The sequence below is a fragment of the Tamandua tetradactyla genome, chromosome 4 (genome assembly GCF_023851605.1).
Source record: "Tamandua tetradactyla isolate mTamTet1 chromosome 4, mTamTet1.pri, whole genome shotgun sequence".
Classification (NCBI taxonomy): domain Eukaryota; kingdom Metazoa; phylum Chordata; class Mammalia; order Pilosa; family Myrmecophagidae; genus Tamandua; species Tamandua tetradactyla.
In genome coordinates, this window is record NC_135330.1 from 22507744 (window position 1) to 22579832 (window position 72089).

Below are 72089 nucleotides of genomic sequence, written 5' to 3' on the forward strand. Positions count from 1 at the left end.
AATTTTCTCTGGAAGACTATGATAAAAAATTAATAAAGGCAAAAATGAAAAAATATGAATATAATTGTCATTTTGTTATTATTCATATTAGGCATCATGAAACACAGGTTTTGAAATCAGATCTAACTTTAAAATTCATCTCTTCATATTGCGAGTTTAGTGACTTTAGGTAAATTTTTTGAGCTCCCTAATACTGATTCCTCATCTTCCAAAAAGACATGGTATGACATTGTTTTGTATGGTTGATATATAAAATGTGATAATGTATATAAAGCATCTGGCATTTAATGAGTTATCAATAATTGGAGTTCCGTCTCTGGACCTCAATTTTCTCATCTATAAAGTTGGTATAAGAACACATGTATATTATATAAGTGTACTAAAGGTGACAGAATATATATAATCATCACTTTATATATGACTATTAACATTTCTGTGAAGCCATTACCAGCCACTAACACCCAAAGGTGGGTAGTGAAAAGGCTGCTTCTCCAAAGAAATGAAATACTGAGTCAGTATGGTCAATATGGCTCCTCATTGCAGGGAGTAAGCTCTGGGAATCCACTAGTGCTAGCAGCCCACCAGCCAAGACAGGTCTATTTGTTGAAGGACAGTAGGGTGACCAGTGAATGGAACCAAGGCATTACTACCTGGTGAGTGATGGAGAAACACTACTGGTGCATCGAGTGTTAGAAGAGATATACCACCAGGAGGTGGTTTTTTACCTTCTTCAGTATTTGGTCAGGTGCTGGCTCCCTTTAGAACTTGAAAGCAGAAAGTAAAACTCATATTGTAGACCCCTCAGGTCCAATAAATCTGATAGACCTGAGCAGCCACCTGTATTTGGTGAAGGACTTTAATGAAAGATAATCAAAGGGATCAATAACTCCAAGTATACTATGATAAGGGTATTTCTTTCATGTATCTTTGGCTCTTTATTAGCAGTTTTTTAGGGAGAGAGAGAGAGAGATCTGTTCATTTCAACAGTTCATCAGAACCCAAAGTGCTTCCATTTTTTTTTTTTACTTCCGTTAAAAAACTTAAGGTTGATATCTTAAATTTTTGTCTCAATCCAGAGCCAGCATGACCTTTCTCCAAAGAATGTTGGCATTGTGGTTCTACCATATAAATGCAAATTAAACAGACATAGGAGTTCCAGTTTTAGCTTAGCACTTGAGTTGGTGACTTTAGGTAGACAACTTTTCTTATCTCAGTCATGATTTCCTTGCATATGAAACAAGAGTGATTGCAGTAAACCCTTCTTCAGAACTCAGAATCACCATCAGGCCCCACTTTGTGACATTCAATCCATTTGTCTTTCTTTCTCTAAGTATAATGATGTCTGTATGGCTTTCATATTGTATATATATCTTGTGCATCTTTCTGCCTTCTCTAGTGATGTGGTAGAGATCACCAAACTCATTTTCTCTTCATCTTGGGTGAACAAGCTGATGTTCTTGTTTGCCTTTGCAGTGATGGGGCCAAATGATTAAGTTCTGGTTCATATAGAGTGGGACAAATTGACATAACTCACTTCCAGAAGTTGCCACAAAAATAATTCTCCACGCGTCTACTCTCTTTTCTCTTCTGCCAGTGTAGCCAAACCATCCAGGGAAGGACTCTGAACCCAGGATGTGGTAGGGCTGAAAGAAGAAGAAAGCAGAAAGAAGCAGCCTGTCCCACTCTTCCACCTCCAATCCCTGTCACTCTCACTGGACAATGACATAAGTGAGAAATATACTTCCTACATGGGCAGGCAAGGGGAATCAAACCCAGGTCTCCAGCATGGCAGGCAAGAACTCTGCCACTGTGCCACCACTGCCCATGAGAAATACATTTTTAATGTGAATAAGATTTGGAAGTTGTTTAGTATAGCATTTGGCCTACTCTGACTACACCTTCAAAGAATTAAAAGTCTCCTTAGAGACTAACCATATATTGCCTTCCTTTATGAGATAAGGCAGTTAGAGGGCCCAGGTAGATATTTGGGTTTCACAAAATTGTCAAGACATAGCATATAAAGAAACAAAAGCAAAATGGGAGAAATAAAGGAAAGTTTTCTTAAATGATAAGGAATTTTATGCTGCTTTTTTAAAAAAGATACCCAAGTTTTCTCTTCAATTCACAGTGTATACATTCTGGGAACAGGATCTGGGGGTTAGAAGGTCACATTCCGTCTGCCACCACCCACAAACACAAATGAATTCAATGAAGACCATAAGAACATTGAGTATCCTGTGGACCTGAAAGCCAGCATTGGCTTTAGAGACACTGTTCCATCCAAGCCTATCATGACTCAGGGGAAGTTTCAGAGCTGTTAAAGCCACCCAATAAGTGAACAGAACTGAGACTACTTGCTTACCCTCACTCCGATGCTCTTTCCTTTGCATCAAAAATTTCACAGGTGGGAAATTTACTGAGTTTAGAATAAGCAACCCCAAATTATTTTTGGAAATATCAAGAGAATAGACATGGCAAGAATCTTGGTTGGAATAAAGAAAGTTTCACAAGGACTAAAGTAACACCACCTGCCCACTCCTCTGAATTAAACCATAGAGCAACTCCAGAAATATGGGGGATGTTGTTGGATGGATGAAGATAAGCTCAAGGATGCTAAACATGTCTTGAAGACAAGGGGATCATTTGTCATTGGTCTTCTGACTAAAAGAAAAGCCAATCTAAAAAGAGAAATTATATATCTAAAACCACTGATAAAAAGAGAATATAATAAATATAATTTGATCAATATCACTTTGTTCAGAAAGCACAAAGGCAACTTCATTAAATGCTGGCTAAAGCCATCAGGTTGTACTCTCCCTAATCTTAAGTGTCTTCTTATACGAATGTTTTTTTTTTTTATTAATTAATGGAAAAAAAGAAATTAACCCAACATTTAGAAATCATACCATTCTACATATGCAATCAGTAATTCTTAACATCATCACATAGATGCATGATCATCGTTTCTTAGTACATTTGCATCGGTTTAGAAGAACTAGCAACACAACCGAAAAAGATATAGAATGTTAATATAGAGAAAAAATAAAAGTAATAATAGTAAAAAAAACAAAACAAAACAAAAACCTATAGCTCAGATGCAGCTTCATTCAGTGTTTTAACATGACTACTTTACAATTAGGTATTATTGTGCTGACCATTTTTGAGTTTTTGTATCTAGTCCTGTTGCACAGTCTGTATCCCTTCAGCTCCAATTACCCATTATCTTACCCTGTTTCTAACTCCTGCTGGACTCTGTTACCAATGACATATTCCAAGTTTATTCTTGAATGTCGATTCACATCATTGGGACCATACAGTATTTGTCTTTTAGTTTTTGGCTAGACTCACTCAGCATAATGTTCTCTAGGTCCATCCATGTTATTACATGCTTCATAAGTTTATTCTGCCTTAAAGCTGCATAATATTCCATCATATGTATATACCACAGTTTGTTTAGCCACTCGTCTGTTGATGGACATTTTGGCTGTTTCCATCTCTTTGCAATTGTAAATAATGCTGCTATAAACATTGGTGTGCAAATGTCCATTTGAGTTTTTGCCCTTAATTCCTTTGAGTAGATTCCCAGCAATGGTATTGCTGGGTCGTATGGCAATTCTATATTCAGCTTTTTGAGGAAACACCAAACTGCCTTCCACAGTGGTTGCACCATTTGACATTCCCACCAACAGTGGATAAATGTGCCTCTTTCACCACATCCTCTCCAGCACTTGTCATTTTTTGTTTTGTTGATAATGGCCATTCTGGTGGGTGTGAGATGATATCTCATTGTGGTTTTGATTTGCATTTCTCTAATGGCCAGGGACATTGAGAATCTCTTCATGTGCCTTTTGGCCATTTGTATTTCCTCTTCTGAGAGGTGTCTGTTCAAGTCTTTTTCCCATTTTGTAATTAGGTTGGCTGTCTTTTTGTTGTTGAGTTGAACAATCTCTTTATAAATTCTGGATACTAGACCTTTATCTGATATGTCATTTTCAAATATAGTCTCCCATTGTGTAGGCTGTCTTTCTATTTTCTTGATGAAGTTCTTTGATGCACAAAAGTGTTTAATTTTGAGAAGCTCCCATTTATTTATTTCCTTCTTCAGTGCTCTTGCTTTAGGTTTAAGGTCCATAAAACCGCCTTCAATTGTAAGTTTCATAAGATATCTCCCTACATTTTCCTCTAACTGTTTTATGGTCTTAGACCTAATGTTTAGATCTTTGATCCATTTTGAGTTAACTTTTGTATAGGGTGTGAGATATGGGTCTTCTTTCATTCTTTTGCATATGGATATCCAGTTCTCTAGGCACCATTTATTGAAGAGACTGTTCTGTCCCAGGTGAGTTGGCTTGACTGCCTTATCAAAGATCAAATGTCCATAGATGAGAGGGTCTATATCTGAGCACTCTATTTGATTCCATTGGTCGATATATCTATCTTTATGCCAATACCATGCTGTTTTGACCACTGTGGCTTCATAATATGCCTTAAAGTCTGGCAGCGCAAGACCTCCAGCTTCGTTTTTTTTCCTCAAGATGTTTTTAGCAATTCGGGGCACCCTGCCCTTCCAGATAAATTTGCTTATTGGTTTTTCTATTTCTGAAAAATAAGTTGTTGGGATTTTGATTGGTATTGCATTGAATCTGTAAATCAATTTAGGTAGGATTGACATCTTAACTATATTTAGTCTTCCAATCCATGAACACGGTATGCCCTTCCATCTATTTAGGTCTTCTGTGATTTCTTTTAACAGTTTTTTGTAGTTTTCTTTATATATGTTTTTTGTCTCTTTAGTTAAATTTATTCCTAGGTATTTCATTCTTTTAGTTGCAATTGTAAATGGGATTCGTTTCTTGATTTCCCCCTCAGCTTGTTCATTACTCGGGTATAGAAATGCTACAGATTTTTGAATGTTGATCTTGTAACCTGCTACTTTGCTGTACTCATTTACTAGCTCTAGTAGTTCTGTTGTGGATTTTTCCGGGTTTTCGACATATAGTATCATATCGTCTGCAAACAGTGATAGTTTTACTTCTTCCTTTCCAATTTTGATGCCTTGTATTTCTTTTTCTTGTCTAATTGCTCTGGCTAGAACCTCCAACACGATGTTGAATAATAGTGGTGATAGTAGACATCCTTGTCTTATTCCTGATCTTAGGGGGAAAGTTTTCAATTTTTCCCCATTGAGGATGATATTAGCTGTGGGTTTTTCATATATTCCCTCTATCATTTTAAGGAAGTTCCCTTGTATTCCTATCTTTTGAAGTGTTTTCAACAGGAAAAGATGTTGAATCTTGTCAAATGCCTTCTCTGCATCAATTGAGATGATCATGTGATTTTTCTGCTTTGATTTGTTGATATGGTGTATTACATTAATTGATTTTCTTATGTTGAACCATCCTTGCATACCTGGGATGAATCCTACTTGGTCATGATGTATAATTCTTTTATTGTGTTGTTGGATACGATTTGCTAGAATTTTATTGAGGATTTTTGCATCCATATTCATTAGAGAGATTGGTCTGTAGTTTTCTTTTTTTGTAATATCTTTGCCAGGTTTTGGTATGAGGGTGATGTTGGCGTCATAGAATGAATTAGGTAGCTTTCCCTCCACTTCAATTTTTTTGAAGAGTTTGAGGAGAGTTGGTACTAATTCTTTCTGGAATGTTTGATAGAATTCACATGTGAAGCCGTCTGGTCCTGGACTTTTCTTTTTAGGAAGCTTTGGAATGACTAATTCAATTTCTTTACTTGTGATTGGTTTGTTGAGGTCATCTATGTCTTCTTGAGTCAAAGTTGGTTGTTCATGTCTTTCCAGGAACCCGTCCATTTCATCTAAATTGTTGTATTTATTAGCGTAAAGTTGTTCATAGTATCCTGTTATTACCTCCTTTATTTCTGTGAGGTCAGTAGTTATGTCTCCTCTTCCATTTCTGATCTTATTTATTTGCATCCTCTCTCTTCTTCTTTTTGTCAATCTTGCTAAGGGCCCATCAATCTTATTGATTTTCTCATAGAGCCAACTTCTGGTCTTATTGATTTTCTCTATTGTTTTCATGTTTTCAATTTCATTTATTTCTGCTCTAATCTTTGTTATTTCTTTCCTTTTGCTTGCTTTGGGATTAGTTTGCTGTTCTTTCTCCAGTTCTTCCAAGTGGACAGTTAAATCTTGCATTTTTGCCTTTTCTTCTTTTCTGATATATGCATTTAGGGCAATAAATTTCCCTCTTAGCACTGCCTTTGCTGCGTCCCATAAGTTTTGATATGTTGTGTTTTCATTTTCATTCGCCTCGAGGTATTTGCTAATTTCTCTTGCAATTTCTTCTTTGACCCACTCGTTGTTTAAGAGTGTGTTGTTGAGCCTCCATGTATTTGTGAATTTTCTGGCACTCGGCCTATTCTTGATTTCCAACTTCATTCCTTTATGATCCGAGAAAGTGTTGTGTATGATTTCAATCTTTTTAAATTTGTTAAGACTTGCTTTGTGACCCAGCATATGGTCTATCTTTGAGAATGATCCATGAGCACTTGAGAAAAAGGTGTATCCTGCTGATGTGGGATGTAATGTCCTATAAATGTCTGTTAAGTCTAGCTCATTTATAGTAATATTCAGATTTTCTATTTCTTTATTGATCCTCTGTCTAGATGTTCTGTCCATTGATGAGAGTGGTGAATTGAAGTCTCCAACTGTTATGGTATATGTGTCTATTTCCCTTTTCAGTGTTTGCAGTGTATTCCTCACATATTTTGGGGCATTCTGGTTCGGTGCGTAAATATTTATGATTGTTATGTCTTCTTGTTTAATTGTTCCTTTTATTAGTATATAGTGTCCTTCTTTGTCTGTTTTAACTGTTTTACATTTGTAGTCTAATTTGTTGGATATTAGTATAGCCATTCCTGCTCTTTTCTGGTTGTTATTTGCATGAAATATCTTTCCCAACCTTTCACTTTCAACCTATGTTTATCTTTGGGTCTAAGATGTGTTTCCTGTAGACAGCATATAGAAGGATCCTGTTTTTTAATCCATTCTGCCAATCTATGTCTTTTGATTGGGGAATTCAGCCATTAACATTTAGTGTTATTACTGTTTGGGTAATATTTTCCTCTACCATTTTGCCTTTTGTACTATATATATATCTGATTTTCCTTCTTTCTACACTCTTCTCCACACCTCTCTCTTCTGTCTTTTTGTATCTGACTCTAGTGCTCCCTTTAGTATTTCTTGCAGAGCTGGTCTCTGGGTCACAAATTCTCTCAGTGACTTTTTGTCTGAGAACGTTTTAATTTCTCCCTCATTTTTGAAGGACAATTTTGCTGGATATAGGAGTCTTGGTTGGCAGTTTTTCTCTTTTAGTAATTTAAATATATCATCCCACTGTCTTCTAGCTTCCATGGTTTCTGCTGAGAAATCTACACATAGTCTTATTGGGTTTCCCTTGTATGTGATGGATTGTTTTTCTCTTGCTGCTTTCAAGATCCTCTCTTTCTCTTTGACCTCTGACATTCTAACTAGTAAGTGTCTTGGAGAACGCCTATTTGGGTCTAATCTCTTTGGGGTGCGTTGCACTTCTTGGATCTGTAATTTTAGGTCTTTTTCATAAGAGTTGGGAAATTTTCAGTGATGATTTCTTCCATTAGTTTTTCTCCTCCTTTTCCCTTCTCTTCTCCTTCTGGGACACCCACAACACGTATATTTGTGAGGTTCATATTGTCCTTGAGTTCCCTGATACTCTGTTCAAATTTTTCCATTCTTTTCCCGATAGTTTCTGTTTCTTCTTGGAATTCAGATGTTCCATCCTCCAAATCACTAATTCTATCTTCTGTCTCTTTAAATCTATCATTGTAGGTATCCATTGCTTTTTCCATCTTTTCTACTTTATCCTTCACTTCCATAAGTTCTGTGATTTGTTTTTTCAGTTTTTCTATTTCTTCTTTTTGTGCAGCCCATGTCTTCTTCATGTCCTCCCTCAATTTATTGATTTCATTTTTGAAGAGGTTTTCCATTTCTGTTCGTATATTCAACATTAGTTGTCTCAGCTCCTGTATCTCATTTGAACTATTGGTTTGTTCGTTTGACTGGGCCATATTCTCAATCTTCTGAGCGTGGACCATTATCTTCTGCCGGGGTCTGGGCATTTAGTCAGATTTCCCTGGGTTTCGGACCCAACAGGTTGTAAGATTTTTCTGTGAAATCTCTGGGTTCTGTTTTTCTTATCCTGCCCAGTAGGTGGCACTCGTGGCACACGTTTGTCTCACTTGTTTGGAAGGGACCCCCCCAGTCACCGTTCTCCGCGGCCTGGGGATTTCTGATCCAATTCTCTCAGTTGGTCCAGGGGGCCACGCGTGGTGGGGCCGTCAGCCGCCGCAGCTTGAGGGGACCCTGTGGCTCCTATTATTAATGCCCCTATTGGTGTTTGGTTGGACCCAGTCCCTGCCACTGTCGGAAATTCCCTCCTCTCCCTGGAGGGGTGCCGGTCGCCGGCCACCGCGGCCTGGGGAACTCGCCACCGGACCAGGAAGCCGCCCGTGGGGGAGGGGCGTCATTCGCCAGCCGCCGCGGCTTGGGTAGCCCTCTGATCTGAGACTCGTAGCCGGTCCAGGAAGCCGCCCGCAAAAGAGGGGCGCCGGCCGCCGCGGCTTGGGAAACTTGCCTCTCCGAGACTCTCAGCTGGCCCCGGAAAGAGGGAGGGAGGTGCTCCGGCCGCCAGCTGCCGCTGCTCTGGGAATAGCGTGTCACTCAGGGATCTCACCGCAGCAGAGTCTCGCAGTCAGTCTAGCCAGTCGAGACTGGGGTACGCTGTGTGTCCATTCCCTGCCGTGGCCCCGGGAGCTGTTCTGCACTGTTTCTGTTCACCTAGTAGTCACTCTGGAGGAGGAACTAAGATGCGCGTACCTTACTAAGCCGCCATCTTGGCCCCGCCTCTCCCTTTGCTGACTTCTTGATCTTGGAATTCTCTCTAGCCTCAAAATCATGAGCCAATAAACTGTTCAGCCAAAATCAGTGCGTGGCATTTGTGGTAGCAGCTCAGGCAGACTAAGATGCCCTGTCTCTCTCTCACCATTGCATATGGAGTCTTGGATGGGCAGAAAACTTGTCTTTTTAGCCATTGATCTCTGCACTGATTCCCATAAGAAATCTTCCCAGCATGATCATCTCAAAGGATCCAGCTTTGTGGCTGAAGCCAAACAGGACAGCTGCGGCCAGCACAAAGACGCTATTCACCAGGAGAGAGCTCTTCCTTCCTAGCCTGATGGCCAGGGGTCCTGCAAGCAGCGCCCCAAAGAGGCCCCCCAGGGGGTACAGAGAGATGATGAGTGACCACACCAGCAGAATCAGGTGGTCAGACAATGGGCGCCCAGTACGCGCCCACCATGTCTCATTGGTGAATTCCTGGATATGCAAAGTGGGGGCATTGATGATGGAGAGGTTGTAGCCAAACTGAAAAGTCCCGCCAATGCCAGCTGCACAGGTGGTCAGGAGCAGCACCCTGCCCTGAATCTCGGCCGCGGGAACACGCCAGTGAACCCGCACAGCCCTGAGAAATCCTCTTTCCCGCTGTCGCGCCACCCCTAGGAATGTTTTAAGATTCAAGACAGAAGGAGTGGGAGCCAGCTAGTCATAGAGAAAGTAATTACATATTTAGGGTACTGTGAGATCTTTTTTTTTTTTTAACTGTTTTATTGTATAGAATAACATATATTCAAAGCAAAGAAATAAAAAAGCAATAGTTTTCAAAGCACTCTTCAACAAGTAGTTACAGGACAGATCCCAGAGTTTGACATGGGCTACCATACCATCATCTCAGATTTTTTTCCTTCTTGCTGCTCCAGAATATAGGAGGCTAGAAGGCTTAAGTATTTTTTTATCATCACAGTTAACTTTTTTTCCTTCTTTTTTTGGTGAAAAATAACATATACACAAAAAAAAAGCTATAAATTTCAAAGCACAGCACCACAATTAGTTGTAGAACAGATTTAAGAGTTTGACATGGATTACAATTCCACAGTTTTAGGTTTTTACTTATAGCTGATCCAAGAACTGGAGACTAAAAGAGATATCAATGTAATGATTCAGCATTTATATGCATTTGTTAAATCCTATCTTCACTGTATAACTCCACCATTACCTTTGATCTTTCCATCCCTCTCTTCAGGGGTGTTTGAGTTATGGCCATTCTAAATTTTTCATATTGGAAGGGTTTGTCACTAATATGTGATAGGGAGATGGAACTATCTGATGTTCTGGAGGGGCTGGGCTAGGTTTCAGGACTTATCTGGACCAGGGACCCATCTGGAGGTTGTAGGTTTCTGGAAAGTTACTCTAGTGCATGGATCCCTTGTGGAATCTTATATATTGCCCTAGGTGTTCTTTTGATTGGCTGGAATGGCCTTGGTTGGGTTTTGGCAGGTTATGATAGGTAGCAATGTCTACCTGAAGCTTGCATAAGAGCAGCCTCCAGAGTAGCCTCTTGAATCTATTTGAACTCTCTCTGCCACGGATACTTTATTAGCTATACTTCTTTTCCCCCTTTTGGCCAAGATGGAATTGTTGATCCCACGGTACCAGGGCCAGATTCATCCCTAGGAATCATTTCCCATGTCACCAGTGAGACTTTTACCCCTGGATGTCATGTCCCATGTAGGGGGGAAGGCAATATTTCACTTGCAGAGTTGGGTTTAGAGAGACTGAGACCATCTGAACAACAAAAGAAGAAACTCTTAGACATGCCTATAGGTAGTCTAAGTTTCTCTGCTATCTACATAAGCTTCACAAGAGTAAACCTCATGGTCGAGGGCATGGCCTATTGATTTGTATGTCCCTAAAGTTTGGTATAACATCAGTGGATTCCCTAATGGTAAGGTTTATTAGTTCCATATTCTTTCTCCCATCCCTCAAGGAACTTTGCCAGTACTTTTTGATTAGCTGCTTAATATGCTCTAGGATGTATCCAGGCATTGCAATATATTCTCACATATTCATTCACATCGTTGCATGCCTCACAACTGTGTTTCTTTTTGTAGCAGCCCAACTTTCATTCATAAGTATGCACAATCATTTATCAATCTACTTCTCAGTCTGTGCATCCTTCAGTCACCTGCTTTTATTAGGCATCATGTATAGTGCCCAAAGTCCATAGTCCATCAACATTCTCAATTTTAGATAATTTCATTGTTCCCAAGAGAAAGGAAACCAATAAACACACTGTCACCAAGTAGGAAATCTAAACCTCCTCTTAACTCTTGTCCCTCCCCCCATTATTTACCTCTGCTGTTGCTGTGGTAGTGCTGATGTACTGTGAGGTCATAATAAAAATTTTAATGGATATGAATTATCTGTTGCGTTTATCCATTCATTCAACAAACATTAATTACCTATTATATACTAGGCTCTTTTTTAGGCACTAGGAATACAAAGATGAATAAATGTGTTCATTGTCCATTAGTTTCTCAGAGGTTATCACACTAGAGAACCAAGATGAAATGTCACTGGAGCTGATCAGGTACAGATGGGGGGCTTCCGAGGAACCCTTACTAAACAAGTTGAGACCTTCATTGATTTTTAAGGGATAAGTAATATGAATCAAATAAATAGGAGGAAGTCATTTGTGGTAGAAAGAAGACCCCACCACAAATTTCCAAAGCATGATAAAATCAGAGAACTATAAATTTAATTCTTTTTCTAAAGTATATTGTTAGTGAATAGTTGGTGGGGAACTCACAGGTATGGGCAATTCTGTATTTACCTGGTTGTAAGTGACAGAAATCCAACAGAAAGAATATTATTTGGCAATAAAAAGAAATGAAATAGTGATTAGGACACACAGTTGAACCTTGAAATCATGCTAAGTAAAGTACGCTAGTCACAAAAGACCACATATTTATGATTCCATTTACATGGAATATTCAGAATAAGCAATCTATAGAGAAAGAAAGTAAATAAGTTGCTACCAGTGAAGGGGGAAAAGGGTGGGGGTTGGGAAATGACTAAGTTTCTTTTGGGGATGATAAAGATATTCTAAAATTAGATTGTAGTGAGGGTTACACAACTCTGTCAATATATTAAAACCACTGAATTATAAACTTTAAATGGGTAAATTATACTGCATGGGAATCGTACTTCAATAAAACTGTTTCAAAAAACACATCACACTCAAAGCATAATGCAAACCCAATCTTTATACTGTAATCTTTTCACTATTTATTTCAGCACTCAAGGGTCTTCACAACTTATCACAAACCCATATCCATCACCACACCACACCCTATTTCTTCGACTTCCCCAAAGTCCTCTACACTCCAGCCACAAGGAATGCCAGTTCAATATTGCTGAAATCTGTGATTCTTTCATCACATTATCTCAAATGTTTTTTCCTAACAGCTTTGCACATTTGGTTCTGCTTCCCCAGCTAGACTGTGCCCACCTCAAAGGTGGAGACAACATCTAATTCATCTTTGCATCCCCAGAGCCTAACCCCGAGTTTGGTATTTAATGAACATTTAATGAATATTTGTCAAATTGAACTGAATGTGCTTGAAACCCTGGGAAAGATGCTCCAGAATCCTTAAGGGATTGTGACTGTGCAGTGAAGAGGCAAAATGAGGCAATTCCCTAGAATTAGATATTAACCTATTTTGTTAAGGAAACTGTAGAATGGAAATAATGTCTCATTCATTTTTCTTTTGGGAAAGAAAGGAAAAAATGTAGAAATCCAGTGAGTACTCTACGGGTTTCTATTATATTAAATTGGGATGTGAGAAGTAAAAAGAGAAACAGGTAGAATAATAAGAAGTTTTGCAATTAGTCTTGACGGCAATGAAAACAGCTGAATCAAACACATCTGGACCATCTATGGAACTGCATTTCAATAGAGTGAAAGGGGAGACAATAGGCAAAAGGAAGGAATGGATCCAAGTTAGCATTCTCTGAGGTTCTGCCAATCTCTGGTACAGATTTATCCTAGACAGAGATCAGACTCTATAACCATATATAGGGTGGTCAAAATTGGGGCAAGAGATTGAAAAGACCCTCTGGCATAAATCCCCTGGATTAAACCTATTTCTGAAAGGTTACCAAGTGCTTTTGCTAATAGAAGAATCCAACTATGCAACCTTAAGAGCCACACACACAGCATGTTTGGAACTGATGTTCAGAATCAATAACAATAGCAGCAATCATAGTAACAGTTATTATCAAATACCTACTATGTGCCAATTAGTATTCTAGCTGAAAAGAGCATTGAAATAAATGATGTACAATTTATAACTATAGAAGTGTCTATAGAAGTGTCTAACAACTATAGAAGCTTGTTATCAACAAAGTGCTTTTGGACTCTCATGTTGCAGTAGTCTTATCTGTAAAGTAGGGACCAGAATTGTAAGCTATCTTAAGCAGCAGCCCTGAGTCAAATAAAGAATTAAAGGATATGAAGCCTGAGGAGCAGAAGGTTTTTCTCTTCTCCAGGAGACAGCAGGTGTTATTCTGAGCTAGGGAAAGAGAAAATTGATTAAGGGAACTGTTAGAGGGCAGGAATGTGTGTTTTATTTATCTCTTTATCACCCACATCACCTAACTCATGGTGGATGTTCAAATCTAAGTTTATTGAATTTAACTGAAGTAGAATATGTTGTTTTTCAAGGACCCCTGCCAAACATAAAGTCTGCCAGAGGCAGCAGGAATGCAAGCTTTTACTTGCATTCCACCAATAAATGCAATTCTGTACTTGGGGGTAGGGAGTTACCAGAACTGAAAGCGGTGGGCAGAAACTCTCCATTTGCAATTTGTCACCATCATGAAGGGAACCTTTAGAAGGAGTGTTTCCTTTTAGCCTTGACCACCAATTCTTCTGAGATAAGTTCCTCTGGATGAATATGGCTGCACATCCTGATATTTTTCAAGATGGTACAAGTTTCAAATACTGCATATCAGACAGAACTTGCATCAGATATTGTTCCTTAAAGTGGAGTTCAGAAAATAGACCAGAAAATAGTCATGTTCTTGGTGAAAATAGAGATAGGAAGATGGCTAGTTCCCAAAATGTTGGGATCTCAATCAAGTACTTAGCATTAACAGAGCCTCAATAGGAAGATATGCAAAAATTCACTCCAGGAAGATTCCAAGTGTCTACTTCTAGGTGATTTATGTGCCAAAGTCCTTCTATGGAGCCCAGTTGGGACGGGTTAGAATACACCAAGATGAGGGGATGCTTGGGCTCTTTCTGCCCAAAACCACTTTAGAGCATGCCAGGCCCACATTCTAATCCTGGCCCTTCTGGATTTTACTGTGCCTAGGGCATGGCAAGTAGAGGCATGGCAAGTTGAACCCAAGAAAAGGTATTTTAATGAGAATAAAGAACATTTATTTCAGGAAAGGCCAATTTGTAAAATAATTGGAAAGCTCCATTTTCTGGGAATCTGACGTAATGTCTCCTTGACCAAGTCATGTCCTTGATCCTCCCAAAAGGTAGCAATAGGGCATGGACTTTGAGCTTGCCCTCACCTTTAAAGGGAGGCCCGCAGCCATCCCAGCTCTGTGTCTCTCCTTACCAGGAGTGAATCAGACAGGCAGCATAAGAGCCGCAGGAAGAATTCCTTATGCTTTCCCTTTCCTACTAATGTGTAGGTGATATGCTATCATCAAGAATTGCTTACTTTTTGAGTTTAGTATGGTCATGTTTACATACTCTTCTTTAAAAAACAAATGGTCCTGGGAACATAACACCTGTCATTTAGCAATTTGCAAATATGCTTCTTAGATGTTTCCTTCAATGCGAGAGACGACTGGGTCAACAGGCGTTAAGTGGACACCTGAGTAGAGGAGGAATAGCAAGTCTGAAAGGAAGAAGAGGCTATCAAAAAAAGGCACTGAATCTCAACAAAAGCAAAGCCTTTATCAGAGAGAAAATATGAGGACTTTACATTTAAAGTTGAATTGAATCTTACTTCTCCTTCTAATTACCTGTGTGATCTTTGATAAGATAGCGGACCTCTCTTTGGCTCTGTTTCTGCATTTGTAAAATATGAAAAACAATATCTACCTCTCAGAGATCTTTAAAAATATTAGTCAATGTATATTAAGTGCCTTTATCATCATCTGTCAGACATAATAATATGGTACTTGTCCTGATAATCCCTTTTTATCTTGCATTAATGGGATTGGTATGGTAGACTGAATAATGTCCTCATCCTCCGAAGAGCTCCATATCCTAATTACTGAAACCTATTAGCTTACATGGCAAAAGGTACTTTGCAAATGTGATTAAGTTAGGGATTTTGAAATGGGGAGATTATGCTGGATTACCCAGATGGGCTCAATGTAATCACAAAGGTCCTTAAAAGAGTCAGAGCCACATAAAGATAGAAACAGAGAAAGATTGTAGGTTGATAAGCAACTGACACTGGAGCTGGAAGAAGATATAAGAGCAGTCTCAGAAGTGGCAAGGAATATATTCTTCCCTGGAGCTTCCAAAAGGAGCCAGTCCTGCCAACACTTTGATTTTGTGCCCATAAAATACATTTCAGACTTCTGGCCTCCAGAATTGTAAGAGAATAAATTTGTGTTGTTTTTAGTCACTAATTTTTTTGTCTTTTTAAAAAAGGAATTTAATAAATTACAAGTTTACCATTTTAAGCCTATGAAAATTAAGGAAAGATACCTTAATTCAAGGAAGTTTGATGGGTCAGGAGTATTTCTGACAGCTGGGTAGTCACATGGCTGACATCTGCTGGTCCCTTGCTCTGGGGCTTTCTTGCTTTCAGCCACTGTTTCGGGGGTGGAGGGGGCAGGGGAATGTCCCTCACTTTGCTTCTCCGGAGCCACTAATTTGGTGGTAATTTTTAACAGTAGCAATAAGAAACTAATAGAGTTGGATTCACTCTTCTATCTCTAGCCCAGACTTCTGTTCTTAGACCCAGAATCATATATATGAATATTTTTCTGACATCTTGCCTGGAACATATCAAAGCATTTCAAACTCAACATGTTCAAAACCAAATTTATGATCTCTACTCACCTCTTAAAACCACATACATTTGGTCTTTTTACAGTAAATTCAAGTTCAGGACATTATAATACCATTGCACAATCTGAAGACCTGTGCATCTCCCAGACCTTTCTCTTGTCTTTACCCATTTTCCATTACTAAGTCCATTGCCACCGGCTGTTTATTATATCTCTTAAAATTCTTCCAACTGTATCCATTTCTCTCCACCTAGTCTACAAGTGCCCTAGGGCGTGCGGTCTTCTGTCTTAACTGGAACCCCACAATAGTCTCCTAATTGGCCTTTTTGCATCTACTCTTCCCAGCTTAAAATGAAGTCTGCTCTATAGCCCACAGGGATCATTTCAAAATGCCTACCTGATCATTTGTTGTTCCTCTGCTTAAAACCCTTCCATGTGATTGCCTTGCTCACAGGATAAAGAGCAAAATCCTTCCCTTGGCTTGTATGGTATTATATTTCCTGTTTCTCTATATAATTTTGCAAATTGATCTCACACCACAGCATCCCTTTCTCTCTATGCCCTAGTTATGGTGAGCAACTTTGAATTCTTCAAGTGCATCATCCCCCTTCATGCCAAAATGGGACCTTTGCAAATGCTGTTGATTCTTGGAAAACCTTTCCTGTCACTTCTACCAGTCCGTCAATCTTCTCAAGGGCAGAGTGCATATCTGTTTTGATTCACCAGTCATCTCTGCTGCCTACCAGGGCCCTTACCCACTGTAAAACTCCACAGTATTTGTTGAATGAATGAATGGGGGTCCATTCCTCTTCTCATCAGAGATTAAACCTCTGTTACCTTTCTTGTTTTTTATAGCAGTACAAAGAGGGGGAACGCAAAAGTCTGACAAGTTTGTGGTTTGCTTCAGCTGTGTAATCGAATTTGGCTCTAATATGAAGAAATCGATAGAGTAATATATCGTGATAGTTTTTACTCATTTAAAGCAACTTCATTTCTGAATCTGTGGCAGGCAGAATTCTAAGATGATTCCCAGTGTCTCCCATTTTTGAATAATTCCCTCCCCTTGAGTGCGGATGGAGCCTGTGAGCATGAGTTATCATCCCCTGACTATATTACAGTGTATGGCATAAAGGATCTTGCAGATGTAATCAAGGCCCCAGGTGAACTCACCTTATCCAGAGAGAGTCTTACCTAGTCAAGTGAGCCCTTAAAAGTGGAGAATTTTCTCTGGCTGGTTTTGGAGGAAGAAAGCAAGCAACCATATTGAGAACCTGTCATGGAGAAGGCCTCTAAGAATTCAGAGTGTTCCCTGGATGACAGCTAACAAAAAAATGCAGGTCTCAGTAACATAATCACAAGGAACTGAATTTTTCCAGCAACCTGACTGAATTTGGAGGGATAAGAACCACAGACTCAGCTGATGCCTTGGTTATAGCTTGGGAGGTCTGAACAGAGGATCTTTCTAGGTTGAGCCTCAACTCCCGACCCATGGAAATTGTGAGATAATAAATTTGTGCTGTTTAAGCTGCTAAGTTTGTGGTAATTTTTTACTCAGCAATAGAAATATGAAACAAAACCTGTTATTGTCAAACTCTGTATAGTATCTGATTTTTGCTTAGAACTACAAGCATGCTGAGTTAGAATTTTCCATAATTGTCTGCAAATCCAGAGCATCAAAGTACTTAAATATTTTTGGAGGGGGCAGCAACAAAGCATTGACTTCTCACTCTGAAAACTCAAATATAGCTGAACAAATTTTCTTTAGAACTTTCCAAAAATAAAGATTTTCTTCAGAGCTGACATCAACTCTGGGAAATGTTAATCTGGGAGGAAAAAGGAGCTTAAATCATATAAATAGCTCAGAATAGGTTACATGGAACTGACTTATGGAGGACCCTGGCAAAAACAGCTCGTTGTTTGGAGTAGGAAAACTGTTTGATTACTGTAATTGCATGCAAGGCACCAGAAGAAACTGTGCGCTTGTAGCCTCCTAGTCACTCTGAAGAGTGGATACAGGGCCAAAGACTGAGCTACAACTAAGAAGTCATACTTATTTTAGAATAGGATAGAACAGACTCACTCACCCAGGAAGAATTTTGTAGGAGCCCACAGTCCTTCTTTATGGCTTTAAATAGGATTGTAATTAAATCAAAATAAAAAGAATATACTTATTTTTCCAACTTTTCAAAAGGCAAATCAGTTGAGTCTTCTGGCTCCATTGATCCAGAAGATTTAGCTAAAGTGAGGGAGTATAGGAGTGGACACCCTATAATACATAAAATAATTTAAAAAAATCGCAGCTCTGTGAGTTTGTCATAGATTCCTCCATCACTTTACCCACCCATTCCTAGGTTTGTCAATGCTGTAACATGAGGTACATATGAAAAGCATCCAATGCATAATAAGCACTTAAAAAATGTGCAGTTTTTTTAGTTAAATTTGAGTCAATGTTGACTGCTGCAGCTGCCGCCATTGTTGTGAAACCTTTCTTATGGTGTCTGATTTTTCAAAGCTTTTCATTTCCTTTTCAGAGAATTATACTAGACTTTTCTTTAACTGTGGAGCACAAGATGGAAACAATCCTCTAGAAAGGACCAGCTATAACAGAATTACAGATAGAAACTTAATCCTGACCTCTATTTATATATTCCCTTCCTGGGTCCTTCTAAATTCGTGTACTACATTGGATTCCGGTACCCTGCTAGATATTTCTGCCTGCATGTTTTATCTATTTCTCAAATTCAGCCTACACAAAATTGAACATATTTTCTTCCCCAATTAGCTCCATTACTACCTAATTTCCCTGTTTCTATGTTTTCTCATCATCTCACTCTGTCTTAAAATTTTGAATCCTCTTTTATTCTTCTCCCTCACGCATCTCATATATATATAACAAAATCTTCCCCATTTTTTCTTTTATTTTAGATCAACAAAATATAATTCTGTAGCATGTGTTAACTTTTCAGAGTCACTTGGTAAAGTCTTTTACACCTTTTCTTTTCCATTCTCATTGCTTGCACTCTGATTTATGTGTTGCTTACTGAGGCTATTATACAACCTTTCCCCTTTTCCAATTTGTCCTATATACTTCTGCCTCACTAGCCTTCCTGAAACTCTTTGTGAATATTTTCCCATGCACTCAAACCCAAGTGTTGCTTACATAATAAATCCCAGATTCTTTTAGTTTTTTTCAGTTCCTTGACAATCTGATTATGATTTGGAGTTGCCTGAGTCTAAATTTGGGCAAGTCACTTTATGTCTCTGAGCCTCAGTATCTGTTCTGTAAAATTAGAATAATAATCTCTCCAACATAACAAAGACACCATGTGACCAATAATTATTTGCAAAGCACATGGAAACCACTTATAAAACACACTAGAGGTTGTTGATTTCTCCCCAGCCTTTTCCCTCTACTCTATTTCACAAACAGTCAACTCAAACAAAACTATTCTGCTTGATTTCATGATGCATTTTAAGTATTCTTTCCTTTGCACATGTCCTTACTCTAATCCTTGTGAGTGGAATGTGGCTTCTTCCCTTTCAGTTTGACATATCCTTCAAGGTCCATATAAATTTCATCTTCCTTGTGAAATCCTTCCTTATAGCCTTAACATGATCACAGACCATAATTGCTGTGACTCTTTGAATTTCTAAATTCTTGCACCACTCATTTGGTACTTTTCTCTTGACAAATAGTACCACTTGGGTTTTTATGTGTGCCTTGGAATTATAAATTCTTTAAGATTGGGTACCTCTTTGTTAGCCCAGTGCCCTCCACAAGCAGACATTCTATAAACAGTTGTTGCTTTTGATGATAATGAAAGTATCATCTCAATTATGTAGCATAATCACTATTAGATAAATTGAGGACTCTTAATGTTAAGATGTTGACACTCTTGGTTAATTTTTAATTAGCATATGGCAAGTATGTTTCACAGCTGTTTTACAGGGTACTTCACACTGGTTCATCAATTTTCTTTAAGTTATTTTCAGTAGGTAAGTGGTTAAGATCATTTTCTGCCTTCCATTTTTCTGAATTGAGAAAATCAAAGCACAGCAATGTTATGAAATTTATTCTGAATATGCAGGATAAAAAAATAACGAGACCCTCATTCTTGGACCCTGCACCAATGGCAATGGTTTTCAAGCAATATATTCTAAAGGAAAACAGAGTCTTATTTGATTTAGCTGAGCCGCTAAAAGGGAAGGAATTCATTGCAAGAGCCCATATCCTTATATTTGAACTGAGGTTTTTCATTTTAATACCTGAAGAAAAGAAATAATTTTAGTGTGCCTTGGCTAAGTCATATTTGTTTTTGCTTGTTTCCATTTTTCTAAATAAAATAATTAAAATTAAAGCCCAAGTAAGTGGAAGAACATAATAAAGAACAGAAAACAATAAAATAGAAAACAAAACTAGATATAATCAATAAAATGGATAAACATCAAGCCAAATGGATGAGGAAACAAAGAAAGAAGATCTAGTTTACTACTGTCAAGAATGAGGAAAGAGACATCACTATAGATCCTACAGACCTTAAAAAGATAACAAAGAAACATTATGAAAAACTTTAGGTAATAAATTCAATATCTTAAACATAGTAGAAAAAAGTCTTGAAAAATATAAAGTACCCAATCTCAAGAGCAAAGAGATCATCTGAATAGTTTTTATAATTAAAAATCCTCTCCCAAATAAAATCTAGACCCAGATGATTTTATGACTTAATTCCACAAAACATTTAAGGAAAAATAAGACAATTCTACACAAAATGTTTCAGAAATAATAGAAGAAGGAACACTTCCCAATTCATTTTATGAGGCCAGTATTAACCTGAAACCAAAACCAAAACAATATATTACAGGAAAAGAAAACTACAGAACTATAGCCTTCATACATTTAGATAGAAAAATCCTTTGCAAATCAAAATCAGAAACACATAAAGGAAGATTATACATCTTGGCAAATGTAGTTGGTTCAGGTAGTCAATGTCGGCTTAACATTCAAAAATAAATAGATATAATAATCATGCTAGAAGACTGAAAAAGAAAAGCCTGATTCTTATCTAACAGATGCAGATAAAGCATTTTATAAAATTCAACACTGATACATGATAAAAAAAAAAACTCTCAGCAAACTAGGATACTTGAAAAAAGACAGCTAGAAAACCCCTTATCTTACTCTAATACTAAAATTAAGTCAAAATGGTCATATGCTTAAATGTAAGATCTAAAACTACAACATTTTTAAGAGAAGATTCTGATGGCCAGTTTTTCCTTGATAATCTGGGTAGGTCTGATCAGTTGGCAGGTGTTAAATGAAGAAGTGAGGTTTCCCAGAGGAAGAAGAAATTCTACCTGCAGACTACACTGTCAATCCTGACAGTTTGCAGCTTGCCCTTTCTGATGGTCTGCCCTGTGGATTTCAGACTTGTCTAATCAGCCCCCACTATTGCATAAGCTAATTGAGCCCGTTATACAAGAAAATCAGAAAAACCCTAACACCAGACCTCACTATAAGTGGATGTCCTTTATCTGCAGTTGTGATTCATTCATATTGGGCTATGGTGTTAGGGGTTTGCTGTTTTTCTTGTGTATCAGACTCAAAGATTGAGGAGAAAATCTTAGTAATTTGGGGTAGGAAGAGCTCTGAAGTAGGACACAGAAATAAAAAAAAAATTACTGGACTTCATCAAAATTTAAAATTTTTTTTCTTCAAATGACACTACTATGAAAATAAAAAGAAAAGTCACAGGCTGGGAGAAAATATTTGCAAGACATATATCCAATAAATGACTTCACTCAGAATATATAAAAACACTTACAACCTGATCATAAATAGACAATCCAATAAAAGAGCAACAAATGTTAGCCTACTTTTCACCAAAGAAGATATACAGATTGCAAATAAATGCATAATAGATGTTCAATGTCATCATTCATTACAAAACTACAAATTAAAACCACAATGAGTTATCAATTTGAACTCACTATAATGGCTAAAATTAAAACTGGCAAAACCAAATGTTGGTAGAACAGCTGGAGCTCTAATACACTACTTATGGGTATACAAATATACAGCCACTTTGGAAAAGATTTTGGCAGTTTTTTACAAAGTTAATACTTATCAAATGATCTAGTGATTCTACTCCTATGTATTTATCAAAAGAAATGGAAAATATGTCCACACAAAGACTTGTTTGCTAATGTTCATAGAACCTTTATTCATTACAGTCAGAAATTTGAAATAACCCAAAAGTTCAACAACTGGTGAAAAGAAAAACAACGCAGAAGAATCCAAAAGCATTATGTAAGTGATAATCTTGGATAAAGAAGGCAGCATAGTTTAATATTCTGTTTATGTGAAATTCTAGAGAAGGCCAAACTATTAAGATAGAAAGCAGAAAATATTTGTCAGGAATCAGGGAGCAGGGAAGGAAGGAAATAACTGCCAAGGGAGAAAAGGAAGTTGTTTTGCAGTAATGGAAATGTTTCATATGTTCATTTTGGTGGTGGCTATATAAGTGCAAACATTTTTCAAAACTTGTCAAATTTTACACTTAAGTGATGCTTATTGTATGTAAATTATACTTCAGTAAAGCTTCTAAAAATACATACAGGTTTTCAGACAATTTTTCTGTATTTCTTTTAGATGCACTTTTTCACATCTATATGTATACTTTGTTTTCTACTTTTTAGCTTAATATCAAGTAATAAACACTTCCCATGTTTTTAAAAACTTTGTAAATATTTAATTTACAAATTTTTAAAATAATATTCCATTTATAAATAAGGCACATTTAAATAGTCATTTCTTTATTGATTGAAATTTGGATTTTTTTTCAAATTATTTCTATCCTTACAAGTACTTTGATTTACTTTGGGCATCTATTCTTGTATATTTTCCTTATATTTTGTATAATATATTTTTTCTTATTATATGTTTTTCAAAAATACTCTTAAGTCAAAGAGTAGGAACATTTTAAGGATCTTAAAATATACTGAAGATTGCACTGATTCATCTCTCACTAGAAGTATATGAAAGAACGAGTTTTGCAGCACTCCTGCCAGAACTAAATGTTATTATTATTTATTTTATTTTAAATATTTGCCTAAACCTTTGTGTGGGTTTGAAAGGATGTATGTACCCTAGAAAAACCATGTTTTAATCTTAATCCCATTTTGTAAAGGCAGCCATTTCTCCTAATCCTTATTCCGTACTGTATGTTTGAAACTGTAATTAGATCATCTCCCTGGAGATATGACTCAATCAAGAGTGGTTTTGAAACTAGATGAGGTGGAGATGTGTCTCCACCCATTCAGGTGGGTCTTGATTAGTTTATGGAATCCTGTAAAAGAGGAAACATTTTGGAGAAGGAAGCAAATTCTGAGAGCAGAACGATGTAACCTTGAGAAGCAGAGAGTCCACCAGCCAGCCTTTGGAGATGAAGAAGGAAAATGCCTCCTGGGGAGCTTCATGAAACAGGAAGCCAGGAAAGAAAGCTAGCAGATGATCCCATGTTAACCATGTGCCTTTCCAGATGAGAGAGAAACCCTGAACTTCATCGGCCTTCTTGAACCAAGGTATCCTTCCTTGGATGCCTTAGATTAGACATTTCTATAGACTTATTTTAATTGGGATATTTTCTTGGCCTTAGAGCTGTAAAGTAGCAATTTATTAAATTCCCCTTTTAGAAAGCCATTCCATTTCTGGTATAATGTATTCCAGCAGCTAGCAAACTAGAACAACCTTATTCTAGAACTTTACAGTTCAACTCAGCTCCAGATTGTAATTCTTCTCTGTATTTCTGTGCATAAAGATACAATCCACATTACTCAGCCTCCTGTGGGCAGGGTACATTCCATCCATTCCCCAGAATCTGGGACACTTGCATAGCCTCTGGGTTGTCTCTGATGTTACCTTCCTGATACTCTGCAGGCTGAATCTGATTGTCAAAGTCTATTGTTTCTGTCTGTTTAGTTATTACTTCACAACATGGTTTTGAATCTCCAAAAGTCATATCTTGTCTAGTGCTTAAAACTTTAATATAGCACAACATAGTATCTCTGTTACCTATATCCCCTATTTTCCTATAATGATACTCAGCAGCATAGCATAATTTATCTTCTGTATAGTACAGCTGGAATTTGTTCACTTTTCTTTGGCTTCTGTGCTGGTTTGAATCTGTTCTGTACCCTAGAAAAGGCAAGTTCTTTAATTTTCATTCAGTATATGCTGGGTAGGATATTTTTATATTGTTTTCACGGAGATGTGACCCACCTAATTGTGAGTGGTAACTTTTGATTAGATGGTTTCCATGGAGATGTTCTATATGTTCATTGTGGTGATGAACACCATTCAAGGTGGGATTGCTTCCTGGAGCCCTTTAAGAGGGAACCATTTTGGAAAAAGCTTTAGAACCAACAAAGCCACCAGAACCAATGGAGCCAACAGAATGGATAGAGCCCCAGAGAAGCTGTTGAAGACTCCTGGAGAGAAAGCTAACAGATGTCACCATGTGCCTTTCCAGGTGAGAGAGAAACCCTGAACATCATTGGCCTTCTTGAACCTGGATGCCTTAATTTGGACATTTTCATAGTCTTGCCTTAATTTGGACATTTTCACAGCCTTATAACTGTGAACTTGCATGCTAGCTTGAAAGGATTATGTAACCTATAAAAGCCATGTTTTAATCCTGATACATCTTATGGAGGCAGCCATTTCTCCTAATCCCTGTTCAGCACTGTAGTTTGGAATCTTGATTAGCTTATCTGAATGGACATGTGATGCCCAATTATGGGTATTAATTTTGATTATAGAGAGATGTGACTCCACCCATTCCAAGTGGGTCTTGATTAGTTTACTGGAATCCTTTAAAAAAGGAGACATTTTGGAAAGAGCCACAGAGCCATGAGAGTCACTAGAGCCCATTCAGTCAGAGACTTTAGGAGATCAAGAAGGAAAATGCCCCAAGGAAGATTCATGAAACAAGAGCCTGGAGAGAAATCTGGCAGACATCACCATGTTTGCCATTGTGCCTTTACAGCTGAGAAAGAAACCCTGAATGTTATCAGCCTTCTTGAACAAAGGTATCTTTCCACGGATGCCTTAGATTGGACATTTCTATAGGCTTATTTTAATTTGGACATTTTCACAGCCTTGGAACTGTAAACTTGCAGCTTATTAAATTTCTCTTTTTAAAAGCTGTTTTGCTTCTGGTATATTACATTCCATCAGCTTGCAAACTAGAACAAATTTTGGTACCAAAGAAGAGGGATGCTGCTGCAGTTTGCAAATGCCAAACATGTTGGAATTGCTTTTTAAATGGATAGGGGGAAGATTTTGGAGAAGTTGGGAGGAGTTTGATAGAGAATGCCTAGAATGCTTTGAAGATACTGTTGGTAGAAATGTAGACTCTAAAGATACCTATGATGAGGTCTTAGACAGAAATGAGGCATGTATTTTGCAAAATGGAAGGAAGGTGATCCTTATTTTAAAATGGCAGATAATCTGGCAAAATTGACTAGTGACTTTGGCTGGAAGGCAGATTTTAAAGGCCATGAACTTGGATATTTAGCAGAAGAGATTTCCAAATTAAATGTGGAATATACAGTCTGGTTTCTCAGTGCAGCTTATAGTGAAGTGTGACAGGAAAGAGATAAGCTGAGAACTGAACTTTTTGGGTACAAAGAAAACAGAAATTGATGTTCTGGAAAATTGTGGGCTTCCGGGAAGGGAGATCCCAGAAAATAGAGCCCCATGTGTGGATTTAACCAAATGAGGAACCAGTCAGCAATTGCAGAAAAAGCCAGCATTGGAGATAAAGTTATCCAGGAAGGATTTGTGGAAACTCTTTCTGTCTGATGGGCATGATCTTTGCTAACTATATAGAAAGTCAACCAGACTTTCACAACCAGGTTGTGGAGCCTGTATAAACAGAACTGCTGCCAGTCTGAAGTAAAAGTCTCAGGAAAGGCACAAAGTGAAGGTAAAATAATTTCAGAGGCAGAATTATGGGGTCTAAGGTCTGAAGTCAAGAAACTATGGGCCAGGAGAGTAGAACCACCTAAGCACTTGGAGAGGGTGAGTTTGACCCAAAGGCAGAGGGAGGGCCTTCCACCTCCAGGCAGTGGAAATTTGTGCCGCCTCAGGCCCTGGAGAGGGTGGAGCACATTCTTTAGGGATTAGGGAGATCCTGACTTCCACCACATGGAGGATTTGAGCATGTGTCCTGAAGATGGCAGAGAGCCTGGGTGTGGCCCCAATGCTTAGAGATGGTGGAGCCAAGAAAAAGATGGTCTCCCCAGTATTCCCCAAGGTTGCATTTGGAGAGAGGTGGGCTACTGCATAGGCCCTTGGAAAGGGTGGGACTGCCACTTTCTAAAGCCCTGAAGATAAATGACTCTCAGACTTAGAAATCTAATGGAGTTTGCCCTGCAGATTTGTGAAACTGCTTGGGTCCAGTGACCACTGTGTACCTTCCAATTTCTCCCTATAGAAATGGGAATATATATGCTATGACTGTCCCTCCTTTGTATGTTGGCAGCAAATAATTTGCTCTGAATTTTACAGGTCCCCAGAGGAGAATTTTGTCTTAATACAGATCATACCTATAACTAACTCTGATGAAATTTTGTACTGTTTCTGACTTAGTATTGTATTTGTATTGTTACTGAAATGGTTTAAGGCTTTCTGAATTGTGATGGAATGAATGTATTTTGTGTATGGAAAAAAAGTGTCATTTTTAGGGTCCAGAGGGTGGAATGTACTGGTTTGAAAGGATTATATACCCTAGAAAAGCCATGTTTTAATCCTGATACATCTTGTGGAGGCACCCATTTCTCTTAATTCTTATTAGGTTGGACTCTTGATTTGATTATCTGTATGGAGATGTGATACCCAATTATGGGTATTAATCTTTAATTAGAGGAAGATATGGCTTCACCCTTTCCAGGTGAGTCTTGATTAGTTTACTGGAATCTTTTAAATGATGAAACATTTTGGAAAAAGCCACAGAGCCACAAGAGCTGCAAGAGCCTACTCAGCCAGAAGCCTTTGCAGATGAAGAAGGAAAACACCCCTGTTGGAGCTTTATGAAACAAATAGCCTGGGCAGAAAACTAGCAGACTCCACCATGTGTGCCATGTGCCTTTCCAATTGAGAGAGAAATCCTGAATGTCATTGGCCTTCTTGAACCAGGGTATCTGTCCCTGGATGCCTTAGATTGGATATTTCTATAGCCTTTTTAATTTGGACATTTCCACAGCCTTGGAACTGTAAACTTGCAGCTCATTAAATTCCCCTTTTTAAAAGTCATTCCATTTCAGGTATATTGCATTCCAGCAGTTTGTAAACTAAAACAGCTTCCCATCCTGACCTTTACATAGCTCTCCATCTCAATCGGCACCTTTTTCCCAGCTACAAGCAATGACCATATAAAGAGAAAGATGAGGATAATGCAAAAGAGATATAAACCTTTTCTTCCCTGTGGCCAGGCTGGGTCTGTTTTTCCTCATTGTTTTTGTTTGTTAATGTTGCTGGAAATGCAGCATACCAGAAATGGGTTGGTTTTTATAAAGGGAATTTATTGTCACAAATTTACAGTTCTCTAAGGCCATAAAAATGTCCAAACTAAGGCATCTAGAGAAGGATACCTTGACTTGAGAAAGGCCAATCTTTTAAAGCATGTGGTTGGCATTTGCTGGTCCTTTGGCTGTTCATTTCAAAAAGATTCCCTGGGAAGTATTTTTCTTCTGCATCTCCAAAAATCTAGGTCTTGAAGCTTTTTCCAAAATGGTTCCCTCTTAAAGAACTCCAGTAAGCAACCTCACCTTAAATGGGTGGAGATACACCTCCATGGAAATGACCTAATCCAAAGGTCTGCCCACTTTTGAGTGGTTCACATCTCCAAGGAAACAACTTAATCAAAAAGATCCCACCCAGCAATATAGAATCAAGATTAAAGAGCATGGCTTTTCTGGGGTACATGACAGTTTCAAACTGGCACACTCATGTTCTCCAGTCCCTTCTCTACTGGACTCAATGTTACTTTCCTTCTGCCAGCTTAATCTATTCAGGTTCTGGGTCAGTTCTGACCATAGCTGCATCAGCTCCACAGAGGCTGGATCTAGAGTTGGTTTGGGGGAGGATAAAGTTTTCTTTTTGTAAACTCAAACTATGAGATATCATGGGCATCATATCCTCTAGATTAAAGGTCCCAAGGTAGCTTGTTGCTCTTCTTACATGCTCCAGTGGCACCTTACCCTTACCCTTATTATTATAAATATCCCACTTGTTTGCACTAGCTTAATCACAAGACAGTTAACCTGCTAGAATGTGAGTTCCATGAGGTCAGGGGATGTCTTTTTCATTTATAAATACCTGGTGATTTGTATTGTCCCTGGAATTCTACAACAGCCTCCTAGCAAATTTCCCTGATCCTACTCCTGTCTTCCCATAATTTACTCCATACAGCAGCCATTGTGATCTTTTAAAAACATAAATTCCCAATGTTTGGAGATGTACCCAGCAGACATCATCGTGAGATGTTAAGCAAGCCAGAACCTGGAGAGAGCCAATGGAAACCAAGAGAAGTAAAGTGAGGAACAGAAACTGGAAGCAGCAGAGCCCAGGAGCAAGAGAACAGCAGATGCCAGCCATGTAACTGTCCAAGTGTTCCTGACCCATCAGCCTTTTTTGAGTGAAGGCAACCTCTTGATGGTGCCTTAATTTGGACAGTTTCACTTCCTTAGAACTGAAAACTTGTAGCTTATTAAATTCCCATTTTAAAAAGCTATTTCAATTCTGGCATATTGCATTCCAGCAGTTAGCAAACTAATCTAACACAGATTTTGGTACCAGAGAAGTGGGGTACTACTGCCGTTTGCAAATACCAAACATGTTAGGACAGCTTTTTAAATGGATAAGTGGAAGAGTTTGGAAGAGTTGTGAGGAGATTTTTAGAGAAGGCCTAAAATGCCCTGAAGAGAATATTGGTAGAAATGTGGACTCTGAAAATACCTCTGATGAGGCTTTAGACAGTAATGATGAACGTGTCCCAAACTGAAAGGAAGGCATTCTTTGTAGGTATAAGGCAGAATTTGAGAGTGATGAACTTGGATATTCAGCAGAAGAAATTTCCAGACTAAATGTGGAAAATGCAGTCTGGCTGCTCCTTGAAGCTTATAGCAAAATGTGAGAGGAAAGAGATAAGTTGAGAATTGAACTCTTGAGTGCAAAGAAAATTGAGATTGGTGTTCTAGAAAATTCTGGGCTTCCAGAAAGTGAGACCCCCCAATGAATAGGACTCCACATGAGGATTTATTCAAGTATGGAAGTAGTCAGCCATTACAGGACAAGTGAAGATTGGAGATGGAATTTTCCAGAAAGGATTTATGGAAAGCCCTTTTGTCTGATGGGCATGATCCCAGTGTATTGCATAGAAAACCAACAAGAGTGTTGTGAGATCTGTATAAATGAAACCACTTTCAGTCTAAACTAAAAAGGACAAAGTGAAGGAAAAACATCTTCAGAGGCAGAACCATGGAAGCTAAGTTCTGGAACCAGGAAACCTTGGGCCAGGAGAGCAACAGACCCATACATGTGGAAAGGGTGAGTTCATCCCAAAAGGAGAGGGTGGGCCTTCTGACTTGTTGCTCAGGAAGTTGTGCCACCTCAGACCTCAGAGAGGGTGGAGTGCATAAGCAAGGGATTGGGGGGAACCTAATTGATACCCTACTATCCTGGAGGGGGTGAGCATGTGTCCCAGAGGTGACAGAGAGCCTGGGTGCAACTCTGATGTGTGGAGAGGGTGGAGCCAAGATAAAGGTGGTCCCCCCAGTGAATTCCAATATGCAACACACCCCAGCATTTGGAGAGAGAGCAAGGTCACTTGGAAAAGGATGTGACTGCTGCTTTCTAAAGCCCCAAGAATAAATGACTCTCAGATTTTGAAATCTAATAGAGTTTGCCCTGCAGTTTTCTGAGCTGTTTGAGTCCAGTGACCCTTGTGTTCCTTCTAATTTCTCCCTATGGAAATGGGAACAGGTATCCTATGTCCATCCCTCCTTTGTATATTAACAGCAGATAACTAGTCCTGAGTTTCATAGGTCCAGAATCAGAAGAAAATTTTTGCCTTAGACAAGACCATGCCTGGAGCTGACTTGGATGAGATTTTGTACTGTTTTAACTGAATTGTATTTGTACTGTCACTGAAATGTTTTAAGGCTTTGTGACAATGTGATGGAGTGAATACACATTGTATATGGAAAAGCATGTCTTTTTTGGAGGCCCAGAGGGTGGAATGTACTGGCTTGAATCTATTATGTACCCCAGAAAAGCCATGTTTAAATAAGATCCAACCTTGTGGGAGCAGCCCTTTCTTTTAATCCTGATTCAATACCGTAGTTTGAATTCTTGCACACCCAGCTGTAAGTATAAATCTTTGATTAAAGATTGTGAGTATAAATCTTTGATGGAAATGTGACTCCATCCTTTCCAGGTAGGTCTTGGCTGTGGAGAGCCATGGAAGAAGCTGTGGCACCCTTCCTGATTCCCTCCCCAGAGCACTGGGAAGCTGGTCAGCACCTCCTTCATGGGCACCTGGTCCTGTTTCAGCTGGGAAAGATTAACCAGGCAAAGTCCTTTCTGACATGCCAGAATTTGCCTTCCAGGCAAAAGCAGCTTGAGACAATGAAGAGAATGTAAGAAAATAGAGATAGATAGTACAAGGCAAAGACTTATCTTTAAACACCTTGGAAAGGAGGTCGGTCTGCTGGGAACCAGAGGTGACATTAAAACTCCTATAAATAGCTGTACTACAAAAAGCAAAAGCCCAGGACAAGAAACAGGCCTAGAAAGAAATAGAGGACACCTGCACACTGTATTGCTGTAGGAGGGCTGAAGTTCAAGAAAATTCGGTCTTATTGCAAGCCGGTTACAAAATTAAGAAATACACATTTCAGGGTATAAATACCAGAGTTAAAATTTTAGAATATTAAAATGTACAATGTGCAACAAAAGAGTACAGGAAAGTAGAATGTTTACCTGCCATGAAGGAGACCCAGGTTGGATTCCTGGCCCACCCCCACAAAAAGCACAGGAAAAAGAAACAGGAAATAATGACCCATGCAAAGGAAGAGGATAAAAATCCAGGAACTATCAGCAAAGAAGACTGGAATGTGGAATGCTGAACAAAGATTTTTATAAAATCCTTAAAAATGCTCAAGGAGATGAAGGAAAATACAGAGACAGAACTAAAGGATATCAGGAAAACAATAAATGAGCAATATGAGAATCTGAATAAAGAGAAAGTTTGAAAAAGAATTGAGCCGAACTACTGGAGTTGAAGACCACAAAAACTGAAATGGAAAACTCCCAGGAGGGTTTGAAGAGCAAATTAGAATAGGCAGAAGAAAGAATCAGTGAACTCATAGACAAGATACTTAGAATGAATCCGGCCAAGGATCAGAAAGAAGAAAGAAATATTAAAAATGAAAATTGCCTAAGATGCTTCTTGGAAGCCATCAAGCATACCAATATATACATTATGGGAGTCCTAGAAAGATGAGAAAGAGAGAAAGGGGCAGAAGTAGTACTGACAGAAATAATGACAGAGAACTTCCCAAACTTAGCAAAAGATGTGACTATGTACATCCAAGAATCCCAGAGAACACCAAATGGGATAAACATATATTGATCACACTATCAAAAGCAAGGACAAGCAGAGAGTTCTGAAAGCTGCAAAAGAAAAGCAGCATGTTATATATAAGAGAGTCCCAATTAGATTTAGTGCCAAGTTCTCATCAGAAACCATGGAGGCAAGCAGGCAATGCTAAAAGTAAACAACTGGCAACCAAGAATTTTGTACCGGGTGAGGCTTTTTTCAAAAATGAAGGTGAAAAAAAAATGAAGGAGAGATTAAGACATTTCCAGATAAATTCATCACACTGGATCTGTTCTAAAAGCAATGCTAAAGGGAGATCTTCAGACTGAAAGGAAAGGACACTGGTGGCATAAAGAAAGTAAGATTTTCAGTAAAGGTAACACTTTGGGTAACTATAAATGCCAGTGTCATTGCATAGTATTGTTTGGTAAGTAAATCTACTTCCTACTTTCTATGGTGCTAAAATGCAAATGCATAAATGTAATGATAAATCTATGATTTTAGACATAACAATATACAAAGATATAAATGGTAACAAGTACAAAAAAATGTGGGGAGACTGAGGAGTATAGGAAGATTATATGTATAGCCTTTTGCAGTTTAGTTAGTATCAAACCTAATATGTTTGTTATATACTTAGAATGTAAATTTTAACCCCATGGTAAGCAAAAGGAAAACAGATGAAAAGCATATCCAGATAGAAAAGAGAAGTATTCTAGAAAAGAGAAGTATTCAATATGATACAACATAAAAAATGAAATAAATATAAAAGTAAGCATTAATGGAAGAATTGAGAGACAAAAGGGACTTACAAAGGCTAAATAGCAAAATGGTAGAAGAAAGTCCTACATTTTCTGTACTGTCTTTAAATATGTTTATTAAACTCAAAGGCAGAGATTGGCAAAATGGATTTAAAAAAGCATGACCCAACTATATGCTGTCTGTAAGAGACTCATCTTAAATTCAAAGATACAAGTAGATTGAGGGTGAAAGGGTGGGAAAAAAATACCATGTGAGTAATAACCATAAGAGAAATAAGTATAGCTATATTAATATCAAATAAAATAGACTTTAAGTAAAAAACTATTATTATAAGGTGTCATATTCCAGCAGCCTTCATTCTTGAAGATGATTGTATAACCACATAACTTTTACAACGTGATCATGTGATTGTGAAAACTTTGCATCTGATGCTCTCTTTACCCACAGTTTGGATAGATGAGCAAAAAAATAAGGACAAAAATAAATAAATAACGGGGGATAAAGGGTAAAAAAAAAACAATTGAGTAGATTGCAATACTCATGGTCAATGAGAGGGAAGGGTAAGGGGTATGGGATGTATTGGGTTTTTTTCTTTGTCTTTTTATTTCTTTTTCTGGAGTGATGCAAATGCTTTAAAAATGATCTGGTGATGAATACACAACCATGTGATGATATTGTGAGCCACTGAGCATATACTTTGGATAGACTGTATGGTGTGTGAAGATATCTCTATAAAAATATATTTTTAAAAAGAAACATAACAGAAATTCTGGGAATGAAAGTCACAATAAAATTAATTAAAAATACGCTAGAGGTATACATAGCAGATTTGAACAGGCAGAAGAAATAATCAGTGAATTGGAAAACAGGAAAATCTAAATCTTACATACAGAATAACAGAAAAAAATGGAAATTTTTGAACAGTGTCTCAGGGATTTGAATGATAGCAAGAAATGCACCAACTTCACATCATAGATGTCCCAGAAGAAGAAAAGGGAAAAGAAAAAATATTTGAGTAAACAATGGCTGAAAATTTCCAAAGTTTTATGAAAGACAAATACACATGTCGAAGAAGTGCAACAACATACTCCAAACAGAAAAATCCTGACAGACATACCCTGAGACACATACTACTCAGAATGTCAAATACCAAAGATAAGCAACAAGAAAAAGGCAATTTGTCATATACAAGAGAACTGCAAAAAAAAAAAAAAAAAACAAACAGTTATAAGGGACAAAGACAGTCATTATATACTGATAAAGGGCTCAATTCAATAAGAAACTGTAATGATTATAAATATATTAGCACCTAACAGCAGAGCCCTAAAATAAATGAAGCAAATATTGACAGATTTGAAAGGAGAAATTGACAGTTCTACATTAATAGTAGGTGATTTTTACTACACACTTTTAATAATGGATAGAACATCTAGTCAGAAGATCAATAAGGAAATACAAGACTTGAGCAATATTCTAAACCAACTATTCCTAACAGACATACATGGGACACTTGACCCAACAACAACAGAATACACTTTCTTCTCGAGGTCACATGGATACTTCTTGAGAATAAACCATATATTAGGTCACAAAAGAAGTCTCAATAAATTAAAAAATATTGAAATCATGCAAGGGATCTTCTCTGATCACAACAGAATGAAGCTAGGAAACAATAACAGAGGCTGAAATGGGAAATTCACAAATATGTGGAAATAGTAAAAAAAATTTTTAAAAGAAAAAATAAAAAGCAAGTATGTGGAAATTAAACAACATACTCTTCAAAAACCAATGGGTTAAAGAAGAAATCACAATGGAGACTAGGAAATATCCTGAGGTGAATGAAAATGAAAATAAATATATTGAAACTTATGGAATGCAGTAAAGGCAGTGCTGAAAGGGAAATTTTTATCTTTAAATGCTTACACTGAAAAAAAAGAAAGACTTCAAATAAAAAACTAACTCAAGACTGGAAGAACTAGAGAAACAAACTAAACCCAAAGTGAGCAGAAGGAAAGTGTGGTAGTTAGATTAAGTTGTCAACTTGGCCAGGTGAAGGCACATAGTTCTGTTGCTGTGGACTTGAGCCAATGGTACGTGAACCTCATCTGTTGCTAACTACATCTTCAGTTGGCTAGAAGGTGTGCCTGCTGCAATGAATAATGTTTGACTTAATTGGCTGGTGCTTAAATGAGAGAGCACAATGTAGCACACCCTAAGCAGCTCAGCATTCCTCATCTCAGCACTTGCAGCTCAGCCCAGGCCTTTGGAGATGCAGAAAGGAATCACCCCGGAGAAAGTTGTTGGAACCCAGAGGCCTGGAGAGAAGGCCAGCAGAGGCCATCCTGTGCCTTCCCACATAAGAAAGAACCTCGGTGGAAAGTTAACTGCCTTTCCTCTGAAGAACTAACAAAATAAATCCCCTTTTACTAAAAGTCAGTCCATCTCTGGTGTGTTGCATTCCAGCAGCTAGCAAACTAGAACAGAAAGAAATAATAAAGGTTAGAGGGGAGATAAATGAAAGAAAGCACAAAAGAAAAATTAGAGAAAGTTAACAAAACCAAAAATTGTTTCTTTGAAAATATTGACAAGCCTTTAGCTAGACTGATAAAGAAAGAGGGAAGATAGAAATAATGAATATCAAAAATGAAAATGGGAACCTTACTACTGACCCCAGTGAAGTAAAAAAGACTATAAGAGAATACTATAAGCAACTGTACACTAATAAATTAGATAACCTAGACAAAATGGACAAATTCTTTGAAACACACAAACTTCCTACACAGACTCAAGAAGAAATAGATTATCTCAAATCCAATTATAATAAAGACATTGAAACTGTAATCAAAAATCTCCCAACAACAACAGAAAAGCCCAAGAAGAAATGGCTTCACAGGGAAATTTTACCAAATAGTCCAAGAAGACAACTCCAATACAGTGCAAATGCTTCCAAAAACTTGAAGAAGGGGGAACACTCGCTCATTCATTCTATGCGGTGAAAATCCCCCTCACACCAAAGCCATAGAAAGACGCAAGAAAAGAAAACTACAGATAAATATCTTTTATGAATGTAGATGTAAAAGTCCTCAATAAAATACTAGCAAACTGAATCCAACTTCATATTAAAAGATTTATACACCATGATCAACAGGGATTTATCCCTGGTATACAAGGGATAAATAAGAAAATCAATTAATGAAGGGGAAAAACGCATGTTCATTTCAATTGATACAGAAAAGGCATTTGACAAAATCCAGCACTGCTTCCTGATAAAAACCCTTAGAACACCAGCAATAGAAGGAAACATCCATAACTTTATAAAAGACATGTATGAAAAGCCAACAGCTAACATTCTACTTAAGGATGAAAGACTGAAAGCTTCCTTTCTAAGATCTAGAACAAGACAAGGATGCCCACTGTCACCACTGTTATTCAACAATGTACTGGAAGTTCTTTTCAGAGCAATTAGGCAAGAAAAAGAAAAGACATTCAAATTAGAAAGAAAAAAGGAAACGTTTTGCTATTTGCAGATGGCATGGTCCTATATACAGAAAATCCTGAAAAATCCACAACAAAGCTCCTAGAGCTAATAAAGAAATTCAGCAAAGTGGCAGGGTACAAAATTGACACCCCAAATCAGTAGTGTTTATGTGTACAGGTAATGAACAATCAGAAGAAGAAATCAAGAAAAAATTCCATTTACAATACCAACTAAAAGAATCAAATACCTAGGAATAAATGTAACCAAGGATGTGCTGGACATATATACAGAAAACTATAAAACATTGCTGAGAGAAATAAAAAGAAAACTGTATTAAATGGAAGGGTATTCTGTGTTCATGGACTGGAAAACAAAATGTGGTAAGGATGTCAATCCTACCAAAGGCGATTTAAAGATTAAATGTAATCCCAATCAAATTTCTAACAGCCATCTTTGCAGATCTGGAAAAGCCAATTACCAAACTTATAGGAAGGGTTTAGGGGCCCCAAATAGCTAAAGCCATCTAGAAAAAGAATGAAGTTGGAGGACTCACACTACTAATCTTAAAAGTGATTACAAAGCCAGGGTATCTGTTCATACCCTGGATAAAAAGGGCATCAGAGACAAGGTTTTCACATTTTACAGAACATTGTAAAAGCTATATATTTATACAGTTCTCTTCAAGAATCAGGGCTACTGGAACACAGTTCAACAGTTTCAGGTACTTCCCTCTAGCCACTCCAATATACCATACCTAAAAAGGGTTATCTATATAATGCGTAAGGATAACCTCCAGGACAACTTCTCAATTCTGTTTGAAATCTCTCAGCCACTGAAACTTTATTTTGTCTCATTTCTCTCTTCCCTGTTTTGGTCAAGAAGTTTTTCTCAATCCCATGATGCCAGGTCCCAGCTTATCCCTTGGAGTTCTGACCTACATTGCCAGAGAGATTTACATCTCTGGGAATCATGCCCACATAGTGGGGAGGGCAGTGAGTTCACCTCCCAAGTCCAGCCAAGGGAATTTGTCCCTTGATGTTTGACAGGGGACAAACTCCACTCACCTGGGAATGAGTAGCCTCTTTAATAAATCTCCAAATGTTGTAGGGAAAATTGGATTTTCATTTATGATAAATAAATAAATGAATAAACAAAAAATTTAAGGGACCCCTACTTCACATGATCTTACACAAAAGATCAACCCAAAATGGATCATATACCTAAATATAAGAGACAGAGCTATCAAATTTCTAGGAGAAAACATAGGAAATCATCTTTAAGACCTCTTGTTAGGCAACGGTTTCTTAGACTTGACACCCAAAACACAAGCAACAAAAGAAAAACATAGATAAATGGTACCTCATCAAAATAAAAAAAACTTTTGTCCCTTAAATGACTTTACCATAGGTACTTTGGTAAATGATATTTACCAAAATGTCGTTCTATACAATGGAGGAAAATATTTGGAAAATGCACTTCTGATAAAGGTCTAATATTCAGAACATATAAATACATCCCATAACTCAACAACAAAAAGACAAACAACCCAATCAAAAATCGGCAAAAGACTTAAATAGACATCTCTCCAAAGAAGAGGTGCAAATGATCGGAAAGCACATGAAAAGATGCTGAATATCATTAATCATAAGGAAAATGCAAATCAAAACTATAATGAGATACCATTTTATGCCCACTAGAATTACAAGTGTTGGAGAGGATGTGGAGAAATAGGAGCACTCATTCATTTGTGGTGAGAATGTAAAATGATACAGCTGCTGTTGAAGACAGTTTGGCAGTTCCTCAGAAAGTTAAGAATAGAATTACCATATGAGTCAGCAATCCTCCTTGGTATATACTCAAAAGAACTGAAAGATTTGAATAAGCATTTGCATAGCAGCATTATTTGCAATTACCAAGAGGTGAAAGGAACCCAACTATCCATCAAATGATGAAAGAATAAACAAAATGTGGTATGGAATATTATTCAGTTGTCAAAAGGAGTGAAGCTCTGACACATGTGACAACATCGCTGAACCTTGAAGACATCATGTTGAATGAAATAAGCCAGACACCATAGGACAAATATTGTATGATCTCACTGATAAAAAGTAATTAGAATTAACAAACTCATAAAGTCAGAATCCAGAATATAGGTTACAAGGTGATGGGATGAGGGTAAGGAATAAAGAGTTAAGACTTAAAATGTACAGAGTTTCCATTTGGGATGATGGGAAAATTTTGGTAATGAAGATGATAGCAGCACAACACTGTGAAAACAATTAGCAGCATTGAGTTATATGTTTGAATGTGGTTAAGATACAAATGTTAGGTTGTATATATGCTACCAGAATATTGATAAAAATAAATCAACATAGTGAACCCTAAGTTAGACCATGGATTATAGCTAATAGTGCAATTAAAAGAGAAGCAAGGAAAATCGTCCACAATTGCATCCCTCAATAATAACCACAATTGCCATTTAGTTCTATTCTCTTTGTGACTCCCTTCACATTCATAATAAAAAATGTAATTTTATACTACCAGCCAGTATCAAATGCATCCACATGGAGCATCTTTGTCTTAATTGACATTGTTTCTATTACTAGTGAAGCAGGACATCCACCATAGGTTCATCGGCCATTTATATTTAATCTTTCGTGAACTGCTTATTTTGGGGGCCTGGTCATCCATATTGCAAATTTACTTTTTTAAAAGTTGTTAATAGTTGCATATAAACCCTGTGGTGTAACCATTAAGAGGAATAGGGAAAGGAGTTGGCAGCTCCCAGGATTTCAGAATTTCTCAATTCCCAGGCTCCCTGATTTTCAGGGCAACTGTGTTGTACAACTCTGGGGAGTTCCTATTCATATGAACACAACATGCAGCTCTATTCAGGATACACAAATAGGGAAATAGATGAAGAATTCATTTTTCTTGGTTGCAGATGTTACAGGAAAAAACTTAAAGTATGGGTTATACTTTCATGGAAAAAAAATATAAAAAATATATTACAAACCATCAGAGGGATGTATTTACTTACTAAAAGATTTTTCTCCTAGTCAAAGTACATTTAGTTTCAAAAAAGTTGTAAAAGCATAAAGAAACTGTAGTCAGATATCATTCAACATTAGCAAAGCATAGGTAGGCCCTTTGCTTTTAGTTTTATTGTTAAGGTGTCCTCTCTATGTTCTTTCATTTGTTCTTTTTGTTTCCCATTCATATGATCAGTTTCTGTACTTGTCTCCAGGGTTCCATTCTTAAAGTCAACCAGATTTAAAAAGTTACTTTCCTCCCGCTCTTTCTTTTTTCTTAGCTCTTTCTGACCTAGACTGTTGAAAGTCAAGCTTCAAAGAAATAAAAGTGCTTTCAGGGAACTGTGATGTATTTATGAGAGGTTGTGAGAGGTAGGAGAGGGAGTACTGGGGAGTCAAGACATAAACAGAAGTAAAAGATTAACAGCCAAGTGCTTGAAAGGAAAACAGAACTAGGAGAAGCAAGGGCAATTCAGAGAGAGCTAAGAAGAGGAATTTGGTGCATATATTCTGGGTCATACCACTTATTGAAATAATATCACATCAACATTTAACTCTGGGACATAGGCGTGTTATCCATTTCCCACAAAACAGGAAAGATCACTGTTATGAAAGATTGAGTAAACTGTTAAATGTCCCACAGCTAGTATATTTTGTTATCAAGATTCAAAACCAAATCTGCCTGAATTTGAAAGTCTTCATCTTTCTCAAGTCATACTACTTTCCCCAAAATAAAAGGAAATAATGGGTCACAGAGAAACAATGGACTCTAAGATATTGAATTTTGTTAAGACATGAAAGAGGTGCTTCTTCAAAGATACATAAGAACCATATAAAATTATATATTTAACTCTGACCATTTCCCCCTGGAAATAATAGGTGATCCACACTGTACGACTGGTAAACCCAAGCAAGATTTAAATTGAACTTGCTTAGGTATACAGGAAAAAAATGGGGTCATTTTTTAATTCCATGAGAAGTCTTCATTTCCAGAATGGTCATGGTGTGGGAAAAGAAAAAGAACTAGGAAGTAGTATGTGTACTATGAGCTATACCTCTTGAGGATATTGTGCTCAGAAAGAGCTTAAATGCCTTCAAACATTTGCAGACACCATTGATTTTGTCTGAGATGCCCTCCTTCACCTTTCTTGTATGCCTAGAGAACTCCTATTTTTGCTTAAAAGCCCAGCTCAGATACCACCTGCTCCATGCCTTAGAATGAATCATCCCCTTTTTTGAACAGTTTTTGTATCTCTTCCTTATTATGAGGTACAGGCAGGCTCATAATAGAACAATACTACCTTCCACCTACTAGTACAAGAATGTCATCACATTTATTGATATCTTACCATCTCTTTCTGAAAGCTCATACATCACCCTGTTTCTCTTTCAGGACACTAAGGGAAGCCCATCCTATCATCAATCTGTGTAACTCCTACATTACCACATCCTCTGAGCCTTCCAGCTCTCATTTTAATATTCATTTTTCCACTTCAATGAGTCCTCGTGCTTGGAATCTGTGGTCTATCATTCTGACCACTCTTTAGTTAATATTCTCAAATCCTGTGCCAAATTGTGGTTCCATTGCATCTGCCCAGAGCATTAATAACAATAGATGAATCCAATTACTCACTTTCTCTCTCCCATATCTGAGTTGTTTGTTATGAAGAAAAGGTCATACACTTCTGAAAATTAGTAAGACTATAAATGCATTCTTTTAAATCTTAGCTCAGGCCTGAGAGCCACCGAACAGTACTTCTCTGGATTTTGAGTCCACCCTATCCTTTTATTCTACAACAGCTATTTGAGACATTCACCCTTCTTTTACAGGACACCTCTCCACCATATCCTCCATCATTCTTGCATGACCACATCTCTTGCTTACCTCAAAGAGAAAATGGAGGCCTCCTGCCTATTTTCTTACCCTTCCCTCATGCCTTTACAACCTTGTGCATCTTCAACTTCTTTTCATACTGATATGTATGAAAAAATGCCCTCCTCTTGTTCAGTGCTTATTCCTCCACCTGTGCTCCAAGTTTCTCTTCCATCCTCCTTTCATCTGTGCATTCAATCTCTTCTTCTATAATTAATTTATTCTTCTGAATATGCATCCACTCAAACCTCTATCCTCTTAAAAACCTGAAAAGAAGATACTTCTTCAGCTTTCATAAAGGATTAGTCTATATTAATTAACTACTGCCTCACCTCTCATCTTGTCCTAAATCCACCAGATCCTCTCTTTGCCCTCCTGATTTATACTAAAATTGTTCTGACCAAGATCATCACTGTCTTCCTCATTGTATGTATCCTTTTTGTAGCATTTTATGCCATCATCCCTTCTTTCCTTCTTATAACTCTTTTATCCTTGGTTTTTCACCTGGTTTCCTCCTATTTCTACTATTCTTTTTTAATCACTGTTACAGACTTCTTCTGACTGTACCTAAATCTTAACATTTCCCCAAGTTCCATAGTTGGTCCCTCTGTAGTCAATATTGCATTATTCCCTCCAGTTCTATTCATGCCCATAGCTTCAGGCACTTTCTGTACTAATGAACTCCAAATCTAGACCTTCAACTCAGATTCCTCTCCTAACTTCTAGAACTATAAATTCAACTTTCTATATGCATTTTCACATCTATGTCCAGCCTATGCTTCAAATTCAATATTTCAAAATTGTCATCATCGTCCTCCCACCCCACTTCAACAAATGACATCATCATCTATTTATTTGCCCAAACTAAAAACCTTGATCCCATCCTGAATTCTTTCTCCCTTGTATTACCACACTCAGCCCCCAAGTTCTACCTGCTTAAATTATCTTGAATTATCTCCAATCTCCTCCTGCTAACATGCCTAAATTGCCGTAATAAACTCCTAAATGATTTTTCCACACGTTTCCTTTTCCTTTCTATATTTTATACTGTCATCTTGATTTACAAATCCAACAATGTGACTCTTTGTCTATCCTTTAAATCATTCAATGCAATTACTAGGGAAGTATAGCTATTATTTCATTATCGAAGGATAATAAGATAAAATTTTAAAATAATTTAATTATGGAATTTAACATTGACATATAAAATCCAAATTCTTTCAACAATATTCAAGGACCTTTTTTTTTTTTTTTATAATACAAGCATATTTTAATTTTTATTGTAGTGTGTTCTTTCTAACTTTTTTTTTTATTAATTAAAAAAAGAATTAACAAAACAATTAGAAATCATTCCAATCTACATGTACAATCAGTAATTCTTAATAACATCACATAGTTGCATATTCATCATTTCTTAGTACATTTGCATCTATTTAGAAAAAGAAATAAAAAGACAACAGAATAAGAATTAAAACAATAATAGAAAGAAAAAAAAACAAAAAAAACAAAAACAAAAAACCTATACCTCACATGCAGCTTCATTCTGTGTTTTAACATAATTGCATTACAATTGGGTAGTATTGTGCTGTCCATTTCTGAGTTTTTATATCCAGTCCCGTTGTACAGTCTGTATCCCTTCATCTCCAATTATCCCTTCTCTTTTTTTTTTTTTTTAATTAACGGAAAAAAAGAAATTAACCCAACATTTAGAGATCATACCATTCTACACATGCAATCATTAATTCTTAACATCATCACATAGATGCATGATCATCATTTCTTAGTACATTTGCATTGGTTTAGAAGAACTAGCAACATAACCGAAAAAGATATAGAATGTTAATATAGAGAAAAAAATAAAAGTAATAATAGTAAAATCAAAACAAAACAACACAAAACAAAACAAAAACCTATAGCTCAGATGCAGCTTCATTCAGTGTTTTAACATGATTACTTTACAATTAGGTATTATTGTGCTGTCCATCTTTGAGTTTTTGTATCTAGTCCTGTTGCACAGTCTGTATCCCTTCAGCTTCAATTACCCATTGTCTTACCCTGTTTCTAACTCCTGCTGAACTCTGTTACCAATGACATATTTCAAGTTTATTCTCGAATGTCCGTTCACATCAGTGGGACCATACAGTATTTGTCCTTTAGTTTTTGGCTGGATTCACTCAGCATAATATTCTCTAGGTCCATCCATGTTATTACATGGTTCATAAGTTTATCTTGTCTTAAAGCTGCATAATATTCCATCGTATGTATATACCACAGTTTGTTTAGCCACTCTTCTGTTGATGGAGATTTTGGCTGTTTCCATCTCTTTGCAATTGTAAATAATGCTGCTATAAACATTGGTGTGCAAATGTCCATTTGTGTCTTTGCCCTTAAGTCCTTTGAGTAGATATCTAGCAATGGTATTGCTGGGTCGTATGGCAATTCTATATTCAGCTTTTTGAGGAACCGCCAAACTGCCTTCCACAGTGGTTGCACCCTTTGACATTCCCACCAACAGTGGATAAGTGTGCCTCTTTCTCCGCATCCTCTCCAGCACTTGTCATTTTCTGTTTTGTTGATAATGGCCATTCTGGTGGGTGTGAGATGATATCTCATTGTGGTTTTGATTTGCATTTCTCTAATGGCCAGGGACATTGAGCATCTCTTCATGTGCCTCTTGGCCATCCGTATTTCCTCTTCTGAGAGGTGTCTGTTCAAGTCTTTTTCCCATTTTGTAATTGGGTTGGCTGTCTTTTTGTTGTTGAGATGAACAATCTCTTTATAAATTCTGGATACTAGACCTTTATCTGATATATCATTTCCAAATATTGTCTCCCATTGTGAAGGCTGTCTTTCTACTTTCTTGATGAAGTTCTTTGATGCACAAAAGTGTTTAATTTTGAGGAGTTCCCATTTATTTATTTCCTTCTTCAGTGCTCTTGCTTTAGGTTTAAGGTCCATAAAACCGCCTCCAATTGTAAGTTTCATAAGTTATCTCCCTGCATTTTCCTCTAACTGTTTTATGGTCTTAGACCTAATGTTTAGATCTTTGATCCATTTTGAGTTAACTTTTGTATAGGGTGTGAGAGATGGGTCTTCTTTCATTCTTTTGCATATGGATATCCAGTTCTCTAGGCACCATTTATTGAAGAGACTGCTCTGTCCCAGGTGAGTTGGCTTGACTGCCTTATCAAAGATCAAATGTCCATAGATGAGAGGGTCTATATCTGAGCACTCTATTCGATTCCATTGGTCGATATATCTATCTTTATGCCAATACCATGCTGTTTTGACCACTGTGGCTTCATAATATGCCTTAAAGTCAGGCAGCGCGAGACCTCCAGCTTCGTTTTTTTTCCTCAAGATGTTTTTAGCAATTCGGGGCACCCTGCCCTTCCAGATAAATTTGCTTATTGGTTTTTCTATTTCTGAAAAATAAGTTGTTGGGATTTTGATTGGTATTGCATTGAATCTGTAAATCAATTTAGGTAGGATTGACATCTTAACTATATTTAGTCTTCCAATCCATGAACACGGTGTGCCCTTCCATCTATTTAGGTCTTCTGTGATTTCTTTTAGCAGTTTTTTGTAGTTTTCTTTATACAGGTTTTTTGTCTCTTTAGTTAAATTTATTCCTAGGTATTTTATTCTTTTAGTTGCAATTGTAAATGGGATTCGTTTCTTGATTTCCCCCTCAGCTTGTTCATTACTAGTGTATAGAAATGCTACAGATTTTTGAATGTTGATCTTGTAACCTGCTACTTTGCTGTACTCATTTATTAGCTCTAGTAGTTTTGTTGTGGATTTTTCTGGGTTTTCGACGTATAGTATCATATCGTCTGCAAACAGTGATAGTTTTACTTCTTCCTTTCCAATTTTGATGCCTTGTATTTCTTTTTCTTGTCTAATTGCTCTGGCTAGAACCTCCAACACAATGTTGAATAATAGTGGTGATAGTGGACATCCTTGTCTTGTTCCTGATCTTAGGGGGAAAGTTTTCAATTTTTCCCCATTGAGGATGATATTAGCTGTGGGTTTTTCATATATTCCCTCTATCATTTTAAGGAAGTTCCCTTGTATTCCTATCTTTTGAAGTGTTTTCAACAGGAAAGGATGTTGAATCTTGTCGAATGCCTTCTCTGCATCAATTGAGATGATCATGTGATTTTTCTGCTTTGATTTGTTGATATGGTGTATTACATTAATTGATTTTCTTATGTTGAACCATCCTTGCATACCTGGGATGAATCCTACTTGGTCATGATGTATAATTCTTTTAATGTGTTGTTGGATACGATTTGCTAGAATTTTATTGAGGATTTTTGCATCTGTATTCATTAGAGAGATTGGTCTGTAGTTTTCTTTTTTTGTAATATCTTTGCCTGGTTTTGGTATGAGGGTGATGTTGGCTTCATAGAATGAATTAGGTAGTTTTCCCTCCACTTCGATTTTTTTGAAGAGTTTGAAGAGAATTGGTACTAATTCTTTCTGGAACGTTTGGTAGAATTCACATGTGAAGCCATCTGGTCCTGGACTTTTCTTTTTAGGAAGCTTTTGAATGACTAATTCAATTTCTTTACTTGTGATTGGTTTGTTGAGGTCATCTATGTCTTCTTGAGTCAAAGTTGGTTGTTCATGTCTTTCCAGGAACCCGTCCATTTCCTCTAAATTGTTGTATTTATTAGCGTAAAGTTGTTCATAGTATCCTGTTATGACCTCCTTTATTTCTGTGAGGTCAGTAGTTATGTCTCCTCTTCCATTTCTGATCTTATTTATTTGCATCCTCTCTCTTCTTCTTTTTGTCAATCTTGCTAAGGGCCCATCAATCTTATTGATTTTCTCATAGAACCAACTTCTGGCCTTATTGATTTTCTCTATTGTTTTCATGTTTTCAATTTCATTTATTTGTGCTCTAATCTTTGTTATTTCTTTCCTTTTGCTTGCTTTGGGGTTAGCTTGCTGTTCTTTCTCCAGTTCTTCCAAATGGATAGTTAATTCCTGAATTTTTGCCTTTTCTTCTTTTCTGATATAGGCATTTAGAGCAATAAATTTCCCTCTTAGCACTGCCTTTGCTGCGTCCCATAAGTTTTGATATGTTGTGTTTTCATTTTCATTCGCCTCGAGGTATTTGCTAATTTCTCTTGCAATTTCTTCTTTGACCCACTCGTTGTTTAAGAGTGTGTTGTTGAGCCTCCATGTATTTGTGAATTTTCTGGCACTCGGCCTGTTATTGATTTCCAACTTCATTCCTTTATGATCCGAGAAAGTGTTGTGTATGATTTCAATCTTTTTAAATTTGTTAAGACTTGCTTTGTGACCCAGCATATGGTCTATCTTTGAGAATGATCCATGAGCACTTGAGAAAAAGGTGTATCCTGCTGTTGTGGGATGTAATGTCCTATAAATGTCTATTAAGTCTAGTTCATTTATAGTAATATTCAGATTCTCTATTTCTTTGTTGATCCTCTGTCTAGATGTTCTGTCCCTTGATGAGAGTGGTGAGTTGAAGTCTCCAACTATTATGGTATATGAGTCTATTTCCCTTTTCAGTGTTTGCAGTATATTCCTCACGTATTTTGGGGCATTCTGATTCGGTGCGTAAATATTTATGATTGTTATGTCTTCTTGTTTAATTATTCCTTTTATTAGTATATAGTGTTCTTCTTTGTCTCTTTTAACTGTTTTACATTTGAAGTCTAATTTGTTGGATATTAGTATAGCTACTCCTGCTCTTTTCTGGTTGTTATTTGCATGAAATATCTTTTCCCAACCTTTCACTTTCAACCTATGTTTATCTTTGGGTCTAAGATGTGTTTCCTGTAGACAGCATATAGAAGGATCCTGTTTTTTAATCCATTCTGCCAATCTATGTCTTTTGATTGGGGAATTCAGTCCATTGACATTTAGTGTTATTACTGTTTGGATAATATTTTCCTCTAACATTTTCCCTTTTGTATTATATATATCATATCTGATTTTCCTTCTTTCTACACTCTTTTCCATATCTCTCTCTTCTGTCTTTTTGTATCTGACTCTAGTGCTCCCTTTAGTATTTCTTGCAGAGCTGGTCTCTTGGTCACAAATTCTTTCAGTGACTTTTTGTCTGAGAATGTTTTAATTTCTCCCTCATTTTTGAAGGATAATTTTGCTGGATATAGGAGTCTTGGTTGGAAGTTTTTCTCTTTTAGTATTTTAAATATATCATCCCACTGTCTTCTAGCTTCCATGGTTTCTGCTGAGAAATCTACACAAAGTCTTATTGGGTTTCCCTTGTATGTAATGGATTGTTTTTCTCTTGCTGCTTTCAAGATCCTCTCTTTCTCTTTGACCTCTGACATTCTAACTAGTAAGTGTCTTGGAGAACGCCTATTTGGGTCTAATCTCTTTGGGGTGCGCTGCACTTCTTGGATCTGTAATTTTAGGTCTTTCATAAGAGTTGGGAAATTTTCAGTGATAATTTCTTCCATTAGTTTTTCTCCTCCTTTTCCCTTCTCTTCTCCTTCTGGGACACCCACAACACGTATATTTGTGCGGTTCATATTGTCCTTGAGTTCCCTGATACCCTGTTCAAATTTTTCCATTCTTTTCCCGATAGTTTCTGTTTCTTTTTGGAATTCAGATGTTCCATCCTCCAAATCACTAATTCTATCTTCTGTCTCTTTAAATCTATCATTGTAGCTATCCATTATTTTTTCTATGTTTGCTACTTTATCCTTCACTTCCATAAGTTCTGCGATTTGTTTTTTCAGTTTTTCTATTTCTTCTTTATGTTCAGCCCATGTCCTCTTCATGTCCTCCCTCAATTTATCGATTTCATTTTTGAAGAGGTTTTCCATTTCTGTTCGTATATTCAGCATTAGTTGTCTCAGCTCTTGTGTCTCATTTGAGCTATTGGTTTGTTCCTTTGACTGAGCCATATTCTCAATCTTTTGAGCGTGGACAGTTATCTTCTGCTGCTGGCATCTGGGCATTTATTCAGATTTCTCTTGGTGTTGGACCCAGCAAGGTTGTAATATTTTTCTGTGAAATCTCTGGGTTCTGTTTTTCTTATCCTGCCCAGTAGGTGGCGCTCGTGGCACACGTTTGTCTGCGGGTCCCACCAGTAAAAGGTGCTGTGGGACCTTAAACTTTGGAAAACTCTCGGGGTTCGCTAGCCGAAGCGGCTTGAGCCGGCCCGGGGTCCGAACGCAGGGAGGGTGTCCGAACGCAGGGAGGGTTGCTGGTCGCCGCAGCCAGGGAAAGAGCCCGTCCGAATTTCCTAGTCGGCCCTGGGCAACAAGCGTGGCGGGAGGGTGCCAGCGGCAGCGGCCCGCCCGAGAGAGTGCACGTTCCCCGGGAGTCACGGGGTCACCGTTCTCCGCGGCCTGGGGGTTTCCGATCCAATTCTCTCAGTTGGTCCGGGGGCTGCGCGTGGTGTGGGCGCCAGTCGCCTTGGTTTCAGGGGACCACCTCTCCAATTCTCCCAGCCGGCCCGGGAGGGGGGAAGGGAGTAACTCCGGCCGCTTGCCACTCCGCCCGGTAAGGCCCGCGCGCCTCGGCGATCTCACCCGAGCTGCTTCTCTCAGCCAGCCAGCCATTCCAGGATGGGGTACGCTGTCTTTTTTTATCTCTGTTGTGGCTTTGGGCGCTTTCTGTATCGTTTCTACTCCCCTAGTAGGTGTCCTGGAGAAGAAACTAAGATCCGCGCGTCTTACTAAGCCGCCATCTTCCAGGAAGTCCTCAAGGACCTTTTTTGACTCCCCTTGCTAACCTCTCCAGTCATTTAGTCACTTCTTCCTCAGACTTATCTATGCCATAGCATACTGAACTATTTCCGATTCCCAGAAGGTTTCCCAAGCCATCTTCTCTCCACGCTACTGCTCAGGTAACTCCTTCTATGGAAATGTCTTGTGATCCCTTGTTCAATCTTCAAGTTTCACTTTGTTCATCATCTCCCAAAAACACCTAAGCTGTGTTATCCCAGAGGCTCAGTGCGCACTGTTGTTGGTTGTTGTTGCTTTTTTAACAACACAAATTTATTATTTTACCATTCTGTAGGTTAGAAGTCTCATAGATCTCACTGGGCTAAAAGTTAAGGTGTCAGTAGGGCTGTGTTCCTTCCGGAGGCTCCAGGGGAAAATCTGTTTCCTTGCCTTTTCTGCCTTCTAGAGGCTGCCCACATTTCTTAACTTGTGGCTCCTTTCTCCATGATCTTTTCCATCATCAAAGTCAGCAAGATTTTATCTCTTTATGCTTTTCTTCCATAGTCATGTCTCCTTCTGACTTTTCTCTTCTGCCTCTCTTCCTCCTCTAAGAAATCATTTTGATTACACTGGGGGCTCTATGCACACTTTTTTTTTTAAACAGGAGCAGGCACTGGGAATCTAACCCATGTCTCCAGCATGGCAGGCGAGAACTCTGCCTGCTGAGCCACCATGGCCCACCCTCAATGCACACTTTTATCATAGCACTCATCACACCATATAATATTCTTCTGTTTATTTTTCTGTCTCCTCCACTAGAAATTAAATTCCTTCAGCAAAAATATTAGGCTATACATTTTATACTCATTCATCTTTGTAGCCTCAACCCATAACATAGTACCAATTTCAGAAAGTACTACTCGAACAGTTGAAAAGAAAAAGAGAAAAACAAATGAATTAGTCAAAATATTTTTATTTTTATTCCTGTTATTTATTACTATGCAACAAACCATCTGTGCTTGTTTGAAATGATGTATATACCCTAGAAAAGCCATGTTTTAATCCTAATCCCATTTTGTAAAGGCAGCCATTTCTTTTAATCCTTATTCAGCATTGTGTTTTTGAAATTGTAATTAGGTCATCTCCCTGGAGATGTGATATAATCAAAAGTGGTTGTTAAACTGGATTAGGTGATGACATGTCTCCACCCATCCAGGTGGGTCTTGATTAGTTTCTGAAGTCCTATAAAAGAGGAAACATTTTGGAGAACAAGAGATTCAGACAGAGCAGAGTGACATAGTCAAGTGAAGCAGAGTCCACCAGCCAGAGACCTTTGGAGATGAAGAAAGAAAATGCCTCCCAGGGAGATTCATGAAACAGGAAGCCAGGAAAAGAAGCTAGCAGATGATGCAGTGTTCAACATGTGCCCTTCCAGATGAGAGATGAACCCTGACCGTGTTCACCATGTGCCTTTCCAGATGAGAGAAACTGAACTTCATTGGCCTTCTTGAATCAAGGTATCTTTCCCTGGATGCCTTAGATTGGACATTTCTATAGACTTGTTTCAGTTGGGACATCTTCTTGGGCTTAGAACTGTAAACTAGCAGCTTATTAAATTCCCCTTTTAAAAGCCATTCCATTTCTGGCATATTGCATTCCAGCAGCTAGCAAACTAGAACCCCATCCCAAAATGCAATCACTTAAAACAACAATTTATTATTATTGCTCATTGTTCTATAGTTTGAGTAAGCTCAGTTGGGTGCTTCTTGCTCTGAGTTTCTCATATAGGTGAAATCTTATGGTGGCTGGGGCTGGAGTCATCAGAAGGCCCAAATGGGAGGGATGACCAGAACAGACAAATCATGTGGTTAGCCGTTTGCTAGGAGTTCAGCTGAGGCCATCTCTTGACGCTTCTCTACATGATCTTTGGTGTGATTTGGACTTTTAACAGCATGATGGATGAATGCCAAGAACATCTGAAGAGGAATGGTCCATGAAGCCCAGGTATAGGCTGCATGGGTTCTTATGTCTTGAAGTGCCATAATATTATTTCTACCTCATTCTACAGATCAAGCAAGAGCTTGTGGCCAGCCAAGTTTCAAGAGTAGAGGAATTAGACTTCACCTCTTGAAATGAAAATGGACATAGCTGCAGAGAAAGAAGGAAATGAAGGTGGCCATTTTTAGAGAAAAATATCCACAATTTGGATTTACATACAACTTCAAATAATACATTAAAGTATGTGCCAATCTAAGACCTTTATTTGTCTTCAATTTGATAATTTCACTCTTAAGAACTATTTCTATTTATGGAATAAATAGTATTATGTGAAAAGATAACTATCAATGAAGTACCTAGCACTTCATCAATTCTATAAAAAGTTTGAAACTGTAGGCTAAAAAAACTTAGAAAATGATTTGAGTGTTTCCATTATCTTTTTATTCCTAGACATTCCTTACAATAGGAATACTTCAGAATTGATGATTAGTCAAACTAGCTAAACCTCATGTTTCCTTTTTTCTTCTCTGGAGTTTGCAATTCTATTTAGTTTGATCTATGTGAAGAGCAACTTCAGAAAGCAAGGTCTTTTTAGAGTGTTAATTCCTGTGGAACAAGGACTCTTTTCTTTTTTTTTTTTTTTTGTTTTTCACTTGAAATTACCTCCACTATTGCTAAGAAAAAGTGAATGAATACCTATTGATTATGACTTAACAAAATAATACTGTGCTTTTGAACATGGCTATTACTTAACTTTTAGAGGTATGGCTTAGGGTGGAGAGTAAAGAATCCATTATTCATTGGATGAGAGCAAGTTAGCAACAGGATGTAGGGTAGCACTAGGTTGGACTGTTTTGCAATTGTAAAGAGATAAGATATAAAAATCACACTTACCTTCTACAAGCAGCGGCATAATCCCATCATTGACTCTTTATAGGGCTCCCTTTCATTTACAGAGATTGTAGTGGTAAGAAGAAGATAAAGAAAACATTTCAGAGTCTCTGCAGTTCTTTGGAACTAGTGAAGTGTGAGGTGAGAGTAGGTGGTTCAGGTTGAGCAGAGCACACTGTGGAGTCAAGAATATGGATTAGGGTTACCTGATTGCAACAGGAGAAGACTCCCCCACAGCTGTGAAGTGCTCTACAATCTGGCCATCATGCTGCATTTCATGCCTCACTTTCTACAATCCTGTTATCTTCTCTCTTCTGTGATAGTGGGATGAGGTCATGAGAAAATGGAGAGATAGGGTATATATAAAAGGAAGTGGCAAGTAATGGGCTGTGTGAAGTCCCTCTGTATTAGCTCTCCAGGACTACCATAACAGATGACCACAAACTAGGTAGCTTAGCACAACAAATATTTATCCTCTCACAGTTCTTGTGGCCAGATGTCCTACATCAAAGTGTTGGCAGGGCTGTGCTCCTTCCAGAAACTCTAGGGGGAGAATCTGTCCCATGACTCTTCCAACTTCCAGCAGTGGTCAGCATTCCTTGGCTGGTGGCTGCATAACTCCAATGTCTGCCTCCATCTTCACTCTGACTTGCGTCTTCCCCTCTTTTGCCTCTTATAATTGGATTTAGATTCCATTTAGATAATCCAGGAGAATTTCATCTGGATGTCTTTATCTTAATTACATCTACAAAGTTTCTTGTTCCAGATAAGGTCGCCATTCCAGGTTCTAAGTGTTAGGACCTGACATATCTTTTTAGAGGCTACCATTCAATCCATACACAGTCATCATCTCAAACTTTCAGTGAAGTCCACTACACCAATACATGTTTGGTGTGCATGATATTTTTAAGAGGAAATGTGGTAAAGGGACAGTGTTCAGCATTTTGGGCCACTTGGTGCAGGACAGGAGTGGCATAGGCAGAACAGCAAGATGCAGCAAGAGGTGATGAGAAGGAATATAAGTAGCATCAAGATCACCATCCAACTACCTCCTCCTTCTTCCCCACAAGTTAAAAAAAAGATTAAGAATTGGGAAGATTAGGGAGGATGTAAGGCCACCACTGCCTATCAGTTAAGATTGAAACCAATCTAATTTGAATCTCAGTGGACAGAGTTACTTAGCTGACATGGCCTACAAAATTATTTACTTAGTTCTAACTCTGTTAGACTATGCATTTCTTAAAGGGAGAGATTTTGAGATAATTTGTCTCTGATTCCCCATGCCTTATTTACTTAAATATTTATACATGACAAATGTTGTTGCTGCTGCTGAGGCAGGCAGGAAGGAAAGGAGAGAGGGATGAAAAGACAGAGGGAAGAAACACTTTGTGATTTATTGAATAACTAAAGAGTTTTGACTCCAAAGAGCAATTCTCCAACTCTAAGATACCACGTTAGTATTTTATATGATGGAAATAAGTGGAGTAAGAAAATGGTGCTCCATAAGTTACTAATGGCAAATCTTGAATTTTTAAATATGCCAGGGGAGGTAAAAATATCAGAATTTCCATTTACCTACATAAATTAGCAAAGAAATAGGTTGTAGATGAATATTGTTCTGGAATTATAAGAAAGTAAGTTATGATTAAAATAAGTATGTTAACATTAACAAAGATTTCACATTAAAGACTGAGTGCTAATTAATAGTTAAAGTATTTACAGATTTTTTGTATGTATCTCACTCTTCTGATACTGGAATAGCTTTTAAAATAATATTTTACATGAAAATTATTTTTGGTTTGCATGTATAAAGACGTTGAAAGGATGGGAAGTTTGATGTAGTACTTGGGTTTATTTGCAGAGCAGCTATTAGAGCTATATTTGCCTTCCATTAACATCTAAAAACATCATCTTTAGTTGGCAAATGATATGGACCCAGTGGGATGCCATATTTTTATGGCCATCATAAAATGCTATATTTGAAAATGACCCCACACAAATCACTAAATAGGATGGACTGTACTGTCGCTTATAGATTTCAAGAAGGTGGGCATGGCTTCCTTGTGGTAAATCATTAGAGGCAGCCAATGCTCAAAGAAATACAAGACCCAAATTCTACATGAAACTTCAATAGAATTCTTTTCTGTAGAGGCCAGAATGTTAGCGAACTCGTTAACGGCAAACAAGTTCCTATGAAAATATCAAAGTTACCCTCTCTAGAGTTGTCTTCGTGATATCACTGTTTGAAAAAAAGTACATTTATAACAATTTGGTTATACCCTCATTGCCAGGGTTTTTCAAATAAAGACAAACTGGATGAAATTAAAATTTTTGACCTGTTTGTCTAACTAAGACTCAGCTATATAACTATGCATTTCTTTAGAGCCTAGAAATACTGTGCTCTGAATTCTCATGTCCGATTAAAAAGACATGTATCTAAGATGCCCTTGCTAAACTGACTCTGTAATTATCTGGGACCTGTTCAACCTTCATAGAAGGTCCTATCTTCCAGTCACCTCCTTATAACCTTTTCCACCATTGTCACTCTTGAGTGATTATTCCCTCCTTGGTATACTAGTAACCATGACTATCTGTGTCATACATTATTTACTTGGCAAGAGGAACCTTGTATAGGAAGGATCTCAGCTTAAACCTATGTGATAACTACTGCTTTAAGATCACCTGTTCTGCTCCAGGGTATGCACACTGGGACCCAAGAATCTGATTATGGAATGGAATCAAGCTGTTTCATCAGCCTGGAAAGACTTTGTCTGGCAAACTTGACTGGGAAGAAACTAAATGAGGGTTTCAGCTTCTAATCTTTCATTATTTTTACTTTTTTCCAGCCCATTATTGTGCATAACCAAAATTACGCCTATAAAAACCTAGAGTATTTAACATACTGTTCTGAAGCCTGAACTGTTTTACCATAACTAAAACCATATAAGAAGATTCACTTTAGACAATAAGATCCTAGAGCTGGATGGTAATTAAATCTTTCGTTTAATGTAAGGGAAAACCGAGTCACAGCAGGAGTTTAGAATTTACCCAAGGTGCCGTCAGGATACAATGATGGAACCAAAACTCAGAGCCTGGGTTCCTGATTCCAAGTCAACCATAGCCCCCATGCCTCAATTAGAGAATACCTTTGGAAAATGTACTCCCATTCTTCTCCTCTAAGAGAATGTTGTCTCCTTTGACAAGACTATGAGCTTCCTGAAAGACCATCCTGTTTCCTTCAGTTCACCAGGCATCCTGACAAAGAGTACAAAGGAACCTGGGGAGGTAGGAAGATGCAGGGGAGAGCACAGGCTCTGGGGTCACACAGCATGGGGCAGCTCTGTACACTCCTCTGCAGGGTCTCTGAGAGGATTTACTGTGATGCTGCAAAGAGCCTTACACACATAGTAGGTCAATAAATGATGGTTTGCTCCCTTCCCCAATACCCAGATTTGCAATAATCCACAAGCTACCCAACTTCTGGACCTGAAAAATAGCAATGGCAGTAAAAAATTTCAGTTTTTAAATTAATGAACAGCAGTAAATAATATGAAAAATTTTAAAGCCAGCTTTAAGTCTTGTTTATTTTGTTATGGCAGCAGCCTTTTGCTTATTACACTGTAAATTGAGAATGGGCAAATGTTTCAGCATGGACACAGTTGTATACACTGAATAAAAATTTTCCAATGCTGAGTTTCCATTAGAGTTTCCATTTCTGAACTTAATGCCTGAGGGATCGCCTGACTGCCACATTATATCATTTGTAAAATTCACTTTTTAAAGATGCGTTAAAAGACAGAAAATGAGATTAAGAGGCTAAGAGAATACAGAGGCTTAAATAGCAAGAAAACCTTAACTCAGTGACCCCAGATTATTCTGATGTATTAAACTGACAGTTTTTCAATTTTCTAATTCATCCTCTCCTATGATTTTCATTAACAAGAAAATTCTTTTCACAGGGAACCTTTAAAGTATTGGTTCTTCATCTGCATAATTATTAAACCTATGACTAGACTGCATACTACTTGGAAAAATAGTAGATTTTCAAACAAGCAACAGAAATTATAAGGACTTCGAGCACTATACTGTGCCAGGTACTCTACTAAGTTCTTTCAATAATCTTACAAGGTAAGTATTACTAAACCATTTCATAGATGAGATTCATAGCGCTCCATTAACTCACCCCAAATTACAGAGATGGGGAAAGACAGAACCAAGAATCAAACCTACCACTATAGGTCTCTGTCAACTTCACTATGCTCCTTAAGAGAGATAATGGAAATACATTTAGATTTAGAGTCAGAACTGAGTTTAGGATTCAGGTCTTGTAAGTGTTTAGAGTTTAGACAAGACATATAACTTTCTAGACCGCAATATTTTCATTTATAAAATGAGAATGCAGGCTAGGTGCTGTGAAGATTAAATGAACATGTGATTTTTGGAAGTGATCTTTAAGCTGCCAAAAGTAATCAGAGAGTGGGCAATGGAGGCACAGTGGCAGAGTTCTCGCCTGCCATGCAGGAGACCTGGGTTTGATTCCCGGTGCCTACCCATGCAGAAAAAAAAAAAAGAGCAATCAGAAATTTGAATGGTGGTGACTCTCTCCCTTGCTGCACTGAGTCACAGGTTCCCATCTACCTTTCAGGTTGGCTCTGAGGAGTCAGGGGGCACTGGATGTTAAGGTCGATGCAAGTTCCATGCAGCAGCATTTAATTGTTAGTCACTTACATTTTTTGGAGGTCAGCAAAACTCAAGCACTATGTAAAATAGTTCTTATCAATTTAGTTTTTCTGAGGCAATTGGTGTAGCCTTTCAGAATTTCAGGATCCTAGAGAATATCCCAGACCTCAATTTGTAAAACAAAGATACTTGAAGACCTAATAAAGCAGAGTCTTTAATAGAATATATTCCATTTGATTTGTTTGGAACTATAGAGCCTATGTGGCATAAAACTATAGTTTTGCAGATGAGGAAAGAGAGATCTAGATACACAGCTAAGCAGTGGCATGGGTGGGATTAGAACCCAGGTCTCCTGACTCTGAGATTGTGTTCCTTCTTCACTGAATTAATTGCTCTACTAAATTCATTCAGACTCATAGGAGTGGCATTGACAACATTACTGACAAAGTATGGGTTTGAATTTACTGTGACCTTGGGCACAATTGTCCTTCTTTGTAAAATGAGGATTATAATAATACCAATTCCATAAAGTATCATGAGGATTAAATGAACTAATATGTGAAAAATTCTTAGAACAGTGCCAGTAAGAGCTCAACACTTGTCACTTCTTATCATCAATTCTCCACATGCCAAAAACCCCAGCATTACCAGTACCTGTTCTGTCCCTCGTTAGAATAACTCCCCAAGAAAGCCAACCTTGTGACAGCCAGGTTGTGACTTGAGCAGACTCTGTTAGGGTTAAGTCTGCTTATTTCCACTGCATCCAGAGTTTGAGGCAATCATAACATGGCAGGATGAACCTAGAGAGAAGAGGAGATGAAGTACTCTTTCTAAAAATTTAAGCTGAGCCCATTTCTTCATCTACCTATGGGGACATAAATACCCATTCTTTTTAACATCATGATGATCAAAACTGTCAAGTTCAATCAAATATGTATGTTGGGGATTAAATCATGTTCCCCACAAAAGGAATGTTCAGGTCCCAACCTCTGACTCTGTGGGGCATAGACGATTGTAAATAGGATCTCTTGAAGATGTTATTTCCGTTAAGGTGCAGCCTACCAGAATCAGGTAGGTTGGGCTATATCCTAGATTATTGAGGTCCTTTATAATTAAAATGAAATTCAGACAGAGAGAAAGAGAAACAACTGGAGCAGCAGAAGCTGAAATCAATAGAACCTGGAAGAGAAATTAGAAGATGCTGCCAAGTGTATGGCCAAGTGATGGAAAAACTAAGGAACCCAAAAGATTGCTGGCCAGCCAGAGGATACTGACCCCAGGAGGAAGCAAGATATCCAACCTCTGAAATGGTGAACCAGTGAATTCCTTTTTTAAGCCAACCCATTGTATGGTGTTTGTTTTAGCAGCTAGGAAACGAAAACAGTGTATTATAAACTGTCCATTGCTATATAAATTTATGTGAAGAGTGGAAAAAATATGGTTTTCACCTTGCATCAGTAAGTCACAGTCTCACTTCAGTGGCTTTTTACTTCCTTTCTCACACTCAGGATTTGAAAGACTGAGTGCCCAGGAATGATAAGTTAATATTCTATTAGTTATATCTGATCTCATGGCCCTGCACTTTCAAGTGTTTGCTTACCTTCTATCAGGGAAATCATGGTCCTTTCCTTAGAACATGAGATCCTTTTGAAATAAATTATGAAAGTCTTTTCAATAGCCTGCTTGTTCTTTTACATGGGAGTTTAGGATTTGAGATTATCTTTAAACTGTGCCAGCTACCTGGCTTTTATATTCCCCTAATAATTTACCCTTTGATTTCATGTTTCTTTCAAAATGTCAAAGCACTAGGCAAATATTACTCACCAAACTCAGGTTTAATGATGCCCTTATAAATTTAGCTTTTTCTTTTCTTTTGTGATACAGTCACATTTATTATCAGGGCTGTAACCACATTAAAGCTTTCAGTGGGCAATTCATTGGCTCAAAGTTCTTTTCTGGCTGCCACACACTAACAAAGAAGAGCCATGTGCCATTTAGTATTTTCTCTGCTATTGCCTCCTTCTGTTGCTATGGTTCCTCAGACTTGTCCATAGAGTAGATGTACATCTATATGTTTGTTGGTGGGTTTAATGTTTAAAAGACCCTATTGCAGGGACCATGTGTCTACATGGGGTAGGTGTGTTGGTGTCTAACCAAGCACAGTTTCTTTAACTTCAGTCTAAGGAATCTTGAGATCAGTTCTCCTGAATATCCTCCACCATATCCTCACCTCCCACTCAGCCATATTACTTGACTCTGTAGCCTGGGTGATGGTGAAGCATAAGTTAAGAGTAGCGTCTCTATAAGGTACTTTCACTGTCCCATTTCAAACTTCCCTGCCACCTTTTATCCCCACTCTCCTCCCATACGTTGCATTTTGCCCACTCACATAAACCCAAATCCCAAAACTTCCTCCCAGTAATTCCTTTGGGATCAAGGCTGAGGAAGAAATGAAGCAGCAGAGAGGTGCCGGCATCAGCTCCTTTCAATGGTTTTCACCCCAAAGAGGTTCCAGAAAGCCCCAGCTGGAGACTGACCAGCTATTAACCTACTCCACATGCATGGTCAGTGTTCTCTGCTGACAATTCTTTCTTCCTTTTGACTAAATGAGAATTGGAGGTTCTAGGAGGTAGAGTGACTGAATCTAGTACACCAATAATATGCCACTTTCAGAAGAAACAGATGTAGACATAATTCAGATGACTAATCCATGTATTAATATTTGGTGTACTATAAGCTTTTGTCATCTCAGGTGTAATACATGTCAACCTAATCCTTATTACTCCTTCCTGTTTCTCAATATTTCATTAATGCAAACTCCTCCTAATTCAAAAGGTGTTCTTGCCTATGAATTTGTTTTCACTAAGAAAAGCACATTATGATAAAAGCTCCCTGAAATGAACATAAACACAGCAGCCTGGCATCACCTTATGGTACCATGAGATTATAGCTGATAAGGAAAAAATGAACCTGACAGTTTTATGCCTTTTCTTTCTTGTTTCTTTATTCTTTTTCAATTCATTGGCTTCCTGAAATAATCATAGACATTAAACAAAATTTCTAAGCATTCTAGATTATTAGGAAGTTATGTGCTAAAGGTGATACCTGAGAAGAGAAAAGCTTTGTCTAACAATATGACCAGATAACAAGCTGCTTTATTACTAGCCTAACAAAATCCATGCCTCTGACCAGACTCCCAACTCTTCCCCTACTTTTTTTTTTAACTTTTTAAATTATATGATATAACATATACACAAAGCAAAGAAAGAAAATAGCAACAGTTTTCAAAGTCTCTTCAACAAGTAATTATAGGACAGATCCCAGGGTTTGTCCTGGGCTACCATTCCATCTTCCCCTACTTTTTAAAACAGAAATAGTAATAGCAAAGAAGCAATAGAAAGCCTGGAGGTTTTGGTGGCAGGTCCTGAGGTTCAAATCCTGGGTCTGTTGCTTACTATCTGTGTTACTTGGGACAGCTTGTTTAACATCTCTGCATTATTTATCTGCAAAACAAGAATATCAGTAGTACTATAGAACTGCTTTGAAGATATGAGAATATCTACAGTAATCTATAGATAATTTATAAATATATACAATATACCCATACATATATAAAACAATGCTGAATAAGTAAATTAATGTTTAATAATATTAATATTAACATTTACAGTGCTAAGCATTTTGCATACCTCTAAATACTCTAAATTGTTAGGCTCCTTTTAAAGATAAAGATACTAGGGGTCAAGTTGGCTAGATGACTTGCTTTGGTCACAGTATTAGTCAGGGTTCTCTAGAGAAAAAGAACCAAAAGAGAAATCTGTAAATAAGAGATTTATAAAGGTGTCTCAGGCAATCATGGGAATGGAAGAGTCCAAAATCCAAAAGGCTGGCTGTGAAGCTGGTGTCTCCATTGGAGGGTCTGAATGAACTTCACAGGAAAGACTCACTGGATGAAGAAGCATGAAAGAGTCTTTGTCCCTCCTTAAAAGCCTTCAACTAATTGGATTATCTCATTGTGGGAGCCACACACCTTAGTTGATCACAGATGTGATCAGCTACAGATACAATCAACTGACTGATGATTTAATACACCAGCCTTCTGGTTTATCAACCAGGCACGAACTATCTTAGTAGCAAGGGTCAGGTCAGTGTTTGCCTGATCAGACAACTGGGCATCATCATTTGCCCAAGTTGACACCAGAACTTAACCATCACTGTCACACAGTGACTGGTGCCCATGCCTGTGACCTTACTGAATGTATCTCCCTTTGGATGCCAGGGGAAAGCTTCACTGCCCTGACTGCCAGTTATGAGCAGCTAGTCATTCTTTCTGCATTGCTGGGTCATCAAAATATACATACACACCAAACATCTCGATTGTTTAGTTGTGTCTACTTTCCTTGCCTTTAGTCATTTATTTAAAAATATTCACTGAGAGACTGCTCTGTACCAGGCTTTATATAAGTCCTATGGAATTCACAGATGACCAGAAGTAATCTATATCCTGTGGAATACTCCCATCGGAGGGAGAGGAATAGAGATTTTTTTTTTAATTGCACATGGCTGCCTGCTCCCCTGGGAAAACTGAACTCTAAAGAAGTCCTTCTAGGTGAACTGAACCAATACCTATTCCTAGCACCAAACCCTTCAAAGTAAAATGTTTCCTACTTCAATTGACTTTCTTCAACTAAAATTACTCCCCAGGACTGATTCTCACCAATTAGTTGTCCCAAATCTAGAAATTCAAGTCCATTTATTTAGCTGGAGCTACCCCAAAAGACAAGTCTTGATGTGTGAATAATCGTTTCCTTTCAAGAATCCAACATTTTCCACAATTTCTTCCATCTTTCATTTTATGTGTATCTTCGAGGTGTTACACTGCCAATCAAGAAAGGCAGTTTTTCTTATGATGGGTCTTTGCTCAGGTTTAAACAGCAAATGCTAAATGTTTTATCCTGTCAATGATCACAGGTTTAGGGAGCATAGACCCTTACATACCTTGCAGACTATACAAAATGTCCTTAGGAGGCTAAAATACTAAAAATGAAAATAATGGCATAACTTCATTTACTAATTCATTCTGCAAATACTTATTAGACACCTAAAGTGACCCAGGCATCTGGCAAAATAAACAAGGAGAATACAAAAGTGAAATGCTTACAATCTGATCAAGGAGACAGAAAGAGGAATAGATTACAAGTGCTATCAACATCAGTCAGTATAGAGTAGGCTTTATGTCATATGAAATGGTAGAAGAGAGAGAAACACTGTTCCAGGCATAGGAAAAGCACATGCAAAGGCCCAGAAATATGAGCAAGCAAAGGGCACTATGAGGACTAAAAGGAGAGTAATATTCCATGGCTAAAACATTAAAAAAAAAAAAGTTAGGATGTGATGAGAGGTGAAATTGGATAGGTAAATGGAAGGTTTAACATACTCCAGGCCTTAGTTTTCTCATTTTTAAAACATGAAAAGTCTGAGCATAGAAATAAAATATAAGCTTAAGTTCAGTGATACTTCACCTACAATCATAAATAAGTACCTTGAACTGCCTATTGGAGGGACTTGAACAGGTGGCCATTCTTCATTATTGAATCTGAAGGAATAATATCATCTGATTGCATTTTCTTTCTAAGACTTCCTTTGCATTAGACTTATTTCCAATAAGGTGCATGACTTCCATATCGAGAAATGAATTCAAATTCCTTAAGGTGAAAGACCCCTTTCCTGGAGAAAGACCAAGATGCTCAGAGAAGAATTAGCCCTTTCTTAGCCCATAAGTAGTTCTGTGATATGAGGCCAGCAAGGATAGAGAGCAAAGAAATAGAAATAACATCAATAAGATTTCAGATCAGGCACACTTAACCGAATGCCACTGTCCAACAGATGATCAATGAAGATGAATTAGAAAGAGGAGAAATGGTTCTATACTTTTCTGCAGCATTAACTCATTGGTTTATTTTAAGGAATTGAGTGTCTTCTTTGTTAACTCTTCAACTATATAAGAATAATTATGCAATAATAATAATAATGTTTAACTATTTAAGGCAGTTTGTGAATTAAGAAGTGTTTTCATATGAGCTCAGTCCTCAAGAGAACCTGGTGAGCTAAGATTTGTTATCCCTTTTTTATAATGGGAAAACTTCGCCGTTTGCAACTCACTGTGAGTATCTAATTCATCAATGATCTATTATGAATCCAAGAATCTTCATATTTGTACTTTTGCCAAAGAAAACATTGAAGACTGGTTGGTGCAGTGGTTCTTGCCAAAAAGGTTAACTTCAAAATGAAAATTTAACAATGTTTGCTCTTCTTTTCCATTTGTTCCTTTAACAGTAAATATTGCAATTGCCTTTCAACAGCAGAAGGTTGACCTTCATACAGAATCTATTTTAATATATCAACTCAGATCTAGCTCCAAAAGATTTTATAAATTATTTCATCTACTGCATCCTTATTTTCCCTTGCATAAGACAAAACTTAAAATATTAGTTATAATTATTCATGTGAGTGTCCATCCTTTACAAGGCATTCTGCTGAATGCTTTTACATGTATTATCTTGATTCATCCTTAAAACAACCTCTTAAGGCAGGTACTGACTACTTATTATCCCCATTTTCTGAATAAAATATACGAGGTCTTAAAAAACGAAGAGATACTTATGAGGAGGTGGGGTCAGAATTCAAGGCAAGGCACATCATTTGACAAACAGCCCATGTTCTTAAAGCACCTCCCAAACACACCACTCCCATGTGGCAGGATCCCAGGAGAAATAAAGGTGGCTTAAGCAATCAATGCAATCTCAAATTTATGCCTGCAATTACTGACTGGAGGGTGTGAGCATTGAACATCATGCAGCTTATCTTTCAGCAAGGGTGGTGATTTCAGTATATTTCACAAAGATACAGGGTAGCATTAAAGTTGTTTCTGATTATATGTACCCTTCATAATCAAAGAGAGGCCCAGCATTGGATCGACAGTTATATTTATTATTTTACTAAAGAGAGTAATGGATTGGCAAGCATCCTCCAGGAGTTTCTCAACTGGCCAGACTGGTGATCAAGGCCATGTATTTATGAGATATGGGGGTGCAATTTTTCGGCGCATAGAAAAAGCAAAGCTCAGTGGCCTGTATAGGAATGAAAGGCCTAAGTTTGGGTTCATTAATACACAACATTAATAAGTCAAGCAAACCCACCAAAACAGCACTAAAATCCAGATAATGTGCAAAAGAGCAGTTACCGAGCAACTCTTTCAATGGAGAAGAAAGTGCTGTTGTTCGTTTGCACATTTTATTGTATTGTTTGCCAGATAACATATCAAATCACTCTGGTTCTCTGTGGGCATTCAATAAAGGTCCCCACTATAATTCTGGACTCAGGAGGGAGCCCTGGCAGGAAACTACCTTTATACTCCTGACCTTGGCCCTGACCTTGGCTCACTCTGGGGCCAATATGAGCAGTGTAAAGGCAGTTGGGGCAGTTGCCAAGAGCTCTTTGAATGCTGTGGGACTCTGAAAAACAGAGAGCAAAGGGAGGAGTTTTGACATGATTTTAAAGAAACTATTATTTCTTTGGATAGGTTTTCAGTTCAGTTAAATGTGGGCCCCAATTTTAGACATGCTTTTTTAAATGTGCTCTTTTCAAAATCTGAAATTTAAAAATAAACCTTATAACACGTCCCAACATCATTTACACAGATAGCCTATTTCAATATGGTTATTATTTTCCCCCATCAAAGGGCGCAAAGCAATTACTCAGAGGGATAATTATGGAGATCGGAGGGACTGTGGACCTGAGCCATTGCAAAGCCTTCCACCTCCAAATTTGTCATCCTCCAGAAAGCAAGTGATCTGCTTCTAATTGCCAAACTCAAGTAATGGGCATGACAAGCCCAATGTTACATTCGTGGTAAATACTGAAAATGTCCACAACATAATTAGGTAAAACCTGATTTGTATCATATAATTGCTTTTTAATAATACCATAAGCCATTCATTGACTTGTTTTGAGAGAAAGAAGAAGAAATGCATTCATTGGAAAACAGGAAATGGAACTCTGATATAATAAAAAGCACCATTCTTGGTGCTTTGTTTTTAAAAACAAACACCATTCTTGGTGCAAGGTTTGTAACCTGACCCAGAATGCCAAGTGTTGATATGACCTTGGGTAGGTCACTACACCCATCTGAGCCTCAGAGTCTCCTTCTGTCGAATTCCAACCATATGATGGGGTTATGATGCCTATTAAATAAGGTTTACACATGCGAAAGTGCTCAGCACATAGCAGGACTCCATAAGCTTTTGTTGAGTCTGAATCTGAATTATTTAGGTGGCCCAGTTACAGAGATGAAATCCAGACATGTAGTCACAATGTCACACAGAAAATGGCAAATTCTTAATTCGGTGAAACTTGGGGCTCACTATTATAAGCATCACAAACCATTTATTCCTTTAAAAAAAAGAATGAAGAAACAGTATAATTTTTTATAAGACTCAGGTAAATGTTTTGGCAGCTCCAAATTATAGAACATACAAAGAAAACCTGGAAGAATGCTGGAAGGATTTAATTGAATTATCACAGAAAACCAAAACACCTAATATACGCATAGCAACAACTTCAAAATGGTTTCCAAATTCTAAAACCAAGAAACTATGCCTTAAGTCAATATTAAAACCCAGTCATTCTTGCTTTATGTGCTTGGAAAAAAATGTGCAAAGTGTTCAACAATTGATATTTTGAATGTTCCTGGGAGCTTTCTCTTTAAAGTAACATTATGTTAAAAGTTTTTGTGAAAATGGTCATTCCTTATTTTTATCTTTTGTATAAATATGGATCTTCTAGTATCTCCTCTGCTCCCACCCCATAGTTATAGAGGAATCCTGAGAGTGGGAAGGGACTGCAAGGTGAGCCAGGGCCCAGGAGAGTATCCCTGTGCAGAGTTGTACTTTCAGACTCAGACAGACGTTGGTTGGAGCCCATGCTCTGCCACATACAAGCTATATAACCCTAGTCAAACCACTTAAGTAATGTAAGCCTCAACCTCTTCATCTGTCAAATGGGGATGATAATAGTTCAGACTTAATAGTTCGTGACATATTAGGTGAGATAATATCTGTAAAGCACTGAGCACAATAAGCAGAAGTAAATGTTAGCTATTGCTATCATCCTCATCCTAGCTAACGTGGAGTCCAAGAGGCAGCAGCTAACATCAGAACTGAGTCCATTAAGTCCTTGTATTTTGCTTTTCATATAGCATTCAGTGTTTGTAGTCCATATCAAACTCACTGGGGACAGCAGCTTCCAGAACCAGCATCTCTGTAATACTATTTATTTAGAGAGAAATGGGGGGGGGGGAGACTATGTGCCTATCTCTTCCCCCTCCCATGCCATCTGAAAGGGTAATATGAGTCAAGATAATCAGAGGGGGAAAATGCTTGTTGATTGCTAAGTTCTTTCCTCTGTATCCTTGAATCTCGCTGTTTCTTTTTTCTATAAATTCTGAAAATAAGAAGCTAAATTTCACAAGTCTGCTGTAGAATAATCATCTGATGGCCATGTCAGGAAAAAAAAACAGTGAACAAATTAGCTTCAGTTAGGCATCATTCAAATATTACTATTATCTTCTTACCTAATAGGCTGGGATACAGCCACAAGCTATTACTAATCCTTAATATCTATAATGGTATATGAATTTCACAAATCTGACCTCTTATGTAAAGAAATCATGCTTAGTCAAAATTGGTAGATAGTAATGCAGGTAGTAGAAGAGGAAATGACAAAAATGGTAACAGAAACCATTCACAAAATAAGAAACTGATGCAGAAAATATTTAAAGAAGATAAATGATACCCAACCCTGGGCTAAGCTGGCACAAGGGATCCTCTCTCCTCTACTAGGCTTTTGCTCAAATCTTTATACCCTACCAGACTCCACGCAAGGTGGGAATAGGAAAAGAACATTTGAATGACTCTAAAATCTTTTAGTTGGTTAACTTTTTTGACGGTGGAAAGTGGGTTACCTTGACCATTCATTGCTCTGTTTGGACTTGGAAATCTGCTTTGATGTTTGATTTAATTGGCTGGTGCTTAAATGAGAGAGCTCAATGTAGTACAGCCCAAGCAGCTCAGCATACCTCATCTCAGCACTCACAGCTCAGCCCAGGCCTTTGGAGATGCAGAAAGAAATCACCCCAGGGAAAGTTGTTGGAACCCAGAGGCCTAAAGAGAAGGCCATCAGAGATCACCCTGTGCCTTCCCACATAAGAAAGAACCTCAGTTGAAAGTTAGCTGCCTTTCCTCTGAAGAACTAACAAATAAATCCCCCTTTTTAAAAGCCATTCTGTTTCTGGTATATTGCATTCTGGCAGCTAGCAAACTAGAACAAACAGCTTTCAGAGTTTGGGTATGGGTTACAATTCCACAATTTTAGGTTTTTATTTCCAGCTGCTCTAAGGTACTGGAGGCTAAAAGAAGTATCAGTATAATGATTCAGCACTCATACTCATTTGTTAAACATGACCTTCTCCGTATAATTCCACCATTACCTTTGATCTTTCTCCCACTCTTTAGGGGTATCTGGGATATGCCCATTCTAACTTTTTCATGATGGAAGGGGTTGTCAATGATATGGAGCTGGAACTAGTTGATTTTCTGGAAGGGTTGGCCCATCTGCATTTCAGGACTTATCTGTCCAGGGACCCATCTGGAGGCTGTAGGTTTTGGAGAGTTACCCTAGTGCATGGAACATTTATAGAATCTTATATAATGCCCTAAATATTCTTTAGGATTGGTAGGAATGGTTTTGGTTGAGGTCTGGCAAGTTATGATAGGTAGCAATGTCTAACTGAAGCTTGCATAAGGGTGATCTCCAGGATAGCCTCTTGACTCTATTTGAACTCTTTCACCACTGATACCTTGTTTGTTACATTTCTTTTCTTCCCTTTTGTCAGGATGGCATTTTGATCCCATGATGCCAGGGACAATCTCACCCCTGGGAATCATCTCACATGCCTCCAGGGAGACTTTCATCCCTAGATGTCATGTCCCATGTAGAGTGGAGGGCAATGGTTTCACTTGCAGAGCTGGGCTTAGAGAGAGAAAGGACATATCTGAGCACCTAAAGAGGTTCTCTGGAGGTGACTCTTAGGCATACCTATAGGTAGGTTTAGCTTCTCTGCTACATACATAAACTTCACAAGAGCAAGCCTCAAGATTAAAGGATTGACCTATTGATTTGGTGTCCCTAATGTTTGGCACAGTATCTGGGTTCTCTGTGGTGGTAAAGTAGTTTAATAGTTCCATAATTTTTCTCCCATCCCTCCAGAGACTTTGCCAATACTTTTTGATTATCTGTTTAATGGGAAGGCAACTCTTGTTTTAAAATGACAGAAGATTTTGCAAAATTATGAACATGTGTTGGTTGGAAGGCAGAATTTGAAAACATCGAGCTAAGATTTCTAGCTGAGGAAATTTCCAAACTGCATGTGGAAAATGCACTCTGGCTTCTTGCAGTTTACAGTAAAATGTGAGAGAAAAGGGATAAGCTGAGAACTGAACTCTTGGGTACCAAGTAATCAGAAATTGATAGTTTGGAAAATTCTGAACTTTCGGAAAAATGAGCCCCAGAGAAAAGCACCCCACATGAAGATTTAACTAAACATGGAACCAGTCAGCCATCTCAGGAAAAACCAGGAATGGAAATGCAATTATACAGGAAGGATTTTGGAAAGTCCTATTGTTTGATGACTGTAACCACAAGTTTATTGCTGTATCTTTATGACCAGAACCACTGCCAATCTGGATGAAAAGGGAAAAATTGAAAGAAAAATTACTTTAAAGATTTATCCATAGAAACCAAGGTCTGGAGCTAAGGCACTTTGGGCCAGGACAGTGGACCACTCACCCATGCACAGGGAAAAGGTGAGTTTACCCTGGAGTTCACAGAGGGGAGTCTGGATACCCCCACTGTTCAGGAAGCATTTTGCTGCCCCAGGCCTCAGAAAGGGTGGCGCATGTTTCCTGGAGATGGGGAAATGCCTGGCCACCACCTCATTGTTCTGAAGGGGTTGAGCACGTGCCACAGAGATGGCAGAGAGTCCAGGTGCTGCCCCGATGTTTGGAGAGGGTGAAACTGAGAGCAAGGTGGTCTCCCCAATGCTTGGAAATGCTAAAATCCTCACCTCAAGGTTTGGAGAGAGCAGGGCTACTGCATAAGCCCTTGCAGAGGTGGGACTGCCACTCTCTCAAGCCCTGACAATAAAATGTTATTCTATAAATGACTCTCAGACCTTGAAATCTAATGAAATATGCCCTGCAGGTTTTTGGAATTGTTTGGGAGCTTTGACCCCTGTTTTCTTTCCAATTTTTTTCTCCCTATGAAAATGAGACCATCTATTCTATGACTGTCTTTCCTTTGTATATTGGAAGCAGATAATTTGTTCTAAATTTCACGGGTTTACAGCCAGAGCAGAATTTTGCCTTAGGACGGACCATACCTGTAGCTGATTTTGATGAGACTTTTTACTGTTTTTGACTTTGTATTATATTTATTGATACTGAAATGGTTTAATGTTTTTGTGATATTGTGATGGAATGAATGTATTTTGTATATGAAAAGAACCCATCTTTTGGGGGTACAGAGGGTGGACTGTGCTGGTTTGAAAGTATCATGTACCCCAGAAAAGTCTGTTTTTCTAATGCATTCTTGTGGGTGCAGACCTATTATAAGTGGAACCTTTTGGTTAGGTTATTTCCATAGAGATGGGACCCACCCCATTCAAGGTGATCTTAATCCTCTATGCAGAGAACAAAAGACAGAAAACATACAGACGGTTCAGAGTTGATATCTAGAGAGCAGAGAAATTAAACCAAGTGGAAAACACAGAGGGAGAGAAACGCCCTGGAGATGATGAGAGGAGACCCACAGGACACAGAGAACTCAGAGAGGTATCCCAGAGAAGCCAGGAAGGACACACAATGCTCAGAGAGAAAGCACTGGAAACAGGCTGAGAGCAATGGAGCTCCAGAGCAAGAGACCCACAGATGTTGTTATGTGCTGTCCCGTGTAACAGAGGATCCTCAATGTCAGCAGTCTTTCTTCGAGTTAAGTTATCTTCCTTTGGATGCCTTAATTTAGATACTTTCATGGACTTAGAATTGTACATTTGTAACCTAATAAATCCCCTCTGTAAAAGCCAATCCATTTTGGTATATTGCATTCTGGCAGCTTTAGCAAAATGAAACACAGATAAATACACAAACACACATGCACACAAACACACATACAAATACCACCTTTACATAATGTGATTCAATGTGACAAGTGATAAGCTTGAGATGTGAACAATGTTTAAGGAGATTGCAGAAGTTGGAGGTTGGAATGCTTAAAAGGTGGCACTGGGGGTTGTCAGGAAGGGTGACTCAAAGAAGACCATGTTTTGGTTGAGTGCCTTAAGGAGGGAGCAAGAATTTGCAAAAAAGATGAGTTGAAGGTGAGAATATGGGATGAGAGGAGACAGTCTGGGCAAAAATACCAACATAAGCCAAGGTCCAGAGGCCTGAAAGAAGGCTGAGGGGTTTTCTATTGCTGAAGAGTAAAGAAGGAAATGTCTGAAGAGAGACACTGGGAGATGTATGGAAAGAACAGGGGCTAAATGACAAAGAGTCGAGGATGCCCTTCCAAGGGTCTGTAAGGAAAGAATTATTCTCCAAGAATGGACAGCATGCATTTGGCCAGAATATCCCTCATGCTCTTATACCTTTCAAGAACATGAGAATGTGGATGGGAAAAAGAGGAGGAATGCCCAACAATTATGACTTTGATAAAGTAGCATTTATCCTCAGCTACAAACAATAAATATTCTTGGGCTAAAATTAGTTCATTTTGGTCTTAAGTCTTATCACTGCCTTAAGAGAATACAATTCCCTCTAAGTTTCTAAAATTGCAAGGCAAATGTTGAGGAAAGACAGACACAAATAAAGGTTTAGTTCTTTGTGGTTTTAGTCTGAGCTTAATTATAAAGGTGAAAAAAAAATCTTCCTTCATTTCTCCACACCCACACGGAACCCTGGGTTCATACAATTAGCAGGGCCCTGCTGATCCTGTTTTCTGGGTGCAGGACACAGCAATACATAATAACCTGTGAATAACTTCACACTGAGGGATTGTGTTTCAGATCTGGCTCTTTGAGACCTAGGACAAAAGCTACTCATAGTCCTAAACAGGGTCTCCAGTTACTAGGAATTAGCAAATCTTGTTGGGAAGGAGGGGAAGGAAGGTGTGTGAGTGCCAACTTTTATATATAATTCTGAGGTCATGAGATTTTTCATCTCCTCCTCTTCTTCTTCCTCTTCTATTTTCTCCTGCCCCTAACTTCTTCTCCCTGATATTGAACCCCTGCCATAGTACATGACTAAAGGAACAGCTACAAAATAGGGACAATCAAATTCTCACGGAATTAGTTGGGGGAAAAAATTGCTTTTGTCAGTGATAGTGAAATGTTCTCCTAAGGGCTCAAAAAAAGCTGACACGTGTTCTCTCTCTTTGTGGGAAATAGGGGAGTATATGGCAATTCAACATCTAAAACTTACTAAGCACTTAAGCCAAATCTCTAGACTTTGCTCTTAGTTATTTATATAGAAGACACCTCTACAACCATGTACTACCACCATGATCATTTTATGGATGAGGACCCAGAGACACAGAAAAGTAAGACGGCTGCCCAGCTCTCACAGCTAGGAAGTGAAAGGGCCAAGATACAAACTTCAGTAGTCTATGACTTGAACCCTGGGCACTTAACTTATATTACAAAGCTTCCCAGCACAAATATGCCCATGAAACCTCCTGGATGTAGAAAATGGACCAAATTTCATCAAACTCTTGAATGCAAATTATGTAAATGGATGAACGTGGATTACAATGTTAGCCAGTATTCTCAAAGAAACTCACCTTTAGTGTTTAAAAATATTCAAGATAGATGTTAGAGGTAAGAGCACATGGTTCCTACACACCAGTGCTACAGTCCTAGGTTATCTGAACTACTGGATCACTGTCTACTCTGTCCTTGAATAATAGGGAGCACCTTCTTACCCTGATTACTCCTGAACCACCAAACACCTCATCTTGGCCTTGCATTATGCACTCTGCCCAGGCAATATGCATGTTCTGGTGTCCTAAATCATAAAGCACAAAATTTTCCTCTGACCCCATTTTTCTAGCAGCCAAACAAGGAAAATATTAGCTGCAGCATAGGGCCCACAAGGTTGTATGAAATTTGATGAGGAAAGATTCTAAAGTAAATGCCAAAAATTCTACTGAATTCTATTATACAGCCCTCTTTCCAGAATGCTCGGCATGTCACATTGCCCTAAAGAGATGGGATTGCAGAACAAAGGCTTCCAGTTTCATTTCCATTTGTAAGAAGAATGAATTAATGTTGCTAAGGAAACAAAAACCTAAGTTTTCTGTTAAATTCACTTTCCACTTATGTGTCACACCTCTCCCAGACTGGATGAAGTATAATAATGGAAGAAAACTGCAGTTCTTTCATTAAAACATTTAAAGCATTTATTTCTCAGGTAAAGATAATTCACAGAAGAAGGATAGATTTGGGCAAGTTCAATTTTCACCCAGCTTTTAGTATATGGTAAGGAAAAACCACATGGAATGTTGCATCATATGCAACTCTCACTGTAACAGAAGAAGCAAACAACATAGAATTTACTCTTATTGCTATGCTAGTGGTCATAGCTGCAACCTAGAATACTTAGAAGATGTAGATAAGCCAACAAAAGAAGAGAGAGAAGAATAGAACCAACGTGGTAATAGAGGGGCGTCAAAATGGGGGTGGTGAGTGGGGGAGGGGTAGAGGAAAAAGGCAAATTGTAGAATCAGCTCATTAGTTAGGGATAAAACATAAGACATTCAAGAAAGAGGTGATCACTTGACTCTGACATTTGTAAAAAAAATAGAAGAAACAGGTGATTGGCTGAATCAAACCAATTCAAGTATCAAGGGATGATCTGGAGAAAGAATATGAATCTCTCTTCCATGATGCTATGTTTGCTCAAGTCTGG

The 72089-nt window shown here is 38.0% G+C and overlaps 1 pseudogene; it reads right to left on the bottom strand.

Moving 5' to 3' along the window:
- Positions 1-9100: 9100 nt before the first annotated feature.
- LOC143680181 (solute carrier family 2, facilitated glucose transporter member 11 pseudogene) lies at positions 9101-51355 on the bottom strand (annotated as a pseudogene).
- Between the last annotated feature and the right edge of the window lie 20734 nt (positions 51356-72089).